Genomic DNA, 59,303 nt, shown 5'->3' on the forward strand with positions numbered 1-59,303 from the left:
TTAACTTTTTTACCAAACTCATTTTCTCACCATATTCGTAATAATTTTATTTCCTTGGTCAAATTTTTTTTTTCCTCTCCCACGAATCGTGTATGGTGTACTTTTCTCAAGTTTGTGAGAGCATCATTAGGCAGAGAAAGAACGAACGAAGGAACAATATAGTACCCGGCTGCCCTTTGTTATTGTTGTGGTTGTAATGAGACGTAATTGTGCTTGTCATAGTTTTAACTTTTAAGCTAAAGTATATGAAAAAGCAGAATTTTCAGTTGTGGGATGAAAATGAGTGATGAAAGACGAGGGAGAAAAAGATGCAAAGTAAGGGTAGAGTCCCAGCGTTAATGACTAGTGGTTGTTTTTTCTGTGGGGGTTAGCTTTAAAACAACAATTTTATTGCCTTGAAAAAGGTACACAATAAATTCAATGAGAATACAACAAACCAAAGAACCTAGGAACCAATTTTTTGTCACAGAAAACTTGAGATATCTAATCAACCCAACATTACTAGGAATTATTCTGTGCAATACTAGGAATAGATACTGATGTAGAAAAGATAGAAGAAGAATTATGAGAAGGTGTGTCAGACTTTAGCCACGAGCTGTTGGGAAACCTGGATTCATTAAAGAGAACATTCTTGAAAATAAAGACTATGCCTTCTGAACTCAAACAGAGCTAACCCTTGTAATTAACTGAATAGCCAAGGAAAACTCACTCTTTAAATCTGAATTACAATTTGTGGTTATTATACGATCTAAGGAAAGGAAATCAGATGCATCCAAATACTTTGAGAAAGCTATAATCAAGTATTTATTTAAGAGGTTTAGTAAAGGGTACTTCAAAATGATATCAACATATGAGAGTCTATTGAATAGATATGTGGCAGAAATAAAGGCATAATCCCAAAGTCGCATAAGAAGAAAAGAAAGAACTAACAAGGTTAAACTAGTTTCAACAATATGCCTATGTTTTCATTCAACATCACCATTTTGATGATGTGTATAAAGGCATGCTACACGTTGAACAATACCATGTAGATTAAGATACTGGGTAAAAGGTCTGAACTCCCCACCCCTATCTGTAAGTGATTTGATAGGTAGTTGGAATTGGTTTGTAATTAAGGTGTGAAATTATTTGAATATTGATAGAGCTTTTGATATTGATTTTAATGGATAGAACCATGTGTACCTTGTATGAGAACCCACAAATGAAACAAAGTAAGAATGGCCCAAAGTTGATTTTATTGGTGAAGGTCCCAATAAATTATTGTATATTAGCTCAAAGGATTTTTCATTGATAGTGTGAGAGGATGAGAAAGGGAGTTGTAAAGAACTAATTCAATCCAAAGTTAATGTTACATTAATAATTTTATATTTTTGTAACATGCCTCTTCACACGAGAGTCAATTGAGTTTGAGCTTGAAGGATAGACAATATACAAACTAACTTATGTGCTTAACAAATTCCACAGCACTTAATTAATTATTAATTAAACGGTGGGTGGTAAGGATCGAACTTGTGACACCGAGACTCAGACTCTGATACCATATAAAGTACCAATTCAACCCAAAAAATTTAAGCTCTTAAGTGATGTTATATTAATGGTTTTATATTTCTTCAAGAGGAGTCCATGTGACTTTCCCACACAACAAGTTTTCAGAAATTTTATTATTATTGCATCGGATATTATATGATTTGAGTGCATGCTTGAGAGATTCTAGATGTGGATGTCTTCAGCGACAATGCTACGGAGAAAGAGATGAGTGTGTAGTTACGTCATAATTAAAAAAGAACGAACTTGGAGCGGTGGTAGAATTGCTCCTTTGTAATTGAAAGATCATGAGTTTTGAATTTGAGAAACTTTTCTCTTTACAAATTTGCAAGGGTGAGAATCTGTACAAGAATTGTCCTCGTTCCTATTCTCCTTAGTTGGAATTTAAGGGAAAGTAACTGTTTTTTTTTTGGGAAGTGGTTTTAGATGACAAGTCTTGGACTACTAAGGAAATGGGCCTTTCCAAATCTATTGGCTCAAAGAGCTTTACTTCCACTTGGATCTCATCGTTTAGCCCCACCATGAATACCCCCCTTCAGCCAGTCCTCGGTCATCCCATCCCCCATCGCCACTAATGCTTCAAATCGTTCCTAGGATTCCGCCACAGTCCCTACTACTTGTCTCAGAGTAATTAATTCCTCCTCCAAGGATCAGAATTTTGCCTGACAGAATCGCCAGGGAAATCTCCTCTTTCATTTCTGTCCACTACTGAAACACACAATTTGTTCGCGGTATTTGAACCACCCAAGAGTTGCTCCTTCAGAACAAATTATGGCAAATCCCAACTGTTCCCTTCTTCCATTTGATTGATTTGAAAATAGCGTTCAATGAGAGAAATCCAACCCCAGGCCGCTGCAGGAAGCCTGTCTTCTTCGGGAAGGGATAGACCCCGTAAAATATACCGTTTCTGAGAATTTTCTACATCTCCCAATGCTTTATACTCTGCATATGTTTTATGAATAAATTCTTTCTCAAGAAATTTCTGTAGTGATTCGCATTTGCACACTTTGCAGATTCTAGAGTAGAAAAGGTAAGAACCCCTAGCTCATTTTGAGTTTTTATGAAAATTTCTAGACTTAGGGTTTATAAAAATTTGGGGTTTTGGATTATGTCGTGGTATGTTAAAATTGATGGGTATTGTGTGTACTTTTGGTATAGGTGTGTTGAACCTAGTGGTGACTTTGTGATTGTTTAGTTCTCTAGTCATTTGAACATGTTGAATTTTGCTTGGCTATTCCAGGTTCTTAGAAAGGAAAGCTTGATCCTATGAATTTTGCTCCGGTGAGACTGGGATTATGAGGGAGGAGATATATAGTTGCATGAAGAAGGTTCTGTTTCTTGCACTGCGGCGAATGATAAGGTAAGAAATTAGAGCTTATAGTTGAGAAAAATAAATGCCTGTGTCTAATTGAGAAGTGAAAGAAAGAAACAACTTAAAAATTTACAAAGCTGTCTTGCTCCCCTCACTCTTGCATAAAAAAAAGTTTTGCTTTGGGTTGGATGTTACATTAGCCTAAAAATACTTGAACGGCAACCAACAAAGCCCAGCATAGTTGATAGATAGCTGGGTTCCTTAAGCATGCTGACAAGTGTTCAATTCCTTGCCGTGTGTATATGGAAAAGGCTTTGTTGGGAGAGGTTTACCCACTTAATGTGATCTCCCGCCTCGAAAGGATTAGTCTTCGGCTGTCGGCTGGAGGATACCTTGGGAAACCAAAAAAAAAAAAATACTTAAACGGCAATGATTTTAACGTGTCAATGCGTTTTAAAACAAAAAATTTGTAATTTTTCTATTAATTTATTTAAATTTAAGTTGTTTGCACATTTTTAAAGAGCAAATAACAAGCACGTTACATGAACAAGAGAAAGTATATTTAGACTCCTCCTAGCTTCATCAAGGTTTTTTTATTTTATTGGTAATTACATCATATGCTTTTACTTATTAAAAATATTACCATTAAGAAACGTAGAATATTAAGGTGTCACATTATAACATCATGTTGGGTTAAATTTTAATGAGATAAAAATAGAAAATAGAAAATAGAAATGTGAAGAGTTTTCTGGTGAAGAGTCATGTCCTTAGGTGTGTGTTAGTGGATATTAATGAGTCAGTTATGTCAGTTATAAAGTAATGAGTCAGTTATAAAGTAATGAGTCAGTTATAAAGTAATGAGGTGTTATGTGTGGAGTTATGTTGGTCAGTTTTATAGCTTATAAATAGCCTTTGATAGTTTGTATGAAATGTAGATCAAGAGAAAAAGAAAAAGAGCAAGAAAGCAAGAATAGAAAAGAAAAGTTTTTTTTGTAGATACACAAGTATGGTTGTCTCTTGCATCTGTGTGTAGATACCAAATTCTAACAAATTGGTATCAGAGCTATGGAGAAAAAGAGCGAGTTGGAGGTGCCACTCTTCCATGGAGATAAGGATGAAGCATTAGATTGGCTTCTCTGTTTGAAGGAACATTTTTGGAAAGAAAAAAACTGGACGGAGGACAAATGGCAGATAGCCATGAGAAGACTCAGAGGAAGCGCAATCAAATGGTTCCGTACATGGAACTGCCGCGACTTTAATAATATGTGGAAGGATTTTCTAATGGCCTTCATAACAAAATACTTGCCTGGACGTTTTGATCTGATTAATGAAGAAGATGAAATCATCAATGATGATGATGAAGATGAGGAGAATGATGCGGATGAAGAAGAGACCGAGATGGCGGAATCCGAGGTTGCCAACGGCAACGCATCCGCGGAGGAGATTGACGTGTCAGAACACGTAAGAGATGACTCGGAGAAGAAGACGATGGAGATGACTGCGGCCGAAGGAGCCGAGATAGAAGAGGAGGAGAACAAGGGAGCCGAGATAGAAGAGGAGGAGAACGAAGGAGCTGAGATAGAAGATGAGGAGAACGAAGGAGTCGAGATCGAAGCGGAGAAGGATGGGAACGACGAATCCATTGTCGAGGTAGAAGAATTCGCGGAACCTGAGTGCCTGGAGACAGAGTCGAAAATCAGAAAGAAGATTGAGAAGCCGAGGTGCTTGATGGAGACCGGCTTGGAGGAGACTGCGAATCCGAGTCTCATGTTGATAATCGGGATGGGGGAGATCCCGGCTAAATCACGAGTTCATGTTTTGGAAGAGACTTCGACCCCGGCGTGACGAGGTCGACATCGGCGACCGGCATAGGTCGCTGGTCCGAGATGCCATTGAGGAGGTGCGAGGAAGACGGCAATGAAGGAGCCGAGAACGGCGAGAAAAAATGGAAGGTGCATTTGAAGAAAAGGATGTGGTCTTGAAGAGAAAAAGAGGTTTTGTTGACAATACCAATGATGCAGAAATTGGGATTGGACGAGGAAATAAAATTGTGAAAGCAACTGATGAAGTGGTGAATGAAACTGAGAAGAATTTGGGTGACGAGAAACTTGCAGGTGAAGAAGATACAGCGAATGGAAACAAGGAAAGTCCTGCTAATGAAACTGAAAATATCAAATTGAAGAAGCCACCGGATAAAATAAAATATGTTCAGAAAAATAATTGCAGGGGAGATATTTTTTTTTGAGTTAATTAAGTTGGAAGGTGTTAGATGTTTTTTGTCAGTGATCAAGATTGAAGAAAACAGGCGTGATCAGAAAGTTAAAGAAAAGTAGAAGCAACGCGAAGAAAGAAAGAATAATTAAAATTTAAGGGGGAGTTTTGTTGGGTTAAATTTTAATGAGATAAAAATAGAAAATAGAAAATATAAATGTGAAGAGTTTTCTGGTGAAGAGTCATGTCCTTAGGTTTGTGTTAGTGGATATTAATGAGTCAGTTATGTCAGTTATAAAGTAATGAGTCAGTTATGTCAGTTGTAAAGTAATAAGTCAGTTATAAAGTAATGAGTCAGTTATAAAGTAATGAGTCAGTTATGTCAGTTATAAAGTAATGAGGTGTTATGTGTGGAGTTATGTTGGTCAGTTTTATAGCTTATAAATAGCCTTTGATAGTTTGTATGAAATGCAGATCAAGAGAAAAAGAAAAAGAGCAAGAAAGCAAGAATAGAAAAGAAAAGTTTTTTTTGTAGATACACAAGTATGGTTGTCTCTTGCATCTGTGTGTAGATACCAAATTCTAACACATCAGAGTGGTTCGTCCGTAAGTACTGCATATAGGAGTTTGTTTAGTTTGCCTTGAATCCTAAATACTTATCAGGATATTGAGATTGATCATATCAATATTTTATTCATAAATATGATTTGTTGTATTTACCAATTTTGACTTAAATTTTTATTTCTCAACATACTATATATATATATATATATATATATATATATATATATATATATATATATATATATATAGAGAGTTAAGTTGAATATCACTGCATACTCTCCATTCAGCCACCTAGGCATTACTAGTACACTATAATCCTTCTTACATAGTCTTGGATCAACAAACATGCACAGAAATAAAAATGGATTGGGTTACAGCTTTATCCCACTGAGTATCAGAGATGCCCTTCTTCCCTTCCTATCCCTGAGCCCAATTGTGGAAGCCCTTCCCTTCCCTTCCTATCCTTTACAATAAATTAGTCTAATCATCCAACTTGCCAACTAAATATTAAAGAATGACGACGGGAAGGAAACCCTTCTTCGCACACCTTCTGCTACAACCATCTCTTCTCTCCTCCCTCACGTATACAATACTCTCTGATACTATCATATACATAAGCCCCATACATAGTGGTAAGCATTTTTCTGTATTATTTTGATAATTTTTTTAACTATGTTTGTCAATTAGTCAAAACAGATCCAAAATTTAAAATAATATGTATCACAAAAGAAAAATTAGTATAAATTACTTTATGTATTTATAGTTTTAGCCATTTCTAAAATAGGTCCTTATAATTTATAATTGAGCATATCAACTTTTATAATTTATAATTTATAAGTGGGATTATTCGGCGCCTATCAATAGTAAGTAGTTTCAATGATTTAATGGGAAGTACTGAAAGCTTAAACGTTCAATCATTACTTGATTTCAGAGGTAGAGAATTACATACAGACTTTGTAAGGAGAATCCCTACAACATACAAGTCATTTAAGATACGTGATTATGAAAGTGATATGAATTGGTTTGTTATTCTTGAAAATATCGGGGATTTAATCCACTTGAAGTATTTAAGCTGCAGGGGAGCAGTAGCGATACTATGCAGTCTTGAAATATTCATTCCTAAACTCCAGAACTTGGAGACATGGAATCTAAGGACTATATGGGGGAACAGTGTGCCAAACAGGGTTAGCAAGCTTAGAAAACTATGATATCTCCTGGGTGTTGGTATGCTTTCAACTAAATTGAAGAATGGTATTGGAGGCATTACGTCCTTACAAACGTTACGTGAAGTGAATAAATGATTATGGAGTAGAGCTAATTACAGAGCTGAAAAGGCTGAAGCAGTTAAGGGAACTGGGCTTGGTTGGCTTTGTGAAAGAAAGTGGAAGGGCTCTTTGTTTCTCAATCAATGAGATGCAACACTTGGAGAAACTATGTATTGCATCAAGATCTCTTGATGGATATGAATGGGAAGTCCTTGATTTGCATTTTATTTCATCCTCACTTTAGAAGCTTCTACTTGAAGAGAAGCTATATAAACTGCCAGAGTGGATTCCAAAGCTCCAAAATCTTGTAAGTTTGGAATTGAGATTCTGTGAGTTAATTGATGATGCATTGAAATCACTACAAAATATGCCAAATTTGTTGTCCCTCTATGTCGGGTTAGATGGTTATGTAGGTGAAAGTTTGCATTTTCAAGATGGAGATTTTCGGAAAGTAAAGGAACTGAACCTCAAGAATTTATCCAACTTGAATTCCATCTCTATTCACAAAGGAACACTGCATTCTTTGAACAAGCTCAAGTTAAGCAACATGCCCCAACTCAAGACGGTGCCCTCTTACAAGATTTTGGAGTTGTGGAACCCACTCTGGTAGTTTATTTAACTCTCAAGAAAGGTAAAGCTTCTGAAGCATAGGAGGTGGGGATGAAATAAAGGACAAATCAATGACATCATCTGCAAATATGTGTAGTTTCTGCAAGTATTGTATCTCATTTGTTGAGGAACATAGAGCTCTTTCGTGTTCTTTCCTAACATTAGCCACACACAACTCCCTTAATTGCATTAGCTTTCTCAACTCTCTAATTAGCTCTAATCCATCTTCATCAATTTTCACTCCATTTAAAGTTTGTAGAGATGTCATGACTCCAATACAATCCTTCACTTAAATTAAGATGTCCAATCTGTCAGAAGGTGTCATAGCTTTCTAAGCATGCTAATCTCCCTTGGTAAATGTTTGACATCTATATCCCTTAGATTCAAGGTCTTCAGGTTCGGAAGCTTACCAATGGATTTTGGAAGATTTTGTACAAATGAAAGCTCAAAGCTTACATACTTCAAATGGATCAAATTCCCCAAATTTTCTAGAAGATAATTCAACCTAGGACATTCTTCAAAAGCAAGTAACTTCAATATCTTGTATTTCGAAGGGATGTTACTTACAAAGCAATCAGTAAAGCACCAGTATCTGTGTAAACATGCAGTGACAGAACATGTGAGGTTTCAATATTGCCCATTAGATCATTGGAGCTGCTTGTTATTGATAGGCATCGAGTTATCCCACTTAAGCCTGAGTCGTCATCTTCCATTATGCAATAGCAAAAACTTCAATCCTTATATTTTTTAAGGATCATATCATGTAATAGGTCATGAACACGACAACTTTTAACTCTACCATCAAGGGAAAATGAAGATGCTTGTACCAAATTTCTGCTTATCAAATCTCTTAAATATTTCCTTCATCAAAAGTTAGTCCCTTTTCATATGTTACAAACCCTTCAGCTCCCTACTGTCAAAGTAGTCTTTTCAATTTAACTACATGGTCTTCAGGATACATCCCAAAATACAATAAGCATGATTTTAGATGATATGACAAATCATCATAACTGATACCTAAATTTTTTGTTATTACAGTCAAATCGGACTCCTTTTCAAGCTCTGAACTTAGACATTTTCTGAACCTTTCCCATTAAGATGCACGTTTTGTTTTACCAGCTGAAAGACCACCAATAGCCATAATTGCAAGTGGTAATCCATTAAATTTTTTAACAATTTCTGAAGATATATCAATGAGTTCTTCTACAAATTACCTCAAAATCATATCGGAATCCTTCTTAAAGAACAATTCCAAATATTTTTTAGGAGTTAAACATTGCAGCTCATGCACCTTAACAAAAGAAGATTCCTTACAATAATTAGCAATATCCAAATTCCTGGTTGTGATAAATATTTTACTTTCATTTTTATTATCACCTACAGCTTTTCAAATACCTTTCTAAATTTTTTTATTTCACATATCATCAAAGAAGACAACGTACCTCTTTTGCTGCAAGCAGTTTCTCACTTCAGCTGTCAATCGATCTTTATCCCACTGAGTATCAGAGATGGTTTGATTGGTTGGCTGATAGAGGAATCTAAATACCCATCGCTCATTGTCTTCTTTATGGTTGGAATGGGAGGAGGAGGTAAAAGCACACTTGACAAGAAAGTTTTTGACAACCAAAAGGTGATTGAGAACTTTTATTGTCATGCATAGATCACAGTGTCTCAGTCATACACAGTAGAAAGATTGTTGAGAAAGATGCTGCAAATATTTTATGCAACAAAAAAGAGGATCCTCCTCGAGGTCTTCTTCAAATGGATACAGATTCTTTGGTAGAAGAAGTGAGAAAGAGATATGTTGTCTTGTTTGATGATATGTGGAATATAAATTTTTGGATGATATTAAATGGGTTGTGATTGCTAATAAGCATAGAAGTAGGACATTTATCACAAACAAATATATAAAGGATGCAGAGTTCTGTAAAGAATTTTCTCTTGTTAAAGTGCATGAATTGCAACCTTTAACTCTAGAAAATCTTTTGAGTGGTTCTGTAAGACGATATGACTATGTTGTCCAAAAGAACTTGTTTATATATCTTCCAAATTGTTGAAAAATGTAATGGATTACCACTGGCAATTGCTGGTATTTTAGCTGCTAGCAAACACTAAAATCCATTCGAATGGAAAAAGTTCAGTCAAAGTCTAAGTTCAGAACTACAAAAGAAGACATGTTTGACCGATATTCCAAAAATTTTAGGTTTAAGCTATGATGATTTGTCTGTTTATCTCAAACTATGTATACTGTATTTTGGAATATATTCGAAAGATTATGTGGTCAAGTCGAAAAGACTGATTCGTCAATGGGTGGCGAAAAGATTTGTAACATCTGAAAAGGGAAAAACTTGAGAGGAAGTTGCAGAGCTACATTTTGAAAGCATTCAAGCCTTTCTCAAGGATGCAGATAAAAGAGCTGCAGCTGAAGGCGACAGCACAAACGATGAAATTAAAAAATTGGTGACGAGGTTGAGAGAACAAGCTTTTCTCATAGAAGATGTCATTGATGAATATATGATCTATGTGGAACAAAATCCTCGGGATCCTGGATGCAAAGCTATACTATGCGATATTGCTCTCTTCATCAAATCTTTGATCCCTCGTCATCGAATAGCTTCTGATATTCGAGATTTCAAGTAATATGTTCATGAAACCAGGAAAAGAATTGGAAGTTTTCGCTTCAAAACAGAACATTTTTTTGAAATGCGATCCAGCAATTCAAGACCCACGGATGATGGACAAAATGTCAATTCACAAGACCCTCGGAGGATGGCTTACCCTTACATTGAGGAAGACAAAATTGTAGCTTTGAAGACCCATGAGATAAATTGATCTGTTTGATGATAGAGGAATCTAAATACCCATCGCTCATTGTCATCTTTATGGTTGGAATGGGAGGAGGAGGTAAAAGCACACTTGCCAAGAAAGTTTTTGACAGCCAAAAGGTGATTGAGAACTTTTATTGTCATGCATAGATCACAGTGTCTCAGTCATACACAGTAGAAAGATTGTTGAGAGAGATGCTGCAAATGTTTTATGCAAAAAAAAAGAGGATCCTCCTCGAGGTCTTCTTCAAATGGATACAGATTCTTTGGTATAAGAAGTGAGAAAGAGATATGTTGTCTTGTTTGATGATATGTGGAATATAAATTTTTGGGATGATATTAAATGGGTTGTGATTGCTAATAAGCATAGAAGTAGGATATTTATCACAAACAAATATATAAAGGATGCAGAGTTTTGTAAAGAATTTTCTCTTGTTAAAGTGCATGAATTGCAACCTTTAACTCTAGAAAATCTTTTGAGTGGTTCTGTAAGACGACATTCCGATATTACTATGTTGTCCAAAAGAACTTGTTTATATATCTTCCAAAATTGTTGAAAAATGTAATGGATTACCACTGGCAATTGCTGCTATTTTAGCTGTTAGCAAATACAAAAATCCATTCGAATGGAAAAAGTTCAGTCAAAGTCTAAGTTCAGAACTACAAAAGAAGACATGTTTGACTGATATTCCAAAAATTTTAGGTTTAAGCTATAATGATTTGTCTGTTTATCTCAAACTATGCATACTGTATTTTGGAATATATTCGAAAGATTATTTGGTCAAATCGAAAAGACTGATTCGTCAATGGGTGGCGAAAAGATTTGTAACATCTGAAAAGGGAAAACTTGAGAGGAAGTTGCAGAGCAACATTTTGAAAGCATTCAAGCCTTTCTAAAGGATGCAGATAAAAGAGCTGCAGCTGAAGGCGAAAGCACAAACGATGAAATTAAAAAATTGGTGACGAGGTTGAGAGAACAAGCTTTTCTCATAGAAGATGTCATTGATGAATATATGATTTATGTGGAACAAAATCCTCGGGATCCTGGATGCAAAGCTTTACTATGCGATATTGCTCACTTCATCAAAACTTTGATCTCTCGTCATCGAATAGCTTCTGATATTCGAGATTTCAAGTAATATGTTCATGAAACCAAGAAAAGAATTGGAAGTTTTTGCTTCAAAACGGAACATTTTTTTGAAATGGGATCCAACAATTCAATACCCACGGATGATGGCCAAAATGTCAATTCACAAGACCCTCGGAGGATGGCATACCGTTACATTGAGGAAGACAAAATTGTAGGCTTTGAAGCCCCATGAGATAAATTGATTGGTTGGCTGATAGAGGAACTAAATACCCATCGCTCATTGTCATCTTTATGGTTGGAATGGGAGGAGAGGTAAAAGCACACTTGCCAAGAAAGTTTTTGACAGCCAAAAGGTGATTGTGAACTTTTATTGTCATGCATAGATCACAGTGTCTCAGTCATACACAGTAGAAAGATTGTTGAGAGAGATGCTGCAAATGTTTTATGCAAAAAAAAGAGAGGACCCTCCTCGAGGTCTTCTTCAAATGGATACAGATTCTTTGGTAGAAGAAGTGAGAAAGAGATATGTTGTCTTGTTTGATGATATGTGGAATATAAATTTTTGGGATGATATTAAATGGGTTGTGAATGCTAATAAGCATAGAAGTAGGATATTTATCACAAACAAATATATAAAGGATGCAGAGTTCTGTAAAGAATTTTCTCTTGTTAAAGTGCATGAATTGCAACCTTTAACTCTAGAAAATCTTTTGAGTGGTTCTGTAAGACGACATTCCGATATGACTATGTTGTCCAAAAGAAATTGTTTATATATCTTCCAAAATTGTTGAAAAATGTAATGGACTACCACTGGCAATTGCTGGTATTTTAGTTGCTAGCAAATACAAAAATCCATTCGAATGGGATCCAGCAATTCAAGACCCACGGATGATGGCCAAAATGTCAATTCACATGACCCTCGGAGGATGGCTTACCGTTACATTGAGGAAGACAAAATTGTAGGCTTTGAAGCCCCATAAGATATATTGATTGGTTGGCTGATAGAGGAATCTAAATACCCATCGCTTATTGTCATCTTTATGGTTGGAATGGGAGGAGGAGGTAAAAGCAAACTTGCCAAGAAAGTTTTTGACAGCCAAAAGGTGATTGAGAACTTTTATTGTCATGCATAGATCACAGTGTCTCAGTCATACACAGTAGAAAGATTGTTGAGAGAGATGCTGCAAATGTTTTATGCAAAAAAAAAGAGGACCCTCCTCGAGGTCTTCTTCAAATGGATACAGATTCTTTGGTAGAAGAAGTGAGAAAGAGATATGTTGTCTTGTTTGATGATATGTGGAATATAAATTTTTGGGATGATGTTAAATGGGTTGTGATTGCTAATAAGCATAGAAGTAGGATATTTATCACAAACAAATATATAAAGGATGCAGAGTTCTGTAAAGAATTTTCTCTTGTTAAAGTGCATGAATTACAACCTTCAACTCTAGAAAATCTTTTGAGTGGTTCTGTAAGACGACATTTCGATATGACTATGTTGTCCAAAAGAATTTGTTTATATATCTTCCAAAATTGTTGAAAAATGTAATGGATTACCACTGGCAATTGCTGGTATTTTAGCTGCTAGCAAATACAAAAATCCATTCGAATGGAAAAAGTTCAGTCAAAGTCTAAGTTCAGAACTACAAAAGAAGACATGTTTGACTGATATTCCAAAAAATTTAGGTTTAAGCTATGATGATTTGTCTGTTTATCTCAAACTATGCATACCAGATTTTGGAATATATTCGAAGATTATGTGGTCAAATCGAAAAGACTGATTCGTCAATGGGTGGCGAAAGGATTTGTAACATCTGAAAAGGGAAGAACTTGAGAGGAAGTTGCAGAGCAACATTTTGAAAGCATTCAAGCCTTTCTCAAGGATACAGATAAAAGAGCTGCAGCTGAAGGCGACAGCACAAACGATGAAATTAAAAAATTGGTGACGAGGTTGAGAGAACAAGCTTTTCTCATAGAAGATGTCATTGATGAATATATGATCTATGTGGAACAAAATCCTCGGGATCCTGGATGCAAAGCTTTATTATGCGATATTGCTCACTTCATCATAACTTTGATCCCTCGTCATCGAATAGCTTCTGATATTCGAGATTTCAAGTAATATGTTCATGAAACCAGGAAAAGAATTGGAAGTTTTCGCTTCAAAACAGAACATTTTTTTGAAATGGGATCCAGCAATTCAAGACCCACGGATGATGGCCAAAATGTCAATTCACAAGACCCTCGGAGGATGGCTTATCGTTACATTGAGGAAGACAAAATTGTAGGCTTTGAAGCCCCATGAGATAAATTGATTGGTTGGCTGATAGAGGAATCTAAATACCCATCGCTCATTGTCATCTTTATGGTTGGAATGGGAGGAGGAGGTAAAAGCACACTTGCCAAGAAATTTTTGACAACCAAAAGGTGATTGAGAACTTTTATTGTCATGCATAGATCACAGTGTCTCAGTCATACACAGTAGAAAGATTGTTGAGAGAGATGCTGCAAATGTTTTATGCAAAAAAAAAAGAGGATCCTCCTCGAGGTCTTCTTCAAATGGATACAGATTCTTTGGTAGAAGAAGTGAGAAAGAGATATGTTGTCTTATTTGATGATATGTGGAATATAAATTTTTGGGATGATATTAAATGGGTTATGATTGCTAATAAGCATAGAAGTAGGATATTTATCACAAACAAATATATAAAGGATGCAGAGTTCTGTAAAGAATTTTCTCTTGTTAAAGTGCATGAATTGCAACCTTTAATTCCAAAAAAATCTTTTGAGTGGTTCTATAAGACAACATTCCGATATGACTTTAACGGATGTTGTCCAAAAGAACTTGTTGATATATCTTCCAAAATTATTGAAAACTGTAATGGATTACCACTTGGAATTGCTGCTACTTTAGTTACTAGTATTTACAAAAATCCATTCGAATGACAAAAGTTCAGTCAAAGTCTAAGTTCAGAACTAGAAATGAGACATGTTTGACTGCTATTCAAAAAATTTAATGTTTAAGCTACAATCATTTGTCTATTTATTTCAAACCATGCATACTGTATTTCAGAATATATCCTGAAGATTATGTGGTTAAATCGAAAAGACTGATTCGTTAAACGGAAGCGAAAGGATTTGTAACATCTGAAAAGGGAAAAACTTTAGACGAAGTTACAGAGCAACATTTTGAAAGCATTCAAGCCTTTCTCGAGGATGCAGATAAAAGAGCTGCAACTGAAGGTGACAGCAACGATGAAATCAAAAAATGGGTGACGAGGTTGAAAGAAGCCACCTTTGGTGAGGAAGAGCCTTGCTTGTCTTCCATTTTCGCACACCATGTGTGGTCAGTAGTTAAAGGGCTGTTGGTGAGCTTCAAGAGCATCTCCATCCTCTGTTTTGAGTTGTGGTATGATCACCAACCTTTAACTTGAGTTTTAAGGCTTAAAAATTGAAGCTTGATGCATGTTAAGGCTAAAAGATGATAACTTTTTGTTGGGTAATGCTTAACACACCTAGAAATGCATGTTTAAGTGTTTAAGATCGGTAAAAATCCAACCTTTGAAGGATATCTTCATGAAATGCAGTTTCTGCATTCTGTCGTGAAATATCCGGATATCTGCCCGTGGAATATCCGGATATGATATCCGGATATGTGATATCCGGATATGATATCCGGATATGTGATATCCGGATATGATATCCGGATATGTGATATCCGGATATGGGGTTTTGGGGTATCTGGATATTGGATATCCGGATATGAGAATCTGTATATCCGGATATGGACAGTGAGATATCCGGATATTGCATATCCGGATATGGTCCCGAGGAATATCCGGATATTCTGGGATTTCGCAGAACAGTAGCTGTGCTATGTGTACAGTAGGCTATTGGGGGGTTTGTGGACCCTAGATTGATGAAGTTGAACTTCTGTAATTAGTGGACTAAGCCAGAATCACGTGAGTAAGGGCTTGTGGCTTTGTTAGAAGCTTTAAGACATAAAACGTAATGAAAAGGCGTTGTCTTTAATTTGTATGCATGTGGTACATGTTTATTGATTTATATTTGGTCCCTATCAGATTGTGATCTGTTGTGATTGGACTTTGAGCTTGTGGCATTGGATAGCTAGCTTAGAGGTAAACTTTCGTGTCCTCGGTTTAGCCATGTTGTGGTTCCGCCATGTCCCATGGGGATACGGTATATGCATGCTGTGTTACATGCTTTTGATGTTTTGAAAATGCTGTTGAGCTATTGTATGTTAATGCCTTGTTGATATGCATGGAGGTGTTCCACCTATACGGTAAGCCTGAGTATATAGAACATACAAGAGGGTGAGGTTGTGGGTGAGGTGCAAGCGGTGTTCCTTGTACTACATGTAGGGAATAGACGTATTCCTACATTTCTCTGGCCAGTAGATAGTGATAGACACACATGCCATAGATATCTGTTGCACTACATAGTTTTGGAACTTATAATGATATAAATGCTTTTAGAACGTATATTGCACATGTAAGTGAGCTTGGGGTGGAAGATCCTTGAGGACCCCTTGTCTTACTGAGATTTCTTGTTTAGAGATCTCACCCCACATTTGGGGAATGCTTATTTCAGGGTCAGGTAATGTTGAGACCTCAGGCGGCAGGAGGTCGGAGCTGAGTTAGATTGCTGTTATATTATGCTGCCATGATTGGATGCTGGATATGCATGTTGCTTATATGCTCATAACTTCAGTTTATGTTTATGGAGTTTTATGTTGAGACTTGTTGTTTACTATGTTTATTTGGTGAGCATGGGGATTGTCCATGACACATAGTATTGTTATGTCTTGATTATGTCTTGAGTCTTTTGGAGTTATAATAATGTATCAGGAGATTGTCCGGATTACGAGATGTAATGTCGTGATTTAGTTACACACTTTATTTATATATTGAGGTATTTCAGTAGATGTCTTATTGCAATTTACATACAGGCAATATTTTATGAAATTGATTAAGTAATCAAGATGGTAATTGATAATGACGTCATAATTGAAAAGAAAAAGAATATTAATTAAGCCGAGTATGAAGCGGTCCTCGCAGGACTCGTAATGGCAAAGGACTTGGGAGCCACTAAAATTATCCTCAAAAGCGATTCACAATTGGTAGTCGCAGAAGTACAAGGGAGTTACCAGGCAAAAGAAGCGTTAATGATAAAATTCTCGAAAAGGTGCGATTGCTGTTAACAGATATTCAAAGCTTCAAAATGGAGCACATCCCTAGAGACCAAAATTCGCGGGCCGATATTTTGTCCAAATTAGCCAGCACAAAGAGACCTGGAAATAATAGATCAGTCATCCAGCAAAGCATTCCTAATCCCAGCATCATAATGGTTGTAACTAAACGAAAAGCTCATCCGTCCCAGAGTGCACATTCCATGGTCGAGGATGATACCACACCACTGGACGATAAAGAAACTTGGATGACACCAATTTGGAACTACTTGTATAACGGAGAGACACCACAAGAACCGCGCGCAGCAAAAAAGCTAGCGCGCCAGGCTTCTTTCTATACTATCATCAATGGCCAGCTGTACAAGAAAGGATTTTCTTCTCTAATGCTTAAATGTCTGGATCCCCAACAAGCTTAGTATGTAATCTCCGAGGTTCATGAGGGGATAGGTGGACATCACATGGGAGGTAAATCCTTATCTAAAAAACTGCTTCGAACAGGTTATTTCTGGCCCACTATGGAAGAAGATTCTAAAAAACATGTGCGGCATTGTGTCAAATGTCAAGAGCATGCAGACTTGCACCATGCTCCCCCAGAAGAATTATCTTCAATATTATCCCCTTGGCCATTCTACCAATAGGGCATGGATATATTGGGACCATTCCCAATTGTTGTAGGAAGGGTCAAATGGTTACTAGTAGTAATCGACTACTTTTCAAAGTAGATTAAAGCAGAAGCCTTAGCCACGATATCAGCAAGTAAGGTTCGCCGATTCTTCTACGACAAATCATAAGCCGGTTTGGCGTTCCTCATACCATCATAACTGATAAAGGCACGCAGTTCGTGGATAAAAAATTCAATCAAATACTTCAAGATTTGCATGTTAAACACAGATACACATCTGTGGAACATCCACAAACAAATGGATTGGCGGAAGCTGCAAATCGAGTCTTGAAACGAAGATTGAAAAGAAGATTAGAAGCAGATAAAGGAGACTGGCCTGAACAATTAGACTTTGTGTTACTGGGCTACAGAACAACCACGCATTCAACTACAGGGGAAACCCCGTTCCGAATGGTTTACAGTAGTGAAGCCATGATTCCGGTTGAAATTGGAGAGCCATCATGGAGAAGGATGTACACAAATGAAGATAGCAATTCGCAGGCATTACTCCATAACTTGGATGCAATCAATGAAGTGCGCAAAATTGCTCATGTCAAGGAAGTAGCATTAAAGCAAAGAATTGCAGCGCGCTATAACTTAAAAGTTGTCAGATGCAGTTTCAACATAGGCAACTTAGTCCTACGAAGAGCGGACATTGGCAATAAGAACGTGCGGCAAGGTAAACTAGCCGCGAATTGGGAAGGTCCATATCGCATCCACAACAAAACTAATAAGGGTGCATACGTCATTGAGACGTTGTATGGCCTTACTATCCCGCGCACATGGAACGCGAACAAGCTTAAAATATTTTATAGCTAAGTCTTTTATTGTTTGCAGCATATTTGTCTTTCCAACTTATCTTTCTTACTCATCAATTAATGATTGCAAATTTCTCCATCATTGATACATATTGCATCGCGCATATAAATAAGTGGACAGGATCACGACATATCCACAATTGCCCAATCATAAGGGCGCGATACTGCAAAGCGCGCTGGCCTCCAATCTCAAGGATCCCTCAGATCCTCCAACTTAACAGGATCCCTCATAAGGATCCTCCAATTTGGATCCCTCATAAGGATCCTCCAATTTGGATCCCTCATAAGGATCCTCCAACTTAACAGGATCCCTCATAAGGATCCTCCAATCTCAAGGATCTCTCATAAGGATCCTCCAACTTACAAGGATCCCTCATAAGGATCCTCCAACTTAACAGGATCCCTCATAAGGATCCTCCAATCTCAAGGATCCCTCATAAGGATCCTTCAACTTAACAGGATCCCTCATAAGGATCCTCCAATCTTAAGGATCCCTCATAAGGATCCTCCAACTTACCAGGATCACTCATAAGGATCCTCCAATCTCCAGGATCCCTCACAAGGATCTTCCAACTTAACAAGATTCCTCACACGGATCCTCTAAACAGATCCTCGATATTCACAACGCGATTTTACAAGTTCTATCGCGATTCTCCAAGTTCTAGCGCAATATAAGGCAGGATGAACCTTACCTGGGTCGAAATACTTCCTCAAAGCGATACGTCTGGCATACGTCATGTACAAACTACAATGACAACAACAACGGTAAGCAAATTATATGCATTATGATTTGATGAATTCTTGCATATATTCGCCTGTGGTTCTCAAGTACCACACAAAGCACGAACCATAGTTCCAGCTAAGGGAACTAACGCGCTGATCTGTTGCGCAAACAAGGAAAGGAACACAATGCTTTCCAAACCGACTTCAACTCCCATGGCACTATCTCGGGGGACACCTCAATATCTTCAAGAAAGACCCCAAGGAAGAGAAGAAGGATGAGAAGGGTAATATTCCTCGAAGATTATCAACTTTCACCATGAACACATACGAGTACACCATCGCGTCTTCTGAACAGTAAGGTACGACGAAAACATCTCTGTCATACTATAGTTCTTCATCTAAACAAGGATATAATCACATTTATCCTTCGACATACCACATGCATAGTATACAGTCATCACACATCCATGAGAAAAAGAAACAGATAACAAAGTAGCCATTACGGCCTATAAAGCATTCATTTTGTCAACAAACATAGTATTATCTCACAACAGTATTATCTCAACACAAATGGGAGGAGTAAGCATTGTCTCAAACAAATTGGGGATACCCCCCTTACAGACCAAAATCCCAGAAAAGTTTTAAATCACACTGTCTGGATAGACATGTCTTGAGGTCCATCATTATCTTCAACGCGATCCTCACCTGCGCTAGGTGGTCCTTGAGGAGTTGGCTCTTGCATGGATGGCGGGATAGTATCAGTATCCATCGTGCTAATTAGCTCCACTGGAACTTCTTGATCTTGGTCATTCAGCGTCATCAGATGGCCATCCTTGAAGTAGTAATAATAATGGACATTCTCCAATTTCGCCGAAGGGTTGAAGAAGCGCACTTGCTCTATGATATTGGAGTAAGTTCCTCAGCTTCCCTCTCGAATAAATCCTAATACTTCTTAACCTCACTGGTTAAGGCAGCCTTCTCCTCGGCCCATGTATTAGCATTTCCTTCCAGCTCGATGACACGCTTGTTCAAATCAAATTTTTCAGCTTCTAATCTCTTTTGGGAGGTTGTCATTTCTTTCAGAGCATTGTCCTTCTTCTCCAAATCAGCCTTCATTTTGGTCATTTCTTCTTCAGCTTTCTTTAGCTTTTCTTCGAAATCGGTGCGTTGATTCGCGATATCACCCTTCAGCTCATCAATACGTTCCTTCAAGAAGTCCACAGAACCTGCTACATAGAAAAGGGTTATAATTAAATGCACGATATCATATTTCAAACCAAAATAGCACAGTAGCAAATCACTTACCAGGAACGGACATAATGAACTGGTTCGCTATGCTCAGATTGACAGAAGTCTTCAGCCATTTCTCTCTTGGCAATGCTTCAATGTGCGGTACGACTTCTCTACCTTTCGCATACATATCTTTGTCAAACTCCCAACCTTCACCAAAATAAACAAAGTTCGGCCAACCTACATTAGACTTCCCGGCCATCTCTTCAAAACTTCTCTTTTTCCCCTTCGTGGTATCCTCCGTCACCTTTTCAGGAGGGATAACATCCACGGGGGCCGAAGGAGGACTTAAAGGCTTTATTGGCGACTTTAAACGCGCGCTTGCATTCTCGCTTGATTCCACGATCGTGGCAGTTGCAGACATGGAAGGCCTGGTATGAATAGAGGGACTAGCCCCAGAAGCACCGTGATTGGCTGCTATCTTTTCCAACCTGCACAACGAAGCCGCCATTGAACTATCTGCAGCAAGATTGGAAAACAACATGCATGTCACACATATCCAAACATCTTTACACATAGCGCTATACAAAGTACTTTATACAGGAATTCAACAAACAAATGGAGATATAAATTACCCAAATAAGCTCGGATATCATCATCAGAATATTCATTCAAAATCGTATACGTGCTCAATGAGCCCGTATCAGAAGCTCCACGAGGAATATTACTCAGAGTGGTCACAGTCTTCTGCTCCAAATCACTCAAGTCATCAAAATTATAACTCAAGTTGGCACCTTCTAAAAAATGCTCGATCCAGTATAAAGGAAAGATGGGAGTCCCATCATCTCCTAAGAAAAAATGGGAAGTATCTTTGGCGAGATAAATTATGAAGTATTCCGTAGTCCACTTACTGATCTTCCTACAATACGACTCACAAAACCTCACCTTGCTCCTAAAAGATACCCAGCTAGAACGCGGTCCCATCACACTAAACATATATAAGAATGACTCTGTTGATTGAAACAGACCATAGGCCTGGCAGACTATCTCATATACTCTGATAAAACCCCAGGAATTGGGGGTCAGTTGTGAAGGCGCCACATTCAGATGCGCTAACAGTTTATAAACGAATGAAGAAAAGGGAAGACGAACTCCGATGGACAAAAAGAAATAGGAGTACATCATCATGAAATGCCTGGTTGATCCTTCTGCCCGCGAAGAACAAACGCGCTCATTCTTTGGGACAACGTCAACCACCCACTGATCATCAAAAGCTTTATCAGGGGTAAGGTGGATAACAGCTGATACTTCCGCCAGCTCTCCTGGAGAACAAAACATAGACTCGGTATCTAACACCGTATTTGTTACCCAACTTAGAGATTCCTCATCCCGTAAGTTCCGCTTGACAGGAGATTCTTCTTTCCGGATCAAAATGTATAACCTTCTTTTTGGACCCGAGATTCAGCTTTTGTTTCTTCTTTTTGGTAGCGCCACGCTTCTCGGTAGCACCGCGCTTGGCCATTATTTCCTTGATTTGGGGAGACACAAAATCTGATTCAGAAGAGGAAGAATCAGTAGATGAAGATGAATCAGAGGAAGTAGAGACAACAAATGCAAATTTATAATTATTAAAATTCCTTTTCTTAAAAGGATACCCTGCCGGATATATTACATTCAACGGTAAGGGACTTGGACTTTTTCGACCACGATTCTCTTGCGCGATAGGAGACTAAGTATCGCGCAACGTATTTGGAGAAGATGGTTTAGGGTCTACGGTATTATCAGACATACTACTACTACCACTACATTCAGAACTTGAGGAGGAATCACTCGAAATTAAAATGGGCCTAAACATTCTAAAGGAAACCTGGGGAAACCAAGATGAACTCTGTTGAGAAAATGTCTTTTCGCGACTTGGTTGTCGCGAAGATGATCCTAATTCGAACTTACGAACAGAAGGGACACGACTATCATTTACACCTACTTTGGGACAGGGGGCAACACACTCCTCAGTAGGCCATTCTTCCCTAGTTCCCAACGACCTTGACCTAGGTAACAATCTCGAAGGAGGACTGGACGAGCCAAACCGTTCGAATAATCTGATAAAGTCCGCACATTTGTGATTATCAGACATGCCTCAAGCACGAAGAAAGAAGATTAAAAAAGAAAAGATGATTAAACAGACAAGATAAATAAAGGAAGAAGAAGAACACACCTGAAATTTATACTTTGGATTAGCAGCCACGAGCAGGACGTGTCAACACTGGAAATGCATAAAGCAAGCACTGTGGAGCAAAGGATTTCTCACAATATCAACAAATTCTTTTCCCTCCAAACTCACAAGCTCAGTACAAATACGAAAGGTTTTCTCAAACGGATAGTCCGAAAGGCACCAAAACGTGTTGAGTAAAACGGTTTTTCAGGGAACGTGGCAAGAAAGGGAAGCGTTTTCACTTCAAAAACCACCCACGCTTACCCTTAAACACCCACGTAACGACACTAGCATTTAATACTTCTGACAGTTAAACGTCTAATCCACCATTCTTAAGCGGATAAAAATCATGATGACACTTTAACATGATTACCGCGGCAAACAGAAAGGACATATGGGATGTAACTACCGCGCTTCAACAGCATATAGCTCACCGCTTTGCCACATGACAAAACCGTAAGCTAGGGGGCTACTGATCCGGATAAAATATATGCCTATTAGAGGCCCAATGACATACGAAGAAGCCCAAGTCCATTAAGGACCCAGAGCCAAGCTCGGTGAACAACATCGCGCGCAAGACACGATGCCCTCATCGCGCAAAGACAAAATGCGATGTCTATATCGCGGATAAAACCACCCTTAAGGAAGCTAACTTAAGGCCCAAGGCAACCCACCGCGCCTTTATTCCAATAAATGACAGACAGCTCCAGCTTGCCGCAACACTACGACTGAACATTAGAGAAGATAAGGCTACTCAAGTCCTAGCACTGACCTGCAGCCCTAGCCTGGCCGCTCAGAGGCTAAGCCGCCTTGCTAAGGCAGCATCATAACCACTATATAAGCAAAGGGCACAACATCAAGGTACGACCATCCTTTACATTAATAACATACAAACTCCTGCCTTTGATACTGACTTAAGCATCAGAGTATCATCACAGGTACCCCCCATTCGGATCCAATGCGCTACGACAAAGGATAGAGACAGAGTAAGATCCAATCTCAACTCCAGGCCCAAGACCAAGAACAACAATATATGTCTCAACCGTGTGTGATTTGGCTCGATACATATTAGCCAGCCCATATTGTATTTGGTCTGATCACTATTTATTTTGGGGGAGTGAAGTGTCAAATCCGAAAAAAAAAAAATGTTGCCATTAAGGGTAACATACAGAACCTGATTTTCAAAGCACGGGAAGCCCAATACCTGTTAATTCAGAACATAATATTAATACAGGACATTACAATTGGGAGACTATTGATAATAAAACTAATAGCTCGTGATGGCCAACAATACCTTATAATTTTTTATTGGTGATAAAATATTTTTATCCTTAATCTCTAATTAGTGGTGTGGAATAAAAAATAAAAAATTTAAGCATTTGCCTAAAGAAAAAGGTGGATTAGCTGGAGAAATTATTTGAGTTAGATAAATTATGCTTTTGGGATGATTAAACAGTAAACATTACCAACAATATTTACTAGGAAGAAAAACGCACACATTTTAATTCAAAAGTTGGACTTTGTAATATTCTAACTCTTTGAGTGACTAATAATATGGGTTTTTAGTTCTGCTATGAGAGTGTAGAAAGTAATTCTCACAAGGGGCTCATGCTTATTGACAGGGTTCTCATCTACTCCACCAGGTGCAATGCTCTCATTAAGTTCAGTTGACATAACATGGACAAAAAGAAACTTCAAGTTTCTTTATGTCTTGAATGCCAGAGGATACCGTCTTGAGTCTGAGGATGTTATCTAAGTGGAGAGTTTTCAGAGGATGCAATGCTCCTCTATCAATTAAGATGAAATTCAACTTGAGTAAATTCCTGAGGTGTACTTCCTTTAGTTTCTGAAGCCCTCCATCTTCCAATTGCAAACTTTCATCTTCATATGCTTTGTTTAGATGGAGGTACAACAAATTTGGCATATTTTGTAACAATTTCAACGGATCATCATTGATAGCTGAGCATTCCAATGTCGACCTTACAAGATTTTGGAGCTGTGGAATCCACTCTGGTAGTTTATTCAACTCCCCAGAAAGGTAAAGTTTATGAAACATAGGAGATGGGGATGAAATGAAAGACAAATCAATGACATCAACTGCAAATATAAATCATAATATAATAATCGAAAAATTGCAATAGAAAAGAAAAAGAGAGGTTTCCAATGATTTTTCAATCTTTTATACGGGATAATCTAGTATCCTTATTATGCATGAAGATAATTAATTCGGTCGTTGTGGTCGGACTCTATTATCGACTTCTAACCACATTCTCCATAGGGCTCTCGTATCTCTTCCTTCTTCAAGCTCGGGTTATCGAAGAAAGGACCGGGAAGAAAGTATCAGCAACAATTGTGTTTATTATGGGATAGCTCATCATTATGTTCATATCGATCTATTATGCGTCTTTGCATCTAACATTGGGTAGACCTCATATAATAACTTTTATAACTCTACCGTATCTTTTATTTCCTTTCTTTGGAAAGAATCACAAAAACTTTTTGAAATATGGATACAAGAATCCAAACTCAATACGTAATTTTCGCATTTAAAGAAAATTCTTGAATAATTTTTTTCCAGTTATTAAATCCCTTTTTATTACCAAGTTCAATATTAGTAAGATTAATAACTATTCAATTCAAAATCATTATAAAAATTAATACAATATATATATATATATATATATATATATATATGAAGAAATTCGCCCACTCCCAAAATATTTAATAGCCTCTCCTAAAAAAAAAACTTGAAATACCAACGCTATTTGGAATTTTATCAATTGCACGTCTATCAAAAAAATAATTTAGTTTAGCTAATTAATTAAATTTTAAAATTATATGACCAATCATATATTTGAGACAATTTTTGTAGGAAGATTTTTTTCAAAAAAATTCAATAAGTTTAAATTTTGTAAAGTCGAATAAACAGGCTTATATAAAAAGGAGGCTATATATACAGCATGAAGATAAGAGGAACTCAATAAAGGAGTCGTGAAAGGAAGGGAGGAACTCATGATTTTGTGAAACAGAGTATCACGAATAGGGTTTTAACAAGAGATGGTATTTTAGTTATGAAAATATTAAAGCGGGATTACTTATGTCCCATAAATTATGTAAAAAATTTCCACCAAGTGAGAATCCAAGAATACCACCCTCCTGATAGTATTATTTCATGAGATTCTTATTCACTATTCTAATTCCCAAGATTCTAATTTGAGTTTCCTGGGAATCTAAAATTTATCCCTTTACAAAATGACCCCTAAAGGAAAGAGAAAAAGATGAAAAAAATATTGGTCCTACCCACGTTTTATGTCTGCATATTTATTTCATACAAAGATATATTTCCCTTATTAAAAAAACTAGAGTATTACCCATGCGATGCTCAGGGAAAGAAATTGAAAATTTTGTCAATCGTGGTTGGTTAATCTCTAAAAGAAATCAAGAACTTCATCTTGCTATGAAGCCCTAAAGGAACAATGGTGGAGGGCTAAACTTATTTCGGTAAAACTTATTTTTTAAAGTTTTAGAAAAATTAACGCTTGGTTTATTTTTTGCAGCAATGAAATTAATTAATTCTAATAGGTATATTAATTAATCCCAGTAGGCATAATAATAAATACTATTAATATTCTTAACAATTTCTCATGAAGAAAGTGCTTAACAATTTCTCATGAAGAAAGTAGTGGAAAACATTAAATGCTGCATTCTTTTTCCACCTATCAAGTTTAAAATTCAAATTTAAAAATTTAAATTTTAAATATTAAATATTTTTTCCCTCAATAGATATAATAATAAATATTATTAACAAGCTTAACAATTTTCCTACACGAAAAATAGTGGAAACATGCATAGAAGGATGTGCACATCCTCCAAGTAATAGTTTCTATTATTCATTCACGACATAGGAAATTGTGTTAATTACACTCTTATATCAAAAGAATGAAAGTTTAATTTATTTCCTATATATTAAATTAAAGTTTACATTTTTAGAGTAATTAAATTTTTATAATTTGTTTTTTACAAAATGATAGATGTTATTTTTAAATTTTTATTTAAATTTAAAATTTAAAATTTAATTTATTTTTCATTAATTATACATATTTTTTAAAAAATAATTTTTTCTCTTTTAATTTGTAATGTTAATATTTTTAAATTGGTTATACATATATATTTAAAAATTTATGTTAATTATTTTAAAAAAAAATACTTGAACGGAAAATTTTCCTCTTTTTGTATTATTTTTTAAATTAAAATTTTAATTTATTTTCGTTTAAAGTATAAATATGTCATTTATTATTTTTTGTTTAAATTTCATATATAAATTATTTTTATCATCTATACATATATTTTTATAATTTTAAATATTTTTTTGTTTAATCTCTAATTTTATATTAAATTTATTATGTATATCTTTTTTCTATTTTATATATTTTTCATTTAAGTTTTTATTATTTATATTATGCCTATATTTAAAAATACTGTTCTTCTCACTAATCTAAGAAAAAATAATTGTTAAACGACTTCCAAAGCCAAAGAAAGTGAATTAAAGATATTCTTTTAATAAACAAAATAAATTGAATTAATACATTTTTTACAGGATGCTACTTTTTATTCTTCCATGTATCAATATCCCATTTAATCTGGTTATTAATTATTTGTTTGGGAGTATACTTTTCCCCTTTTAAAAGATGACTTGTTTTTAAAAAATTCAAGATAAAAAAGGAATAACTACTCACTGCGTTTGAAACATGTAATCATAAATAACATTAAAATATTGTTTTGAGTACGATATCATCTCTTAAAGTTTGAGTATAAGTGCTACCTTTGAAAGGTTTTAGATGAGTTTTTACTTGATTTTTGTGTTGGAAAAGCTTAAGAGTACCTAAAGGAAGCTATATAAAGGTAATTGATGTCAATTTTGTTGATTGGATGATGATTTATGAACATTTATGTTCTTGTATTCAACATGAATTTCTATGTATGTTGATGATGAATTTTGAAGTGGTTTTGTTATGAATTTCTATATTGATGAATTTTGGTTGATTAATCATGTAAATTAAAGATAACATCTTGAATTCTTAAAAAATTGCAAGGAAGTAACCTAACCCTAACTTCAAGATTCGGCCATGAATAGTAAATTAGGGTTTGATATGGTTAGATGATGTTTACATGTTGGTTGATGTGGTGTGATGTTTAATTGGTGATTGTATGTTTAATTAAAAGTTTATATGTCAAGAAAAATGCATATAAAGTGTTGATGCTTTAAGTTGTAATTTTGACTATGCATGCTAAGTGTATGATAATGATGTGTTTATGTATGAATGATGATGGAATTAGGATTTTGTGATGATTTGTTGATGATTTAAGTGATGAAAATATAAAGAATTACATAGGTCATTTGTGTACATTCAATTCAGCCAAACCTAATTAAATTGGGGTTTGTATGTAAAATGATTAAATGAGTGTTTGTAACATGGATTCAATGAGTACTTGAGTGTTTGATGTCATTGGATTAAAGTTTGAATGCATAAAAGTCATGGAAATGCATTGTGTATGTTTCAGCCATTTATCCATGATGTTTAATTCATTTTGAATGATGTTATGTGTATTTGGTGTATAATAAAGTATAATTGAATGATTGGTGTAAGTGTTTGAACTTGTGAAAATAAATTGATATTTAAAGAATCAATAAAGTAACGGTTTTGCATAAAATGTATGGGAAAAATGTTTCTGCAGTTAATGCAGATAAGTTATCTACATTTATTTCCAAAACGACGTCGTTTTGGTATTGAAATCTTAAAAATATATAAATATAAAGATTATTATAACCCTGAAATAAATCAAAATTACAAAAACATCATGATTTCAGCCCCATAACGACGTCGTATTGAGCTTACTGCAGATAAATTATATGCAGTAACTGCAGAAAAAGCGAACCCAAAAAGTATATGTTTTGAAGCATGATGGATGGTTAAATGGAACATGATTGGTATTGTAAAAGCATGAAAATATGTGTGAATTGATATGCTAGGGTTTCAACCATGTTGGTTTTAATGTGGTTGGAATTGAAGTTAGTTGATAACTAAAACCTGGAAACCTAAATGAAGAGTGTTTAAGTAAGTTTGAATAATTAAGTCTCTAATTATTAATGTGGGTTTAGGTCTGAATATGTTAAAACAAGGTGATTACCAAAGGAAAATATACATCACAACACATCCTATTTATAGAGGAAGTATCTCGTTTTTTGAACTAATTTTTATTGTAATAATTAATAGCTTAACAATCAAAGTAGTGGGTCATTAATATAAATGTCTGCCACCAATGAATTTTGAATTTTAAATATATTCCCACCCACTTCATGTTTAAAATTTAAAATTGAAAAATTAGTGGGACATTAATACAGTTGTCTGCCACTAAAGAATTTTGAATGTCAAATATTATCCCACCTTTTTTTTAATATTTTAATTTTTAAATAATAAATTTTTTCCAAAAGAGGTAACTTTTCAAACTAATCTTCAGTGTGAACACAAAGCTAAGAATGAAGGACAAAGCGACACGTCAGCAAAGTTTCCATGTGTGGGTTTATAAAGATGTTTATACCTATATCATGTTTAAAATTCGAATGTTGAAAAAATAGTGAGATATTAATACAGATGTTTGTCACCAATTAATACTGAACTCTTTTTTATCTATATGAAATTTAAATTTTGAATTTTAAAAAAGTTATCAAAAGAGAAAATATTTTAAATAATTTTAAATGGGAAAGGATATTGTAACAACCGAGTTGTGTTATTACCATGTTACTACCAATTAATCTCATCGTTAGATCGATTATGTTGATCCAACGATTATATTTATTTCTATCTTTGTATGGTCATGATTTTCCATATTTAAAGTGAAAGCATTAAATATGAGAAATCATAACCATACAAAGCTGGAAATAAATATAAAAAAATCATAACCATACAAAGCTGGAAATAAATATAAAGTATTAAATTTGAGAAATCATGACCATACAAAGATAGAAATAAATATAACGGTTGGATCAACATAATTGATCTAACGATGAAATTGATTGGTAGTAACATGATAGTAGCACAACTTGATTGTTACAATATCCTTCCCGATTTAAATATCAACACAAATATTGAAGAACACACCCTATCAAAGTTGCCAAATAATGGTTTTAGAAGATTGTTAAAACCTCCGAAAACAAAGACCAACACTACCAACCACCGAACCAGAACACAAACAAGCAACACCCAAACTAAACCATAGTTTCATTTCCTCAATCCGAATTACACAAATATCCAAATAAAAAACCCGACCCGATGGCATTCATCGACGACGGCATCGACCTTGACCCGTCGGATTTCGGGTCATCGGTTCCTCTGAAGAAGGTCCCAAACGGCGACGTATTCGAGGCGTCACGTGCGGGCGACGTTGAGCGTCTCCGGTACCTGCTGGAGTCAGGCGTGAACGTGAATGCGCGAGACCAGTGGGACTCCGTCGCACTCTACTACGCCTGCCTCGCCGGCCACCTCGACGCCGCCCGCATGCTCCTGGAGAGCGGCGCCATATGCTCCGAACACACCTTCGACGGCGACCGGTGCCACTACGCCGCACTGAATTTGAAGGTCCGAAAACTCCTAAAGGCGTTCGAGGCCCGTCCACCGCCATTGGGCCCATTACAGGCCTCTTTAAGGGACACTTTCTTGGCCTCCGAAGCTAACCGCTCTTACTACCTCCTCGCTGATCCTTACTTTCAAATTCCCGGTATATATATATAACACCTTTTTCTTTTTCTTTTTTTTTTTCCCTTTACTTATAGCCCTTTTTAGTGCTATATATTACCTTGCATTTATATTAGACTCATTACATGAATTGAACATGTGACCTCTTATGAACATATCTTTATTACTTGTGGTTGTAATGAAACAAATTTGAGCTAGGTTGAGTTTTATCTTTTCTACACAACTGTTAGTGTTTTCTCCACATGACCTGCAATTCACATGTTCAGTTCATGTAGGGGTTTAATGTTTCTCCTGTACACCAGAATGCATTATTTTGGGGTTTATAGAAAAAATTGTTATGTATAAGACTAATATAGTGGTGAAATAAATTAAAATTTTAAAAGTACCTTTCCCCCCAACCCAAAATTGCAAAATCCCAAAATGAAGTCGTTTTATTGTTACCAAAGAAACAATAAACCCATAATATAATTAATTTTTTGCAAATGCAAGCTGAGCTTGGCTGTTATGGTATAGACTCTTCCCTGGATCCTACTTAGAGTGGGAGCTTTATAGTACCAGGTTGCCCTTTGTTATTGTTGTGGTTGTTATGTGTCATATTTATGCTTGTGAGCCATAGTATGTGAAAAAGCAGATTTTTCAATTGTGGGATGAAAATGAGTGACGAAAGAGGAGGGAGAAAAAGATGGAAAGTAAGGGCAGAGTCTCAATGTTAATGATTAGTGGCTGTTTTTTGTTGTGGCGGTTAGCTTTAAAACAGGAATTTTATTGCCGTGAAAAAGATACACAAGAAGTTCAATGGGAATACAACAAACCAAAGAACCTACGAACCAATTTTTTCTCCCAGAATACTTGAGATGTCTAATCAACCCACCATTACTAGGAATTATTCTGCGTAATACTAGGAATAGATACTGATGCAGAAAAGATAGAAGAAGAATTATGAGGTGTTTCAGACTTTAGCCAAGAGCTGTTGGGAAACCTGGATTCATTAAAGAGAACATCCTTGGAAATAAAGACTCTGCCTTCTGAACTCAAACAGAGCTAACCCTTGTAATTAACTGAGTAGCCAAGGAAAACACACGCCTTAGATCTGAATTACAATTTGTGGTTTTTATACGGCCTAAGGAAAGGAAATCAGATGCATCCAAATACCTTGAGAAAGCTATAATCAAATATTTATTTAAGAGGTTTAGTAAAGGGAACTTCAAAATTGATAGCAGCAGATGACAGTCTATTGAATAGATATGTGGCAGAAATAAAGGCATAATCCCAAAGTCGCATAGGAAGAGAAGAAAGAGCTAACAAGGTTAAACCAGTCTCAACAATATGCCTATGTTTTCGTTCAACAACACCATTCTGATGATGTGTATAAGGACATGCTACACGATGAACAATGCCATGTAGATTAAGATACTGGGTAAAAGGTCCGAACTCTCCACCCCTATATGTAAGTGCTTTGATAGCTAGTTGGAATTGGTTTGTAATTAAGGTGTGAAATTGTTTGAATAATGATAAAGCTTTTGATTTTTATTTTAATGGATAGAACCAGGTGTACCTTGTGTGAGAACCCACAAATGAAACATAGTAAGAATGGCCCAAAGTTGATTTTATTGGTGAAGGTCCCAATAAATTACAATATATTAGCTCAAAGGGTTTTTCATAGAGAGTTTGAGAGAACGAGGGAGGGAGTCCATGTGACTTTGCCACACAACAAGCTGAAGTTTTCAGAAATTTTATTATTATTGCATTGGATATTATAGGATTTTGAGTACATGTTTGAGAGATTCTAGATGTGGATGTCCCAAGCGACAATGCTACAGAGAAATAGATGAGTGTGTAGTCATCATAATTAAAAAAGAGCAAACCTTGGAGCGGTGGTAGAGCTACTCCTTTGTGATTAAAAGGTCATGGGTTTTGAATTTGGGAAACTTTTTTTTTGCTAATATACAAGGGTGAGGATGTGTACAAGGACTGTCCTCACCCTTACTCTTGTTAGTTGGGGTTTAATGGGAAGTGGTTTTAGATGACAAGCCTTGTAGCAGTGGTAAGGTCGCTCCTTGTAATTGGAAGGTCACAGGTTCGAGTTTGGGAAACAACATCTTTGGAAAAAATGCATGGTTAAGGCTGTGTACAATCAACCCTCACCCCTACCCTTGCAAGTCAAGGAACCTTGTGTGTTCGAGTTTTCCCTTTTACACTAGCAAAAACAAGATTATTACACTGAACAAATGACTACTAGTTACGTTGTTGTGTTTACATCAACTAACTTTGAAGACGTGACAGAACTAGAAGTAGAACAAAGTTTCCTTGTCCCAGAAGTTGCCTCTGAGATGTTATCTTAGAGAAGATGGATGTTAGGAAAGTGATAAAGACCATCAGAGACCACTGCACCTTGTAACAAACCTTATGTGTGACCTAAGATTTAACAATGCACTCGTTAGGATGAAATTCAAAGTAAACTAGATTGTCCCTTGCAAATTTGCTCACACTACTTAAATTCTTTGTAATAGAAGGAACTAGAAGTAGATTTTTGAGATGTAAACGAGTTTGAGAATCATAAGGAAAAGTAAAGGAAGATGCATCAATAGCCTTAATGGGCAAACCTTATCCATTGCCAACAAGGATATGTTCTAAACTAGAAAATTCTTGACTTTGAATAAGATTCTGAGGTCCTCCAGTTATATGATAGGATGCACAAGAGTTTGATAACCATTCCATTAACAATACAAATGTAGGTGTAGGTAACAGACCTAATTGAGTAGCAACTAACGCATGAGGTTGTTGTGTTTGATGTCATCTGATGTACTGGAAATTATTACGTTTTTGTTGTTGAGGAAAGAACTGTGAAGAAGATGCAAAGACTGGTATTGGCAGACTTATAAGTGTTTTGTTTCGTTAGGGTCGTGGGTATTTGGTTTCTCCTTGATTCAACTTGCTTTTCAAATCCCTGTCCCTTATTTGGTAGGGGAATGGGTATTTGATTTCCCCCCAATTCGACCATTTTGAAAATCCCTAACCCGTATTGACAACCCGTGGACTATTAAGGAAACTGATGAAATATAAGACATAAATGTTTTTTCATATAGAAATGTTTTTTCATATATTGATTGACACCCAAAGAGTTCTATATATACAGATTACAAGGTAGTTAAGGAGTTGAAGTAATAAATAAATAAAAGTACACAACAAACGAAGAGGCATCACACTAATCAAAGAGACTAGACTCTAAAAAAGACTCTAGAATATTCTACACTCCCCCTCAAGTTGGGAGATAAATATTGATCATCCCCAACTTGCTAATTAAATCCTCAAAGATGGGTTTGTGTAACCCTTTGGTGAGAATGTCGGCTGTTTGCTCCTTGGTAGGCATATATGACAAACATACACTACCCTCCTCCAATTTTTCTTTGATAAAGTGACGATCAACCTCCACATGTTTGGTTCTATCATGATGAACAGGATTTTGAGCAATACTAACAGCAGCCTTATTATCACAATAGAGTCTGACAGGTAGAGAATAAGATATCTTTAATTCTTCAAGGAGTCTTCTTAACCAGATTCCTTCACAAATGCCATGGGCTAGCGCCCGAAATTCTGCTTCTGCACTGCTTCTGGCAACAACAGTTTGTTTCTTACTTCTCCAGGTCACAAGATTTCCCCAGACATAGGTACAATATCCTGAAGTGGATCTTCGGTCCATTGCAGAGCCAGCCCAATCAGCATCTGTATAGATTTATATCATCCTCTTGTGTCCTTTTTTAAAGAGCATTCCTCGACCAGGGGTGTTTTTGAGGTACTTGAGGATTCTATAAACCGCACTAAGGTGTTTTTCCTTAGGAGAATGCATGAATTTGCTAACCATGCTAACTGCAAATGCAATATCAGGCCGAGTGTGAGATAAGTAGATCAGCTTTCCTACCAACCTTTGGTACAACTCCCTGTCAACATCTTCTCCATCTTCAATTCCCAATTTAATATTGGGTTCAACTGGAGTTTCTGCAGGCTTGCACCCAAGCATACCTGTTTCTTGTAGCAGGTCTAGGATATATTTCTTCTGAGATAAGAAGATTCCTGCCTTGCTACGAGCAACTTCCATTCCAAGGAAATATTTGAGTGATCCAAGGTCCTTCAGTTCAAACTGATTAGCTAAACCCCCCTTTAAAGATTTTATTTCCTCCCAGTCATCACCTGTGACAATTATGTCATCAACATAAACAATGAGGATAGCAATTTTACCACTATCGGAGTGTTTAAAAAATAAAGTGTGATCAATCTGAGCTTGGATAAATCCTCTTCCTTTAACAGCACGAGTAAACTTGTCAAACCACTCTCTAGGGGATTGTTTAAGTCCATAAAGAGACTTCTTCAACATGCATACTGAACCATCTCCCTCCTCAAAACCAGGTGGTGGATCCATGTAAACTTCCTCATGTAAGTCCCCATTTAAGAAGGCATTCTTTACGTCCAATTGATGCAAGGGCCAATCAAGGTTGGCAGTAAGTGACAGTAGGACTCGAATAGAGTTAAGTTTGGCAACGGGAGCAAACATCTCCTGATAGTCTATCCCATAAGTCTTAGTAAATCCTTTGGCAACCAATCTGGCCTTATATTTGTTGATGCTGTTATCTGCATTAAATTTTATTGTGAATACCCATTTGCAACCTACAGTTTTCTTTCCTCTGGGAAGTGCCACGGACTCCCAAGTTCCATTTTTTCTGAGTGCATCCATTTCTTCAAAGACTGCATCCCTCCATTTAGGGTCATTAAGTGCCTCTTGGATATTTTTTGGTATTTTTGTACCGTCTAATATAGTGTTGAAAGCACGAAAACCTGGAGATAACTTTTCATATGAAATGTGATGAGAAATAGGATGAGCAGTGCAAGATCTAGTACCCTTTCGAAGGGCAATACACATATCTAGGTTAGTTGTACCAGTGTTCTCAAGTGGATTGCTGGAACTAGGACTCGGGTCAGAATCCTGGCAGTCTAGAGGATCTTGAGGAGACTTACGCCTGCTGTAGAATTTTCCCCATTTACCGGGAGGATCTCCAGTCTCTGGTACAGTTGCTGTCCTTGTCTCCTGTACATTAACTCCCCCTGTCTTCAAAGGTAGAGGAACAATAGATGTTTCCAAGGGTAAAGGTAAGACAGTAGAATTATTTGGAATCCAAGACTTGTCTTCATTTACACTAATAGACTCCCCCTGAAGAGAAGTCGAGGGAAAAAATGATTGTGTTTCATAAAAAGTAACATCCATAGAAACAAAGACCTTTCGAAGAGAAGGTGAGTAGCACTTGTAACCTTTTTGATTAGGAGGATATCCTATGAAGACACATCTAACAGACTTAGGATCAAGTTTGGACCTTTGATGTGGAGGAATATGAACAAAAACCACACAGCCAAACAATTTTGGAGGAAGGTAAGATAGAGCCCGAAAGGAGGGAAAAGAGCGGGTAAGGCAAGATATGAGAGAATGAAAATTCAGGACACGAGAGGGCATTCGATTGATGAGATATGAGGCAGTCAAGACAGCCTCCCCCACAGGTATTTAGGGACATGCATTGTAAACAAGAGGGCTCTAGCAACTTCAATGAGATGTCTATTTTTTCTTTCAGCCACCCCATTTTGTTGAGGGGTGTTAGGACAAGAACTTTGATGGATAATACCTTGCTTGGTTAGGAAATCACCAAGAACAGAATTGAAATATTCAGTACCGTTGTCAGTTCGCAGGATTTGGATAGAAGTCTGGAATTGAGTTTGTACCATAGCATGAAAGTTTTTAAAAGTGGCTGCAGCTTCAGACTTATCCTTTAGAAGATATACCCAGCATACTCTGGAATGATCATCAATGAAGGTAATAAACCAACGAGCTCCAGATATATTTTTTTCACGAGCTGGTCCCCAAATATCACTATGAATCAATGTAAATGGAGATGAAACATGATAATCTCTGGGGGAATAAGAAACACGAGAGTGTTTTGCAAATTGACAATCATCACAACAAAAGGAACTTGGTTTTTTATTGATAAATAAGTTTGGAAGCAGCTTTTGAAGATAAAAGAAATTTGGATGTCCTAAACGACGATGCCACAACAAAACATCATTACAATCATCTGATAAACATAAAGAGTGATTTGCAAAAAATCTCTTTTCATGAGAATCTTCTTCAAAATAGTAAAGCCCTTCTTCCTCTCTAGCACTGCCAATCATCAGCCCCGAATCCTGTTCTTGAAAAACACAGGTTTTGGCAGAGAATTTAGCAATACAATGCAATTCAGAGGAAAGTTTACTAATAGAAATAAGGTTGCAAGTAAGAGAAGGGACATGAAGGACAGAATTCAGAGTAATATGTTCAGAGAGCTTAATGGATCCCTTTCCCGCAATATTAGAGAAACTACCATCAGCAGTCCTTATTCGTGACTGGTGATAATAAGGGGTATAAGAATAGAACAAGGTTGCATTACCTGTCATATGATCAGAAGCTCCGGAATCAAGAATCCAACGACTACTACGATCAACATGGAATGCCATACCTTGTTGAGCAACATGGCTAGTTGCCTCATTATTTTCATCTTCCATTGCTAAAAAAAAAAGAATAATGTTCAGAACAAAGCTTGATGAGCTTGACAAAGAGGAAACAACAGGACCCAGCCAAAAAAGTGCTCCAATCGTGATTTAAACCCTCAGAACAGGAAGAGGGAGGCCAGGCGAGTTGATCTGTGAAAGCCGCGTGTCAAACGGAGACCGGCAGGGCGGCGCGTGGCTCACAAGCGCCGGAGAGGCTGCTCTGCAGTGGCGGCGCGTGGCTGACTTTCCGGCGACGGGGCTGACGTGGGTCGACTCGGAAATGGCTTCTGAGTCTAGTGGTGGCCTTGGTTTCGTGATTGGAGCGGTCCAGATATGAGATCTGGGTTATAGAATACGAACAGTGTAAAAAAATGGAAAAAAAGAGAGGACGTGGAGGTGGTTTACAAGATGACCACAGGATAACCTGCTCTTGATACCATGATGCAATATAAGACAAAAATGTTTTTTCATATAGAAATGTTTTTTCATATATTGATTGACACCCAAAGAGTTCTATATATACAGATTACAAGGTAGTTAAGGAGTTGAAGTAATAAATAAATAAAAGTACACAACAAACGAAGAGGCATCACACTAATCAAAGAGACTAGACTCTAAAAAAGACTATAGAATATTCTACAGAAACAGGCCTTTCCTCTCGAGGCCTGATTTTGTGCCTTCATAGCTTGGGCCAGCCGCATCAAGGCATCCAAATCTTTTGGTTCTAACAGCTTTACTTCCACTTGGATCTCATCGTTTAGCCCCACCTTGAATACCCCCTTCAGCCACTCCTCGGTCATCCCATCCACCATCGCCACTAATGCTTCAAATCGTTCTTAGGATTCCGCCACAGTCCCTACTTGTCTCAGAGTAATTAATTCCTCTAAGGATCAGGTTTTTGCCTGATAGAATCGCCTGGGAAGCTCCTCTTTCAGTTCTGTCCGCGACTGAAATACACATTGTTCGTAGTATTTGAATCGCCCAAGAGTTGCTCCTTCAAAACAAATTATGGCAAATCCCAACTGTTCTCTTCTTCCATTGTTTGATTTGAAAATAGCGTTCAATGAGAGAAATTCAACCCTCATGGTCTTCTTCGCCTAAGAAGATTGGGAGCTCCAACCGCTGGCCATGGATCTCTCGTGTATTAGAATTATCCAGTACGATGTTGGGACTCTCGTCGGAGTTATTGTTGTTGGTTCATCCCTTGTATGACATACCTTCATGGTTTCCCTAAGTCTTCATGGATTCTTTCATAGTTAACTCCAGGGGCTTCTCAGATGAGGAGGGTTGCCTTCCCCTTTTCGTGACCCAAGAAGAGTTGTTTGAGATCTTTCAGGTGTTCTACAATAGCATCAAACTGATTCCTTTCGGTTTGGTCCTTTTCTTCCACATATTGCCCCAGCTTCCTTCCATCCTTGTTCCTACCATTCCCACATCTCTCTGGATTTGATTTGGGTTTATTTGGTACCAAAGCTTACGTTTGAGGAAATGGAGAAAACAAAATGTAACAGTAACAGAGAATAGTGTAGCAACTTGAAAAGAAGGATTCTATTATGATACGAACCTGGGGAGAACCTCACCCCAAAAGCTAGCTCATGAAGTAGGAGAGCCCAAAATTCATATAAACTTCACACCAGAACCTTATATTTCCAATGTGGGACTCTAAGTCCCATACCTTGGAGTAAGATTGTAACATTTCATTACGCTCTGCAGCCCCGGCACCCATACGGGCTAGCTTTGCGCTAGTCTTTTACTAGCCCTAGACGAACACTGCAATGTCAACGTCATCACTCGCGCCGCTCGATTGTAACTGGGAGACATAGTGGAAGGCTCTGATGTCAACTGATACGAATCTTAGGAGAACCTCACTCCAAAAGCTAGCTCATGAGGTAGGAGAGTCCAAAATCTATATAAACCCCACACCAGAACCTTATTTTTTCAATGTGGGACTCCAAGTCCCATACCTTGGAGTAAGATCGTAAATTTTATATTGGAGTGTATTTTACAATTGTACGAAGGGATCTCTATTTAAAGAGACTGAATAACCTATTGGACTAAGCCCAAAGAAGATTCTAGAGAAACATAGAATATACTAATAAATAAAATAATATTATTATTTACAACAAATGGATATGCTTGTATTTCGTATAGAGTAACTGGAAAATTACATGTTAACAATGGAAATAGTAAATGGAAAAGAAAAATACATCACAAACACTTGGAGAGGTCAGTTTTCTCCGAATAACCCAAAATTATCCAAATTCATCAATAACCCCTCACTACCCGTTGGTTCCCCTATATATTTCCTCCTAACAGCTTTTATAATATTCCTAACAAACTCACACACTCCATGCCAGTCCACATCAGCATCTTTTAATTTGGATCTCCTGAGGTCCTTCCCTTTTTCCTACTACACTCCCCTTTTAATTGTGGTCTATCAGAATCACTATATATAGGCACAATATGTATCTTGAACTGACTGAACCCTTAAGTGGCTGAATAAATGATTTTGAACTGTAGGAAATAAAAACGGAAAATATGCGTTTTTATTTCCTATTTGAACTGACTTCTATATTAATGTTAATTGCTTGGTCCCCGAATTATGATATTGGACTTTCTTAGACATAATCAACTTATCAAATACATAGAACAATGACTCTTGAGTAACTAGTTGTCTTTGTAAAAAATCAATTCAACTCAAAAGTTTAAACTGTTGGGTGAGGCTACATTAATGGTTTTATATATCTTTAACAAGCCCCCTCACAAGAGAGTCTATTGGGCTTGAAAGGTGGATGATGCATCAGGCTCAGCCTACCTGTGCTAAGAAGTTCCACAAAGAAAATGGGGGCGGCGATGATCGAACCCGGGACACCGAAGCTCTGATACCATGTAAAGAACCAATTCAACCCAAAAGCTTAAGCTGTTAGCTGAGGCTACATTAATGGTCTTATATATCTCTAACAGTCTTAAATAAAATACAGATTTAAGAATCAACTACTAAAACTCTACATTGACAGATAAAGAAAGCTTGTTTATTCTCCATCATCTCTCTCTCTCTCTCTCTCATGTGAGATAGGGAGCAGATGCGAAGAGGAAATTCGACTTAGGTTGTTATAAAGTAAATGGCTATTCGTGGCAATGTTTTTCAAAAAAATAATGTTGCATATATAAATGCTTTGGAACTCAATATCTGTCATAATTGAATAGGTATTTCATCCACTCAGGGGTTCAGTTGCAGCAACTTTCCTACAGATGTGGTTTTTATTGTACAAGGAAGACCTATTGAAGCTCACAGAGTCATTTTAAGTGCAAGGTCACCATTTTTCAAGAAAAAATTTGAGACTGATTGGAAAGAGCGCAGCGAAGTAAGATTCTCGAGGGAAAAGTTGTCATATCCTGCACTTTATAGTCTCATACACTTCTTTTATTCAGACAGATTGGAGATTGCCGTGGATGACATGGAAGATCTTGTGAGAATCTGCAAAGTGTGCAAATGCGAATCACTACAGAAAGTTCTTGAGAAAGAAGTGATTCATCAAAAATATGCAGAGTATAAAGCATTGGGAGATGTAGATAATTCTCAAAAGCGGTATATTTTACAGGGTCTATCCCTTCCTGAAGAAGACAGGCTTCCTGCAGCCTTGCATCGAATCCTTCTGACTGCCCTTTCAAATTCCACTTTTGAAAATGGTCAAGATGATGGAATTGATAAATTGGTATCTAGGATGGGTGCCATGCAGATGACTAAATCTCTTGACGATCTTGCTGATGTTTGTGCAAGAGTTGATAGAAAAATTTTCCGCTGCCATAAAGTTATTCTAGCCTCAAGGTCAGAATATTTTAAAGCAAGATTGTCACGTATGAAGGACTTCCATGAAGGGAAAGATGAGTTGTCTGTTGACTTGCTTCCTTGCCTTGAAGAACATGACTTGAGCATGGCAGCATTTGAGAAAATGATTGAATATATGTAAGTCTCTTCCCTTGACTGTGAAATTTGGAAATAGAAAATATTGAATGGATTTAATATGGCATTAATTGCCATGGTAACCTGAGATGATTTGGCTAATAGCGATCAGCATCTGTGTGTTGTTCTATAGATTCTGGTTTATCTGATTTATGCTTCTTTCTTACATTTCATTTACATATATTTATATTTGGGTGAAAAGTTTTGCCTATTTATTGTGTATCAAGTTGGAATATGTAACAAGCTCACCAAACACAATCAACTGTTGTGGGGTAGTAAAATTTTATATAAATGTGATAGTTTCTTGAGTACTTTTTCTAGTTGAGTGATTCCAATTTGTCAAGATTGAGTGTAACCTATTTAAATTGCCTTAAGTTAATGCATGATTGTTTTTGTGCCAGACCATTTTATGTGTTGGTTTATGCTTTTGTTGCTCATTTTGTGTCTGTGCATGTTCCTGTGATAGTACCATCAACATGATGAAGTTTCCGGGAGAATATAAGTGTATCTGTACATCAGTTTTCTGCTGCAAATATGATTATCATGAATTTTATTGTGCCTTCTTTGTTGGCTCAGGTACACGGATGGTTTGCAGGATATAAATCCAGATCAGGTTTTTATACATCCATGTATATTTCTTAAAAGTGGTTTGTCCTGCTGTGTAATATTGATATTATGTTTCGAACAGGCTGAGGAAATGTTTGATGTTGCTTCTAGATACTTATTGTTTCCTCTTAAGCGTGCGGTGGCTGATGTGTTGTTGCCACACTTAGAAATGGTGTCACCTGAAGAACTTTGCCATTGGTTAATTCTAGCAGACATGTATGTTACTTTTCTGCCAGTCTCCCTCCTTCATCTTACATTGATGGCTGCAATTGTTGTTGTTTCTTTTATTTGTGCACTGGGGGAGGGAAGGGATTTTTCCATCACATTTTTATTTTGTTTTCTTATTGTTAGAGAAATATAAAACCATTGAATGTAGCTTCACCCAACAGCTTAAGCTTTTGGGTTGAATTGGTTCTTTACATCGTATCAGAGCTTCGGTATCACGGGTTCGATCCTCACCGCCCCCCCCCCACTTTCTCTTGTGGAATTTCTTAGCACAGGTAGGCTGAGCCTGATGCATCATCCACCCTTCAAGCCCAATGGGCTCTCATGTGAGGGAGTGTGTTAGAGAAATATAAAACTATTAACTGTAGCCTCATCCAACAACTTAAGCTTTTAGATTGAACTGGTTCTTTACGCTTATTATGTTTTTATAATTGTTTCAATACTTTTCAATACTTATGCTTTACTAATTGCATTTCAACTTATTTTAGACTGCACTTATGTTAGTAGAGCTTGTTTAATTAGCTCTAATCAAATAAGTACTATTCAAGCCGTTTTGCCATATAGGTTAGTGAAATCTCCACTGATATAGCGGTAATTGATTTGAAGCAGTCTTTAGTATTTTATATCTGTTCTTGAGCTGAAGTTCTGAATTTATTTAAATTTGACAAAGAGTAAATTGTCCTCATCCAAGTGGTATCAAATCATTTATGGGTAATCTGTTTAGGTCGGCAGTGTTTTTTGTCATATATGCTCTACTATGCTTTCTGTTATGAAATGATGGACTATTCGGTGGTAAGATATCAAAATTTTAGTAATTAAAATGAGAGTATCTAGAGTTGAATGAGATAATCTAAGATATTAAAATGTATAGAACCTATAACTGAGACACGAATGAGTTGGATGAAATTCAAAAGGGAAGATCAAAGAAAAGACTAGAAAGAAATTCAAAAGGGAAGATCAAAGTTAAGACTAGAAAGATCATTAATATCCTTTGGAAATTCTGATAGCACAAGTTTTTGCAAGAATATCACTTTTTAAAAGAACTGAATAGTTCTAGTGAATTTTTTTGTTTACCCTAACTCTGTTGTCAGGTGTATGTGTGCTTGCATGCATGGTCTGTCCCAAGCCAGGATAAAGGAGGCGGGTTTGCGTCTGGTGTAGCGAACCGGCCATAAAAAGCAGTTATATTTATGAGATGAACCCTTCTGATTTTTCGTTGGGGCGTGCCCTTCATTGCGACGCGTTGCATTGGGCTCCGGGTGTAGCGAAAAATGGGCTAGGGCCCTTGCCACAGGTAAGGCGCTGCATCGGGCCCTGGGTGTACTGATAAATGTGCTAGCCTTGCCTCAAGGCAAGGCGCCAGGTCTTCACCCAGATTTGATGAGAAGTATGTCAGGGTCCCAACACGCAGATGGGCGAGCGTGGCAGGCAAGTACAGCCCAGCGGTTAAGGATGCGATTGAGAAACTGGAATGTAGGAACCTTAACAGGTAAATTGAGGGAGTTAGCAGATGTTTTTGCTAAAAGGAAAGTGAATATTGTTTGCTTGCAAGAAACTAAGTGGGCTGGAGAAAAGGCCAAGGAAGTGGATGGAACTGGTTTCAAGTTATGGTACACAGGTATAAACAAGAGTCGAAATGGTGTTGGAATTATGATCGATAAAAGTTTCAGAGATAAAATTGTTGACGTCAAAAGGAAAAGCGAAAGGATTATTTTGGTTGAGCTTGTAGTGGGTGATTTAATCTTGAATATCCTCAGTGTGTATGCACCACAAGTTGGATTGCAACCAAATGATAAGAGCCAATTTAGGGAAGACTTGGAGGAGGTTTTGAGGGGGATACCACGAAAGGAGAAGATTTTCTTAGAACGAGATCTAAAGGTCATGTTGGTAAAAGCAATGACGGTTTTGATAGAATTCATGGAGGTTTTGGCTATGGGACGAGAAACGAGACTAGAGAAGATATCTTGAATGTTGCACTAGCCTACAATTTGATGCTAGCGAACACCTTTTTTCAAAAAAGGGAGTCACATCTAATCACATATCATAGTGGCCAAAATCGTAGCCAGATTGATTTCTTTATGGCTAGAAGAAAAGATTGAACTTCTTGTGTCGACTGTAAGGTCTACCCTGGAGAGTGTGTCGCTACGCAACATAAGCTGGTAGTCTTGGAGGTTCGGTTCAACAAAGTATTTACAATGAGCAAAAGAGCCTAGAACCCAAGGATAAGATGGTGGAAGCTTTAAGGAGGGAAAATAAAGTTTAATGAAAGAATGTTGCATGAAGGACCTTGTGAGTTTGATGGAGGAGCAAATGCAATATGGAATGAGATGGCTATGTGTATTCGGAATATGGGAAGGAGGGTGTTGGGATAAAGCAAAGGAAATAGATTTCATACAAAGGAAATATGGTAGTGGAATGGAAAGGTGCAAGAGGCAATTAAACATAAGGAATGCTTTAGATCTTTGCATAAAAGCCCTAATGAAGAGAACTTGCAAAAGTTTAGACTGGCGAGAAGAATGCAAAGAAAGCAGTGCAGGAAGCTAGAGGCATGGTTTTCGCCGATTTGTATAAAAATCTTGGGAGCAAGGATGGTGAAAAAGGTATATATAAACTTGCAAAAATAAGGGATAAGAAAAGTAAAAATCTCACCCAAGTTAGATGCATCAAGGATGAAAATAAAAAACTTTGATGAGAGATAAAGATGTAAATGAAAGACGGACGAAGTACTTCAACAAGCTGTTTAATGGAGATGGCGATATAAGCGAGGCGGACTTGGAGGACGCCTATGATGATTTGAATAGAAGATTTGTGCGCAGAATTAATACACATGAAGTTAAGGAGGCTTTAAAGAGGATGAAGACTAATGAAGTCTTGGGACCTGATGGTGTCCCTATTGAAGTGTGGAGAGGCCTGTGGGATGTGGCAATAAAATGGTTGACCAATCTTTTCAATAAGATTCATCAGACAAATAAGATGCCTGATGCATAGAGGAAAAATATGATTGTGTCTATTTACAAAAACAAGGGAGATATACAGAATTGTTCCAATTATAAAGGCATTAAGCTAATGAGCCATACTATGAAGTTGTGGGAGAGAGTTATTGAACATCGCTTGAGGAGAGATACCAAGGTTTCTGTAAATCAATTTGGATTTATGCCAAGAAGATGTACCATGGAAGCCATTTTCTTGATGCGACAATTAATGGAAAAATATCGAGAAAAGAAGAAGGACTTACCTATGGTGTTCATAGATCTTGAGAAATCATATGATAGGGTTTCAAGGAAAGTTTTATGGTGGGTTCTTGAGAAGAAAAAAGTACCAACAAAGTATGTAAAGGCAATAAAGGATATGTATGATGGGGCTACTACATGTGTGAAAGCTTGTAACGGAACATCAAGTTTTTTTCCTATCACGGTAGGTGTACACCAAGGTTCGGCTCTAAGTCCTTATTTCTTTGCATTAGTTATGGATGAACTAACAAAAGATATTCAAGAGGAAATGCCACGGTGTATGCTTTTTGCAGATGATGTTGTCCTTATTTGTGAGAACAAAGACGATGTTAATAGAAAACTTGAATTGTGGAGAAGCACGTTGGAATCTACATGATTCAGGTTAAGTCAGAGCAAGACTGAGTATTTGAAGTGTGAGTTTTCTCTGGTAAGAGATGTAGACAAGATCCTTTGCATCTAAGTGGTCAAGAGATACCCAAGAAAGATGCTTTTAGATATCTGGGATCCATTTTGCAAAAAGGTAGAGAGATTGATGAGGATGTAAATCATAGAATCAGAGCAGGGTGGATGAAATGACATAGTGCATCTGGGTTTTTGTGTGACCGCAAAATTCCCCTTAAGTTAAAAGAAAAATTCTATAGAACAGCAGTAAGACCTGCAATGCTATATGGAGTTGAATGTTGGCCAGCACATAGGCAACATGAGCATAAAATGGGAGTAGCAAAGATGAGGATGTTAAGGTGGATGTGTGGTTATACGAGGATGGATAAGATAAGAAATGAAGATATTCGACGAAAGGTAAGAGTACTACTGATGGCTGAAAAATGAGAGAACATAAATTGAGGTGGTTTGGGCACGTAATGAGAAGGCCCATGAATGCTCCCATAAGAACAAAAGTTTGTTACCAAGAGCTCAACACAAAGAAATGTAGAGGTAGACCGAAACTTACTTGGGGAAGGTAGTAAAACAAGACTTAATGTAGTGGGATATAGATTGGCGGACGGTGTGCCCTAGAACGGAATGGAGAAAAGCTATAAGCATTGTGGAGGGTTAGACTTGTTGTTATTCCTATGTTCCGGATGGTCCTTTTTTAGTCATTTTCCTCTTCATTTCCCCCTCTTTTTCTTTTTCCCTTCTTTTACTACTTTTATATTTATAATTATATATATATAAATATTATTACTATTTTATTTTTTATTTTTATTTTTATTTTTTATCTTTTTTCAACCTTTTCGTATCTTTTATTTGAGTTCATCTACCACCGACCCCAATTAATTTGGGATAAAGGTGTAGTTGATGTTGATGTTAACCCTAATTCTGTCGTCAGTGCACAAATTGAGCTTAAGATTGTGTTATAAAAGGAAATCATGTTTTTATTAAATGATGCCGAAATCCTAACTGCAAAGTATTGTAGGTTGTTCTGCAGTGACTTACATACGTTCCTTATTTACCACATGATAATTGATCTTTGTTCTCATGATATTACATAATGTGTTGAAAATATATTTAGATCAACAATTTGTTGTAAATATGAAAATTATCTATAATTATTTGTTTCCTTTATAAGCCAGATTAATATTTCCTTATATTTCAGAATTTAGGTTTATTCCTTTAAGCCATTAGTCTCTATATATATATTGTAATCGTTTGTACATGTTCTTTACACAATAGCAATAATATTTCAATTTTTTTTTCAAGTTGGTATCAGAGCTCTTGATCTGGGGGCCACTCTTGCTTTTGCAGTCATCACCTTGATTGCGAAACCCTATTCTGATGATCTTCGGTCACCTTGCTCCATTGGAAAAAAAAAATTGGGACCTTTTGGACCGAGAGGTAACGGGTTTCGTAACGCCCCATCTTGAATCACGGGTTGTTAACATACATATGGTACTTAAAGCGTAGAATAATTAAATTTTGAAGTGGAAGATTTAAAACCAAAGTATCAAAATAGATCTTAGTAACTTCATGACTTAACTTTTTTTTTCTTTAAATTTATTATTACTATTATTATTGCTATTATAATCTGTATAGTCTCATACCTCTACAGACTCTTTAACTTAATTTACAATAACCGTCTTGAACGGTCAATATACCATCCAAATATGATATCCTGTACCATTCCAAATAGTGTCTTACGGAAAGCATGACATCTGTAAATTAGACTATACAGGGTCATACCCCACTAACTTGTCTTGTTCTTGTAATACAGAAAAGTCCAATCCATCTTATATACCTAAATCAGCATATGGTTTTGTGCCATTATTGATATCCACACTCAATATATAAGTACATACATGTATATAAACATATCCTCGGTCTAAAAGTACACGAGGCTACATATGTCTCACAAAAGAACATCTGACTATAACCTGTATGATCACCTACAACTCATGCTATACAAAGCATCAAAGCTATAAACTGCTCTAGCCGGAATCCTCTAGTCACATGTGCGTGCCTCTTGCCATTAGAGGGCTCCCTTGCTACTGGAGTACCTGAAATATAACCCCATAACGCAGGGTGAGAATGAATCTCAATAAACTTTGGGTTTATGGAGAAGTCTTCACCTATGATTTCACTTCTTGCATGAAAGGTTAGATCACATAGCTTATATATTTCATACACATACATAAGACTTCTAGAGCTATACTCCAGGGGTTGTCTCCTACAAAGAGATTCTAACATATACCTCCAGGGGTTGTGTCCTGCAAAGAAATCGTAACCTATATCTCCAGGGGCTGTATCCCGTAAAGATATTCTAACATATACCTCCAGGGGGGCTGTAACCCGCAAAGAGATTATACATGATAATCTATGGGCTGTATCCCTATGGAGCCACTTCCAAGAGTTGTATCTCGTTGGAAGATCACACATGTATGCGTTCACTGATCAGAACCCACTATCCACCTACCACATCATATCACACCACACCATATTATATCATATCATTTCATTTCATACTATTTCATATTATATCATTTCAGATGCATGAGCTACATGAATGCAACTATACTATATATTTACATTTATCACAACATATACCATGTGAACCATAATCCTACTGGACCATGGTGGAACAACATAAGGGAGAAAACACCTAAACCAAGAGCTTACATGTTAAAAGCTTTCCTTGAAAAGTAACTTGAAATACAAACTATCCTTCACTTGCCACTTGATCTTTCAATGTCGACTCTCTTGATCTGAAGTCATAAAGGTACTATTAACCACCGTATACTTGTGACTTGTAATTGAAGAAATCAATATGTTTATATGTTAATTTCAAAACTAACTTAAAGATGACTCACATAATTATTCCAACACTTAAACTTTGCCAATTCATGTCATTTAAACAAGTCTTTAACCTTTTTATATTATTTCTACAAGTTATTGCAAAATAGGACCTGCACTTGAATACTAGATTACACAAGAAGCTATGAATTTAGTGGATAAAACTCAAGTTGTCAAGCTCTCTTTCTCTTCCATGTGCTCACGGTTTTTAGAAGAAGAAGAGTGCAGATTTTGTGTTCTTTTAAAGAGAAAGAACCGATTTAGAAAGAAGAAAATATCAAGCACACTAATTTTGACTTTTCAACTCAAGTTCTTATTGGTTCCTTTTTACTACTTTGACTTGTCAAAGCTTGTATTCATTTGCTTTCTTGCTTCACCACACATTCAGCCAACATAACAAGGAAAAAGAAAGAGATGTGCGTGGCCAACAAGCAAGGACAACCGACCTACACTTGTGCAAATATCAAAAACAACTAAATTTGATTTTTCCAAAGCTCTAGGTTAGTTTATTTCCTGTTGGTTAGTTGTAATGAAACTTTGACATAATTTTAACAATTAATCTAGCCATAATTAACTTAATTTAAAATCACTTAAAATCCTTAAAATTTCCTAAGGAATCTAATTACACCATCTAATTAAAGTTTAGACCAAGTTTTGCCAGATAAGAAAATGGTCCTTAAACTTTCTCATATTTATACTTTGACCCCTAAACTTAGCAAATATTACAATTTGAGTCCTAATTGACTTGTTTGAAATGAACTGTATCCTTGTCCATCTTATCCTATAATTTTATGATCATTTGATCATTACTTGTTATAACTTGTCACAACTTCCTTAAACACTTACTTGATCTCCTGAACACTTGCTTGATTTCCTTGTTTAACCTAACTTGACAATGCGGGTTGTTATAGGTTCGAATCAGGAAAACATCCCCTTTGTAAATATGCAAAAGTAAGGCTACGTAAAAGAATTGTCCTCACCCTTACCCTCACCAGTCAGGGTTTAATAGGGAGTGGTTTTTTAACCTTTTGGATGGAGAAGACCACCTTTCATCTCTAAGCTTCCCGATTTATTGATCTACAATAGTTTCACCACCAGGAGAAGACCCATGGGTCTACAATCGCGCTTACAAGCTTCCACAATGGTCAAGATTCCGCTCAACTGATTTTCCTATGACTTTTCATCTCTAATGAGCCACAGACGGCGTCAGGCTGTCCTTATTGGCCAGCCACTGGAAGCCCACCGTCATTGGAGCTCTCACGCGCCCCCATGTGCGGCTCCTATTCTCTGTGCCTGATACTAACACGTTGCCCATGTCCCGGTGTGTTACGTCACCATTTCTCATCAGCCCCCACGCGGTTGTGGTCGCCTCTCGAGTCCAGATATGCCCTTACCTTCTTGATCAGGCACTAGGTCATGGGTATTTGATCCCACTATAAAAATCGAATTTTTTTTGTTCGCCCAGGCCCCTTTTGCTTAATTTGATGTTTTCATCACTGTTTGGGACAACTAGAGATTTCTATGGTAATTACCCTGTTGTTTTTGTGTCTAACGATTCTTTTTTACCTTTAAGGACTGTGTCAGACGTTAACGCACCGAGATGATACCACAGTCTACTACACAACCCGATGCACAAACCATGGCTCCTCTGAAATCCAAATGATCTTTCCACTCTCCATCAAAATTATTGTCTCAATGACAAGAATTATTTACAATGGTCCCAACTTATACAATCCTTAGGGGACGTCGTAAGGTTGCTCATCTTGAGGGTCTGTCCTTGCCAAAACAGATCCAATGTTCATTGAGTGGGATGATGAAGACTCTCTTATTATGACGTGGCTATGGAATTTTATGACTCATGAAGTAAGCAACATTACACGTTCTTACCTATTGCTCTCGAGATTTAGGATGTTCTCAAGCAGACTTACTACATGAAGTAAGATGCTGCCACCTGTTATGATTTGAGGAATAGGATTTTTTCTACCAAGTAAGCCTTCCTCTTTGCGATAGAATATTATGGCATTATGAATAGGTTGTGGACCGAGCTTGATCAGTATGAAATTTGAAAATAGAGTGTAGCAAGGATTCAACCGCACTAGTCACCTTAGTTTAAAGGAATCAAATCTTTTGACTTTCTTTGCGAACTCGACTCTGAGTATGACCTCATTCAGGTTTAGATTCTTGGTAAGGAAAAATTACCTTCTTTTTTTGAAGTTTTTCACGCTGCTAGGAGTGAAGAGAGTCGCAGGGCCATGATGGATGTCAAGTTGTCAGATGGGTCTGTCATGCTCTCGTCTAAATTCACTACTCCATATATTCCTCCTAATCGTCAACTAGCTGATGACCTAGGAATTTCCTACTACCAGGTTTCAAGAATTTACTAGTAAGCTGAGAATAATAAATATCCATTTCTCGAGTGTTGTAAATATAGAAAGTATATGTAATTATTTATTTCCTTTATTAGCCCGATTAGTATTTCCTTATTTTCTAGGATTTGAGTTTATTCGTTTAAGCCCATTAATCTCTCTATATATTGTAACATTTTTGTACATGTTCTTTACAAAATAATAATAATGTTTCAGTTTTCTTTTCAAGTCAATCAAACAGTAACCCAGATCATATTTTGGTTTTATCTGTATTTCTACTGAATACTTGTTCTTGTCCAGGTATGGTGTTGTCAAGATTCGGGAATATTGTCTAGACACCATTGCTTGTAATTTTGAGACATTTGCTGATACTAAGGAATTCCGCGCAATACTGTTGACTTTGCCTCCACCGTCTGGAGACTCGTCTCTTCGTACCACTGTACCGAGCATTCCTGGATCTGCTCTAAATGCTGATCAAGGAAATCTTCTTGATGATCTACGTGAGAAATGGCTTGAAATTGAAGCTGCTGAGCTTGATCAAAGAGATGAGAGTGCTTTGCAATTTGACAAGCGCCTGGAGATGCTTATGCTTGTTGCAGAGCAAGAAAAATCATCAGGCAATGCTGATTCAGATGGTATTAATGACCTCACACCCTTGGCTTTCTCCCCAATCACCACACTAATTTCAGATGAACAAAAAGAACTATAGATTTCTGAACAATTTTTTAAAATGTATCAATTTTGCATGTCATCAATGTCGTATCTATAGATAGCAGGATTCTTGAGTTAGGTTGCTCGGAGTGCTTAAGTTGTTTTTTTTTCTAACTTCAGTTGCTCGAGCATTCGTTGATTCGTAAAAGGTTCTTTTTATAATTACTAGGTAATTTTGACATTTTGGTTGCTCACCCGAATGTGTGCATGTTGTTACTTGTTACAACTCAAGCCCATAAGATTTATGTTAGAACTAAAAATATCTTATAATATTATTATTGTATTTTAGAATATTGAGTGTTTTAAATGATTTCTTGGGAGTGGTTTTTATATGTCATTATGTTTTTCAATTTGTTTTCTTATTTGATTAGGATTAAGAGTTTATAAATAATATATATAAGGGTCAATACTTTTTATTTTGTATCGCATTATATCAACCCAATATACATAAAGAGAATATTATTGATTGTCTTTATTCTCTCTTTTCGTTTTTCTTTATCCAAATCCCTATAATTCAACATGGTATTAAAATATAGAGCTTCATCTTATCAATATTGTATTATATGATTTTGTGTTTGTTCTCTCTTTTCTTTCTTTTTTACTTAAATTCTTATAATTTCAACATGGTAAAAGTTGTAGCCCCAACTATAGCTATTAAGTTTCTTAAGATCTAGAATTTTACTATAATGATGTTTTTATCTCAGTCATTCATTCTTTTCCTTTTGAGGATGCACAAATTCTGTCCAGCGAAACCCTAAACCCTACCTAAAGCTCTCATTGTTTGCCAGCTTCAATTGATGCTTGAGGTATATTGGTTTCAAGTGTAAATTTAAATATATTTTCTTACAAGTTATTGACTTTCATTTACTAAAATTGATTTTATAGTGCTAGTCAAAAGAAAAAAGTAGAATTTATGTTGAATATAAGTTTTAATTGAAAAATGGATTGACTCTGCATGCTTATTTTTTATTCAATTCTGAAAAGCGGAGCTACAAAAATTGGGAACTTGGGTCCAAGGGCGAAACATAGTAACACTGCAGCGCTACAAAAAACAAAGAAAACCAAAAAATGCTATTAGGACAAAGATTGACCTCAACAAACTCAAACAACTAAATTCATCTCTGGAGAGTTTCAAATTCCAGCTAGACAACTCCCCAGTTTGGTAGAAGATGACTTTGCAACGCTAACCTTGTCACTGCATGATCAACTCTATATATGCCAAACTTCTGGATTTGACAATTCTAGCATCAACCTGACAACCTTACATTTGAGAATACCCTGGTGAGGAAGTTGCCAAGAGGTATGAGCTTTAATACCCCACTTTTATTTTCCAATATTAGATTTACTACTCTGGTTTATTGAATAAAAGTCATTCTAGTGCAAATTGGCTCTGCGGATGGTGAAATTAGGATTAAGAACTTTTATGTTAAAAGAGCCCTTCATTTCTTCCCTTCGAAATGGCCCAGATTAGGTAACAAATATGGCAACACTTACTTTGAAAAATTCTTTTTTATTCAGAGAAAGCCTTATCCTATTCCACAGCCACTGATCAAACCTGGAAATGTTCTCTGTAGACATTGCACCTGGGCTGTAAACCAAACCGATTCTGTAGTAGGGCAAAGTAATAGGTTGTGTTCCATGGTTTTTGGTTTGTTTTGGGACATATCGGATTAGGTGAAACCCTTCTCCTACAGAGGTTTTCCTATACTGGTAAAGGACTATGTCATGCCTTCCATAGGAAAAAATTAATTTTCGCATGGATTTCTAGACTCTATAACTTTCGTTAACTCAGGTTGAAAATAAGAAAAGGTGGAAAGTGGGTACTAGAGTGCTGTTCTGTAGATCCTTTTGCTACATGCTAGCCAGTTTTGACATAGCATTTGCCAACTTTAGTGTGGGGTTGGACCAACCTATCTTTTCCTTGCGTCATCCTCACTGGTGCTTGGGTAGCTGTGATTGCAACATTTGGAAGTAGAGTAGGTCTAAGTTACATACATCCCAACCACTTTCATTGTAGTCTAGAAGATAGGATACATTAGGTTAGCAGGCACTTCGTCACCTTGTAGGAACCTCCCATTAACAAGCCAGTTGTTTGTCCTCTTTGATCTTTATATTCCTCCCATCACCAGTCATGCACCTGCCACTTTTCCTTAGAAAGCCCCTACCCTTTAATAGACTAATCCAAACCCAAGAAGCATTTCTTTTGCTTTGAGCATCAGGAAAACCAGATTCAGAGAGGTAGATACTGAACTGTTAGTATGGTAAGAGAGCCGCTTATGTAACTCCAAAGGGTGTGGTGATCGCTATAGGGATGCCCTTGATAGCAATGGTATGGACCAAGGTTATGCAAGAGAGTCCCAGGTGCAGTAAACAATAATAGGTGGTGGTGTTAAAATGGCTACAATGGCTCTCCAAGTTGGCAGAGTAACAAATCATGAAAGTAGTGATATTATGTGTGCTCATGGTGATGGAAGAGGGGGTATTTATAGCTAGGATTGATCTCTCTCCAAGTGGGAGAGGGAGCAAAGTCAATTGTTATGGGGATTGCCATTGTAGTCGTGCCTTGCTGAGTAAGGCACCTCTCAGCCAGTGTTAGTGGTATGGATGTTGCTGTGGAGGGGAAGGAGAAGGAGAAGGGAAAACACCATGACATGGGACATTTTGGTGTCCTATGTTGGGAAATCTTGGAAGGTAGCACTTGATGGTAGTGCTGATGTGACAATACTCATTTTGCAGGGGTGGCTAAGCTGGTATATCAGGGGCAGTATGGGCCTCTTGGTACTGGGCCAGTGTTATTAGGCTAGCCAATTGGGCCGGCTAGAACAGATACCTTCAAGAATTCGAACTTAAAAACATTTATTAAGTGCTCTCCAATATTGTTTGAGGAAGGATATTCTTACTACCAAAATTTTCTACTACTAACTTACTACCTATCTAAATCATTGATCAAAGATAGAGAATGCTAAAAAGTTTTTGAAAAAAGAGAAAATATTGATTCAATGGTGATTAGATAGGTAGTGAGTTGGTAGTATAAGATTTTGGTAGTAAGAATATCCTTCCTCATATTGTTTTGCCTGAAGCTTGTTTTGTATCCCAACCCTCCTTCCATCTTACTTATGGTTAGGTTATCCCACTTTCTCCAATGAATCCTTCTACTCTTCCCAGGCCTAAACCATCAGAACTGAGCTATTTGGCAGTAAATAGATGTGCAGAAATTTTTAGGAAACCTCACTATGGACATAGCATAAAAGGGAATGACCTGAATTACTGCTTTTGTGAGCACCTCTTTCACGGCTTGCCTTCTCTGCCGTGCAAAGAATTTTTCTTTTATCCAAAAAAGTCTCATTGTATCTCTCAAATCATTATTTGGATATTTTATGATAAAATAGTGTAAAGATTATTATTTGAGACATGAATGAAATGGTAAAAATTTTAATTATTAGAATGACTTGATTTCTTTCGAAAGAATGTATATTTTTCTACGAGTAAATTCAAAGATTGCATTTATGCTTCAAATTTTATTTTTTATATTTTTTAAAAATTACTATTAAAAACATTACTTACATCTAAGATTTTTGGTTTTTAAAAAATTTTACTTTGTAAATGATAGACTAATCTCCCGGAATAAGCACCGAAGGCTTGATCCTTCCCAACCATATGTATTTCTATACACAAATCCTGATATCAAACTCAGAGTCCACATACTTACGGAATCTGAACCCTTTTTATTCGGAATAACGTATGTTCATATTTACATATAAATTTAACTAATCAAGTTCTATTCCCCTATATTATGTTCAATTACTGCTTATAATTCCTGTCCAAAAGAAAAAGAAGTTACAACTTATAAGATGATAATGTATTGTTTCAATATTATAGTTAGTTTGAGATAAATGTGATGTTGATTGATTGATGTATGTATCATTTAAATTAGTTATCTCAATATAATATATCTCATAATGGGAAATTAATTCCCCGCTCCCCTCCTCTTCTCTCTTTCTTCCTTTCTCTCTCCTCTCTATGTGGAGAGAGTTTTTGGTGAGACGGGAGTACGGTGGTCCCCTCTAAAAAAAAAAACCTAGAGAGTGAGAGAAAAAAATCCAAAAGAGAGAGATAAGAATAGAAGAAAATTTTCTATTTATGAAAAAAGGACCACTGAATAAATGATAAAGCGGGAGTATAATAAATTTTTCTCTCTCTGTGGCAGTGCATTGCTCCCGGATCACTAAATATTTGCTGCTCGTAATGGTGGTTGTGTTAGGAATCGAGTTCCTAATGAGATGCAGATTACACGTAGGGACGTTTGGTAGAGGAGAAATTTTTTTTTATCTGGGAATCTCGATTTTCAGAAATATGATTTTTATATTCAGTTTACGATAATATCTGAAAATTAAAAATTTAAAAAAATTCAGTTTTCCGAAAATTTTGAAAAATACCACATACCAAACGGGCCCAAGAGAACAGGAAATTGGTTAACGAGTATGTTTTGCATGCCTTTTTTTTTTTTTTTTTGTTACATTGCATGCCTTTCATACATAACTTTATGATTGTAGTCTTCAGGGCCTGTTTAAGACCCATAAATGCATCATAATGGGCGTAATGGTCAAGCTAAAAATTGAATATGTTTATTTAACCATCCTAAGGATTTGGCCAGGCAACGTAAGTGCTCATCTAGAAAATCATAAATTTTTTTGCTTCCTCTCTATTCCTAATCTTATTTCCTTAATAAAATGTTGCTAATTGAATCAAAAATAAATAAATACCCCTTTCTCCTTTGATAACAACTCTTAATTGACATTTCTGTATTGATTAATGTAAAGAAGCAATTTAACTCAAAAGTTTGAGTTGTTGGGTCTTAGGCTACATTAATAGTTTTGTATTTCTCTAACATGCCTCCTTACACAAAGAGTTTATTGAGTTTGAAGAGCTACACTTTTCTGTGCTAAGAAATTTCATAACATTTAACAGAAAAATATTTCTGCAGTTACTGCAGATAAGTTATCTGCATTTACTTCCAAAACGACATCGTTTTAGAATTGAAAGATTAAAAAATTATAATTATAAAGACTATAATAACCCTGAAATAAATTAAAATTACAAAAACACCATGATTTCCGCTCCAAAACGACGTCATATTGGACTTACTGCAGACTATGATGCATCGACACCAACACAGGACAGGACACGACACGCAGACACTTTAATTCTAAAAAATGTCATATTTCGACACGTTGGATGTTAGTATATGGATGTCCTAGAGACAATCTTTCGATTAGATTATGACATATGTGGACCTTTTATTTTGTCACAAATAAATATAAGCACTCTTTATCCTGTTTCATATTTTGTCTCGATATTATTAATATTATATGAGTAACTGGATAAACCCCTTGGAATAGAATAGGTATCTCTTGAGTACCTGTGATGAGATCACGATCATGAGGATTCAAGGATACTGGATGTTTTATTCCTAATTTTATGTTCCTAGTCTAGAGACACTGAGAATGGGGATCAGTAATCTCGGGTAAGACTAGCACGGCTTATCTACTTGTATTCGGATACAAGGTATAGACCTCATGAGCTACAGATATGGAGATGTTTTAGCTAAAGTCGTGGGTGGACCTATAAGGGTATAGCTCGCACTGAACAGACCCATAAAGAGACTCTATGAGGAAATCTCACAAATAGTATCATTAGAGCAGTCTCTTAATATTTGGGTATGTCTTTCCTTAGACCAGAAGTTTTCACCTAGACTGTGTTCTGGAAGGCATGCTTTAATTGTATACCTTGTCCGCCTGAAACATGGAGACTCATAGGTATACTTTTGGGCATGTTTGAAAGAGCACAGGCCTAGGGTGATATGCTGAAGGAATTCGTCAAATCTCTGTGAGGGATTATGTTATCTGTAAACCGGAGAAATCGGGATGACATTTACAGGACTCGGGAATCTATGCATAGTAAAAGAGATCATAAGATGATCTGCCTTTAGAGTCAGTAAATTGAAGATTCTCTATTTCGAATTAAAGCTTATCCTAAACCGCAGGGGTTGATACGTATCCTCACCCTAGGTTTAAAGGGAAGGTAACCGAGACGAAAGGAAATATATACGGTAACCAAATATATGTAATAGGATGATCATGTCATTAACCTAACTAGCTCTGGGGCAACAAAGCATGGCTAGTACTCTGTTTTGTCATTAAATGGGTTGTGGGCTTGTTGGGCCCAAGCCCATTTATGTCAGTGGCTATGTTGGGCCTAATGGGTCACACACTAACATCTTATTGTCTTGATGATATAGCATTAAAGGTATTGGGCCTAATAATGGTTGTTAGCCCAAGAAGAAGTTTGGAAGCCCACCTAAGAGGGAAAGGGCGCATGGTAGTAGTAATGGGGCTTGGATGGTCCAAGACATTATTAATTAATTTAATTAGTTAAATTAATTATCAAATATTTAAGTTTAGAATTTGAATTTTGAATTTGAATTTTGAATTTAAATGTTTGAACGTTTGAATTTAAATGTTTGAATTTGAATTTGAATTGGCTATGAAAGGTTGTTTCATAACAAAAGGATAAGATGAGATCTTGATGAATCGAATTCCAAGTATCAAGAAGAGATCTTTGGACATCATCTAACAAGATTGGGGCCGCTGATTTGGTGATCCTTTGATGGTCATATGGTCAACCAAATAAGCTCCAATCAGATTTGGTTTGTTGAGAGAATAAGTGAGTGAGTTGGTTCAATTTGAATTGCAACTACTCAATGTATTTGGACTATTTTTGGGCTGAATAAGGGCGCACCAAATGGCTGGCCATATGATGGTTATTAAGTCAGATTTTTGACTAGGTATAGACTTAGTATCATGAGGATATGATAGGAGGTTGTTGGCTAGATTTGAATTACAACAACTCCACTTATTTCTCTACCATTAGGCGCTACATAGGTCAGATTTTTGGGAGAAAAATATGATTCAAATCAATTGATCTCTCATCTCCAAAAGTGCATCCTTTTGTTAGGTTCTCTTGAGGGGGTTTTCGAAAATTACCTAGCCTCTTCTCATAGAACTCCATGCGCCACTTTGTGAGTTTTCATGCTGAAAATTCACTCATCTAAACACCTTGAAACCTAAGCCTCTTTCTCTCCTATTGGACGCCTAGCTAGCCTTCCTTGTGGTATTCGATTGGTGGCTTTTCAAGAAGGGTTCTTGCATCTTGATGTAAGGTGGTGTGGATCAACATTAGAGGGTTTGAACCTTCAAACCTTACACTGATCACCTTGGAGTTTTGAATCACGAAAAAAGGTATCATCACGTCCTAAAGTACGTATCTTAATTTGCATGTGTGTTTCCGCTCTTGAAAAATTTTGTTTTCATCCTCACATGCCTACGGCCTTCAAGGCCATTTTCTTTCATTGGAACACATTGGTATTAAATAATATTTTTAATATATATAATATAATTTATATTTAATACATATAACGGCCTACAATAAGTTATATAACCAATCAAATATTCAAATTTGATAACATAAATATAAATAAAAATAATTTTTCGTACCTTGTTAATTTTTCATGTAAATTTCATAACAGAAAAAAATTGATTTATAAATTATTATTTTTATTTTTAATTAATAAAATAAAATTAAGAAGTAAAAAAAAAACGTGTCGGATGCGTGTCGGACCGTTTGACCGCGTGTTGGAAAAAGTTGACTGTGTCAGAAAAATGTTTCAGAGTGTTGACTGCGTGTCCCAAAATGTTGACCGCGTGTCGGAACGTGTCGGAGCGTTGACTGCGTGTCCCAAAATGTTGGCCGCGTGTCGGAGCATGTCGGACACGTGTCCAACACGCACATTCTGAAAATTTTAACGTGTCGGTGCTTTTGATATTGCAGGTAACTTATCTGCAGTAACTGCAGAAAAAGCGAACCCAATATTTAATTATTTTTATTAATAGAAGGGGGGCGGTGAAGATCGAACCCGTAACACCGAGGCTCCAATACCATATAAAGAACTAATTCAACCAAAAAACTTAAGTTGTTGGGTGAGACTACATTAATGATTTTATATTTCTCTAATACTTAAGGGCATGATTGAAAATTAAAAATGACATACAAGATGTCGATCACTAGAAAATTAACCATCCTTGGGTGCATTTTGTGCTCTGAGGCCTAAAACTGTATTCATAAGTCTAAGTTACGCAATGAATTTAGATAATGTAAATAACAGTACAAATGAAATTTTCTTAAATAACATAATTGATTTTTCCATGCAGTTGAGGTTTTGCAACAGTTTTCTTGTTTCTTTGTCTCATTTATATTGATTTTTG

General features: G+C 36.6%; 1 protein-coding gene and 1 pseudogene across 2 annotated transcripts; both read left to right on the forward strand.

Moving 5' to 3' along the window:
• The first annotated feature begins 2,058 nt into the window (after nt 1–2,058).
• LOC133313706 (protein TIC 214-like) lies at nt 2,059–24,894 on the forward strand (annotated as a pseudogene).
• A 4,626-nt stretch (nt 24,895–29,520) lies between these two features.
• LOC133313693 (BTB/POZ domain-containing protein At2g04740) lies at nt 29,521–51,129 on the forward strand. 2 transcript variants are annotated; one of them, XM_061515107.1, is made up of 6 exons: nt 29,521–30,050; nt 39,803–40,562; nt 41,136–41,172; nt 41,248–41,381; nt 46,329–46,453; nt 50,572–50,722. In XM_061515107.1, the coding sequence occupies exons 1-6, from the start codon at nt 29,606–29,608 to the stop codon at nt 50,604–50,606; spliced, it is 1,536 nt and encodes a 511-aa protein (XP_061371091.1). In that variant the 5' UTR covers nt 29,521–29,605; the 3' UTR covers nt 50,607–50,722. The 2 variants fall into 2 exon arrangements, with proteins under 2 accessions (XP_061371091.1, XP_061371082.1); XM_061515098.1 differs by lacking the exon at nt 46,329–46,453 and having other exon boundaries at nt 50,572–51,129.
• The last annotated feature ends 8,174 nt before the right edge of the window (nt 51,130–59,303 follow it).

This window comes from Gastrolobium bilobum, unplaced genomic scaffold (genome assembly GCF_033153095.1).
Source record: "Gastrolobium bilobum isolate Gb01-03AN ecotype WA unplaced genomic scaffold, APGP_CSIRO_Gbil_v1 utg716, whole genome shotgun sequence".
Classification (NCBI taxonomy): Eukaryota; Viridiplantae; Streptophyta; class Magnoliopsida; order Fabales; family Fabaceae; genus Gastrolobium; species Gastrolobium bilobum.

Bases quoted from the DNA above. Each gene is read 5' to 3' on its own strand.
- LOC133313693 (XM_061515098.1), top strand. From the start codon at position 29,606: ATGGCATTCATCGACGACGGCATCGACCTTGACCCGTCGGATTTCGGG. The intron at 40,563-41,135 runs GTAAGTCTCTTC...TTGTTGGCTCAG, and splicing joins GAGAAAATGATTGAATATAT to GTACACGGATGGTTTGCAGG. The intron at 41,173-41,247 runs GTTTTTATACAT...TGTTTCGAACAG, and splicing joins AGGATATAAATCCAGATCAG to GCTGAGGAAATGTTTGATGT.